The 72,089-nt window shown below is 46.0% G+C and overlaps 5 protein-coding genes across 6 annotated transcripts in view; 4 read left to right on the forward strand and 1 right to left on the reverse strand.

Moving 5' to 3' along the window:
- Window positions 1-18,842: 18,842 nt before the first annotated feature.
- Window positions 18,843-23,943, forward strand: LOC123119602 (BTB/POZ domain-containing protein NPY4). The gene is made up of 5 exons (XM_044539467.1): window positions 18,843-19,075; window positions 19,604-19,967; window positions 21,545-21,614; window positions 21,920-23,092; window positions 23,215-23,943. The coding sequence occupies exons 2-5, from the start codon at window positions 19,909-19,911 to the stop codon at window positions 23,779-23,781; spliced, it is 1,869 nt and encodes a 622-aa protein (XP_044395402.1). The 5' UTR covers window positions 18,843-19,075; window positions 19,604-19,908; the 3' UTR covers window positions 23,782-23,943.
- A 5,044-nt stretch (window positions 23,944-28,987) lies between these two features.
- LOC123124407 (probable carboxylesterase 17) lies at window positions 28,988-30,058 on the forward strand. The gene has a single exon (XM_044545020.1). It carries the CDS (start codon window positions 28,988-28,990, stop codon window positions 30,056-30,058), a length of 1,071 nt encoding a protein of 356 aa, XP_044400955.1.
- Window positions 30,059-42,590: 12,532 nt separating this feature from the next.
- LOC123124408 (aspartic proteinase nepenthesin-1-like) lies at window positions 42,591-44,174 on the forward strand. Its single transcript, XM_044545021.1, has one exon. It carries the CDS (start codon window positions 42,687-42,689, stop codon window positions 43,995-43,997), a length of 1,311 nt encoding a protein of 436 aa, XP_044400956.1. The 5' UTR covers window positions 42,591-42,686; the 3' UTR covers window positions 43,998-44,174.
- Window positions 44,175-53,056: 8,882 nt separating this feature from the next.
- Window positions 53,057-57,779, reverse strand: LOC123119603 (eukaryotic translation initiation factor 2 subunit gamma). The gene is made up of 9 exons (XM_044539468.1): window positions 57,551-57,779; window positions 57,142-57,255; window positions 56,024-56,085; window positions 55,487-55,599; window positions 55,097-55,199; window positions 54,366-54,593; window positions 54,064-54,282; window positions 53,715-53,975; window positions 53,057-53,633 (listed from the first exon to the last, which is right to left on the reverse strand). Exons 2-9 carry the CDS (start codon window positions 57,245-57,247, stop codon window positions 53,331-53,333), a joined length of 1,395 nt encoding a protein of 464 aa, XP_044395403.1. The 5' UTR covers window positions 57,248-57,255; window positions 57,551-57,779; the 3' UTR covers window positions 53,057-53,330.
- A 12,816-nt stretch (window positions 57,780-70,595) lies between these two features.
- The window catches only part of LOC123119604 (uncharacterized), a 6,409-nt gene continuing 4,915 nt past the window's right edge, over window positions 70,596-72,089 (forward strand). Inside the window, exon 1 of one of the 2 annotated variants that reach the window (XR_006458761.1) lies at window positions 70,596-72,089. This exon is cut by the window's right edge and continues 2,091 nt beyond it. Coding sequence is in view for 1 of the 2 variants with exons in the window: in XM_044539469.1 (XP_044395404.1) it covers window positions 70,853-71,281 (429 nt within the window). In the remaining variant the exon portion in view is untranslated. The other variant, XM_044539469.1, reaches the window with a different exon arrangement.

The following is a 72,089-nucleotide window of genomic DNA, read 5'->3' on the forward strand; positions in this document are numbered from 1 at the left end:
ATTATTTAGATTAAATAAAGCAAAAATAGTATTTTCTGTCTGTTTTCTGAATTATCCGTGCAATAAAATAGTGTCCTGAAAAATAAAAGTTCTCTAAATGCCCTGAAAATTTAGTATGATTTTTTATAGAATATTTAAGAATTTCTGGCACTTCGAACACACCAGGGGGCCTCACGAGCTGGCCACAAGGGTGGAGGGCACGCCCTACCCCCTTGGGCGCGCCCCCTGTCCTTGTGGGTCCCACGGGCCCCCCTCCACTTATTCTAGCATCCATCCACTCCTTCCTCCAGAAAAAATCACTCCATAGCTCAAACTCGTGTTCTTGCTCGTTTTGCTGCCATTTTCGATCTCCTTGCTCAAAGCTCCATTCACAAAACTGCTTTGGGGGATTGTTCTACGGTATGTGACTCCTCCAATAGTCCAATTAGTTTTTGCTCTAGTGCCTTATTCATTGCAAATTTTTACTGCTGTGGTGACCTTGTTCTTGAGCTTGCACGTCCAATTTTTATGGTCCAAAGTAGTTTTGATGCATGATATAGCCTCTAGGCACTTGTAGGAGTAGTTGCTATCAATTTTGTTAAGTTTGGTTCACTTTTATTTTGAGCTACTAAAAATTTCAGAAATATTCAGAGGGAGAAAATGATGAGGAGATTGTTGAGAGGCTCCTCGAGCCGGGGTTCGAAGGAAAAAGAAAATGAGGAGAAAGAGAAGCCCAAGTATAATCTTCCTCGTGCCGCGGAGATTCGGCCGTGTGAATGGCCATGTGATGCATCCTTACAGGCGGCCAGAATTTATGATGATTTCTACTATTTGGCCGAGAATGCAGGCATCACCGACTTCCTCCTCGACCAGTGTGATCAGTATCTCCTACTCACTAATACTTTCATGCAAAATTTACATTTTCATGCTAGGAGATCACCACCCATGGTAGACTTTTACTTATATGATGAATACAAGGAAATGGCGCTTTATGACTTTTATGAGGTTTGTAAATTACCTTATGAGGGTAGCGTCGAGGAACCACGTCCTAGTGATGTGGAAGATTTTATTCATGAAGTTACCGTAGGGAAAGGAGAAGGGTGTCGGAAGCGAGAGTGGCTAGTTTACATTTTCCTGTTCTGCGTTACTACTCATTATTTGCTGGGAGATGTTTAATTGGTCGTGGAGAGTCGAGGTCTTAGTGCTCCAGACCTTGCCATTTTGCGCCATGCTTTACTTCGTGATAGAACTTTCAGTTTAGGCACTATGGTTGCTAAACGGTTGAGTATAAACCATACAAAGGGTCCTATTTCCGGAGGTATCTTCGCCTCCCGCCTTGCTAAACACTTTGAGATACCCATTAGGCACTATGAGAAAGAAGAGAAACAGCTACCTACTATTTACTTAGATTATGATAGCATGGTAGCACATAAGTTTGTTCGCTATGATGAGGAAATGAGACTCATTTATAACTTGATATTTAGCGAGAATACTTTTCAGATTATTACCTTGCCTGCACCTATTTTGTTCGATATTCATTTAGGCAGGTACTTCGTTTTGCCCGCGGACATTCATGCATACTGGGAGGGGACACAGTCCCCACCTCCTGAGCCAGAGCCATCACCTGATCCATACCAGGAGTCTATTTATCAGTGGGATCCACAGGAGCTCGCTAACCAGTGGAACCCCCAGGATCCTCCTCAGTACACCGAAGAGGGCTACTTTGATCCATGGGTTTAGACCAACTTAGCCAAAAGCCTAAGCTTGGGGGAGTACGTATTTCTCACCGACATTACATTCATGTTCACACACTCATTTCAGTTGTCGGTGTTCATACTTTTTCATTGTACTATCCATGTTAGTTTATTTCTTTTTCCTGCTTTCTTCTTGTGTGTTTGAAAAACCTTAAGAAAAACTAAAAAGAATTAGTTGTAGTTTATTTCCTTCCTATGCATGCTTAGTAGTAATATTAATAGAAAACCCAAAAAGATTTCTTGTTCTTCTTTTGCTTGTTGGGAGCTTTCCCGTGTAAATAGTTTTTCTCGTTCTTGTTTTACTTTCTTCAGAAAAACAAAAAATCCAAAAACATTTTAGTGTGTTTCTTTGAATTTCTTTTCTTTTCTTTGGGGGTCGAGAGGAGAAGACCACGATGAAAATGTTGAGTGGCTCTCATATACATTATTGTTGATCTAACAAAGAGCCTATATTACCTTGTCTTCTCCTTTGAATAAATGTTTGCAGATTCCAGCTTAGTCCAATGCACGTGCACTATTATTATTATCCACACTGTTCGGTCGTGCAAGTGAAAGGTAATAATGACGATATATGATGAAATGATTGAGATGAGGAAAAGCTGGTATGAACTCGACCTATCTTGTTTTTGTAAATATGATTAGTTCATCGTTCCTGATTCAGCCTATTATGAATGAAGCATGTTTGCAATGACAATTAGAGATTATAGTTACTCATGCCATGCTTAATTAGCTAGGAGCTTATAATGGTTTACCTTGCGTTCCAACATGGAAATTAAAATGGTTGTGATGTAGTATGATAGGATGGTATCCTCCTTTGAATGATCCGAGTGGATTGACTTGACACATGTTCACGCATGTAGTTGAAACAAAATCAACATAGCCTCTACGATATTTATGTTCATGGTGATTTATATCCTACTCATGCTTGCATTCAATGTTGGTTAATCTCAATGCATATTTATGACTATTGTCGCTCTCTAGTTGGTCGCTTCCCAGTCTTTTTCTAGCCTTCACTTCTACTAAGCGGGAATACTGCTTGTGCATCTACTTCCATAAACCCAAAGTTGTTCCATATGAGTCCACCATACCTTCCTATATGCGGTATTTACCTGCCGTTCCAAGTAAATTTGCATGTGCCGAACTCCAAACCTTCAAATAATAATCCGTTTTGCATGCTCGAATCGCTCCAACTAGGGTTGTCAATATCTTCCATGCTAGGTGGGTTATTCTCACGATGAGTGGACTCCGCTCATCATTCACGAGAAAATGGCTGGTAACCGGGATGCCCAGTCCCATGCTCAGATCAAACCAAAATTTAATTGCAAACAAAACTCCCCCAGGACTGTTGTTAGTTGGACGGTACCCGCTGTTTCGGACCAGCCGTGGAGTGTGCTTGTTGGTGGTGGGGGAGTATATACTTTACCATTCTGTTTGGGAACCGCCTATAATGTATGTAGCATGGAAGATACCGAGATCTCTTGGTTGTTACATTGACAATGAAAGCATGCCGCTCAAAATATTATTTATCTCTATTTCAAAACTCGAGCTCTGGCACCTCTGCAAATCCCTGCTTCCCTCTGCGAAGGGCCTATCTATTTACTTTTATTGTTGAGTCATCATCCTCTTATAAAAAGCACCAGTTAGAGAGCACCACTGTCATTTGTATGCATTGTTATTAATTTATATTGAGTATGACTGTGACTGGATCTCTTTTACCAAGAATTACAATGTCTAGTCAGTCCTTGATCTTCAGGGGTGCTCTACATTTATGTTTTGCGGTCTCAAAAAGGGCTAGCGAGATACCATCTTGTTATATCTGAAAGTGCAACTATCCCTGGGTGGTTTTGGTAATTATTAACAACATATAGCTCATTGAGCTAATGCTATTTCAAGATAAATATTTCAGGACATACTTTCGATCCTACAAGTGGTATCTGAGCTTTGGTCTCCATTTGCCTTGATTTCCATAGCTTTTGGTGATCATAGCCTTGGTTTCACAACCTAGGAGAGTATGGCGTCTAGCGAGGGAAATTACCACCGTAGAGTTCCTTACATTGATGGTACTAATTTTGCTAGTTGGAAGCATAAGATGAAAATGCATATTCTTGGACATAACCCCGCCGTTTGCGCTATTGTGTGTATTGGCTTGCAAGATGAATTCTTTGATGGGCGAGAACCAAACCGTGAAGCTACCGCGGAAGAGTTGAAGATACTACAATACAATGCTCAAGCTTGTGATATTCTCTTCAACAGATTGTGCCCCGAAGAATTCAACAAAATCAGCCGTCTTGAGAATGCAAAGGAAATTTGGGACACTTTGATTGATATGCACGAAGGTACTGACTCCGTCAAGGAATCCAAATTGGATGTGCTTCAAAGTCAACTTGACAAGTTCAAAATGAAGGATGGTGAAGGTGTCGCTGAAATGTACTCTAGGCTTGCTCTCATCAAAAATGAGATTGCCGGCTTAGGAAGTGAAGAGATGACCGATAGATTCATCATCAAGAAGATCCTAAGAGCATTGGATGGAAAATATGATACCGTGTGCACATTGATCCAAATGATGCCCAATTACAAAGATCTCAAACCTACGGAAGTTGTTGGAAGAATTGTTGCTCATGAGATGTCACTCAAGGATAAGGAAGAGCTTCACAACAAGTCAAGTGGTGCTTACAAAGCCTCATGTGATGCTCCCACATCATCAAGTGAGAAACAAACCTTCAATGAAGAATTGAGCCTAATGGTGAAGAATTTCAACTACAAGAGTAGAAGCAACGAAAGAAGTTCCAAGTCAAGGTCCTACAATGAACGAAATTGCTACAATTGTGGAAGACCCGAACACTACTCCAATGAGTGTATGACTCCCTACAAAAGAAGAGAAGATTCTCCTAAAAGAAGAAGTAGAAGAGAAGAATCACCACCAAGAGAGAGAAGGAGTAGAGATGATCGTTACGAACGTAGAACCTCTCGGAGAAGCAAGGATTCGGAAAGGAAGGACAAATCATCAAGGAGCTACACAAAGCGAAGACATCAAGCTCATGTTGGTGAATGGGTATCCGGCTCCGACTCCGGCCATCACTCCGAAACAAGTTATCACTCCGACTCCGAATATACTCAAGATGAAGGTGTTGCCGGTCTAGCACTTGTGTCAACCAACTCCTACGACATATTTTACTCACCAAATGAAGGAACTGAAGATGCTTCATGGCTAAAGGCCCAAAGGTATCACATCCCGAGTATGTTGATTTCAATAGTGATGAAGATGATTTGCTAGGAGATGATGATTTACTTGTTGACAACTCTAGTTATGAAAACTATGATGAACTTGCTATTAATCATGCTAATCAAGATAAAACGAATGACGATGATAAGAAGGAGATTGAGCGTCTAACTAAAGAACTAAACACTCTTAAGTTAGCTCATGAAACTACCTTGGAAGATCATCGAGAACTTTTAAAGACTCATGAGAAGCTACACTTTGAAAAGCTCAACCTTGAGCAAGAGCATGAGTTCTTAAAGGCAATCAATGATGATCTTCGCAAGAAAAGTTCTTCTTACATTGCCAAGCGTTTACTCTTGTGTACTTACATGCCACAAGTAAAATCTAGCAACGAGAGTAAGAAAGATTCTTCATCTAGTAGTAACAATAATCATGCTAAATCCAATGTTGTTGCTTCTAGTAGTTCTCTTGATTCCACTAATGATTCTCTTAGCCAAGTCACACTTGAGCAAGAAAATAGCTTATTGAAGGGAATTATAGAGAAGGGTGTTTACAAGAGTCTTGCCGGAAGTAAGCAATTTGAGGAAATCGTACGCAAGCAAGGAAGACACCGGAAGAATCAAGGTGTTGGTTTTGAACGGAAGTTCAATGCCAATGGAGTTGAGTGGGAAGAAGATCAATACCCCAAGACGAAGTTTGTTCCTCAACAAGAGAAGTATGATCCTACTTCTTTCCAAGGAACACATGCTCAAGATGATCTTCCACCAAAAGACCACAAGCAAAAAGGCAAGGACAAGCTTCAAGAGGAGATTGATGCATTTGAAGAAGCTCCCAAGGCCTTGGTCAAGTGGGTTCCCAAGACTACATCAAGTACGACTACAACTCCACGGATCCCCATCAAGATGGTGTGGATCCCAAAGAAGAAGAACTAGAGAGTTCTTGAGGGTGACTCCGCCAACATACTTCACTCATATCTTTTGGCAAAGACGTGTGCAAATAACTTCCACATCTTGCACTAGTTCAAGGAGTCACAAACCCTCTTGTTAGTAAGACAAGGTACAAGGTAACCTAATGCTTTCATGGACATCATCTATGTGTACCTCACTCTATATCTATGGATATCCTTGTTTGTTCCTTGTGGGACTAACCCGTGTAGGTATTGAAAGTGCAACTCACTCCAATGGATTGCTCGAAACGATCTACATCAACATTGGGCATCCACATCTTAGACACCTACATGAAGTCATCATCGACAAAACCCAAGGTTAGTTCATCCCTCTTAGGGGGGATATCACATCTAGGGGGAGCTTTACTCCAATCAATTGACCTAAAGCAACTCTAATGATGTGAACACAACAATGCTTTATGTAAAAGTGGTAACCCCACTTGTGCTTAAACGATGAGTATGACCTATGATCAAATGTTCTCATTTGACTCCTAAGTCAATATACTCATATATAGATGACCTAGTCATCGCCAATTGCTTGATAGATGCTAGAGTGATTGTGCATGCTTTGTCACATGTTTCATTTGCCATTTTATTGCGTGAGCATGTTGGTTGCATATTTTACTCATTCAAGGACATCCGTTTGTTGTTTTAAATGTTTTGCTTTTTCTCTTTTGCCAAATGGATGGACAAGAATGCCTAAGAACTCCCTCTAGCTATCTATGCTCTTCTTGTCTCAAACTCTATTCATGCTACATCACAAAGTTTGATCAAGTCAGATTCGAACCACTCTGTGTGAGGAGCACTCGGAGTCCCCGATTCGTCATAGACTTAAACTTCCAAAACCTCTTTGTGCATTTCGGTATGACCGAGTCATGCACTTTGGTCACACCGAGTTCACTAAGTTGATCTAGGTTTTCAATCTCGGTGCAACCGATTTGAACTTTTCGGTCACACCAAGTTGCAGTAACCGCTTGCGATCCTGCATCTCGGTGCCACCGAGTTGTTCCACTCGGTCACACCGACAGGGTCGGGATATATAAACCCACGGGTGAGATTTTGGAAATTTCTTCAAACTCCTCAGCCCGCGCGTGTGTCCTGCTCTGCCTCCTCGGGTCTTCGGATCGTCTCCTCGCCGCCAGCGACCTCCCGCCACTGGTTTCCATCGCCGTCAACAGAAATCTGCTCCGCCCTTGCCGCCGTAGCGAACCTCCGCCGAACTAGGGTATGGGTTCGACTCTATGTGCTAATTCCTTAACTCTGATTCATAGCACATTGCTTTGCCATGATCTTTACCACGTATGCGAACGTTCTATCCACAGAAAACATCCTTTAGGTTAGATTTGATTTGAAAATTTAGGGTTAGGTCTCCGCCGAACTCATCCCGGACCGACCAAGTTGGAGAAATCGGTCTCACCGATTTGGCTTAGGCCATAGCACATGCATTTTCGGTCTGACCGAAAACTGCACATCGGTGTGACCGAGTTCGATTCTCTGTGAAACCCTAGCAGTCTCGGTGCCACCGAACTATGACTCGTTCTGACCGAGTTCACTAGTTCAGGCTCCAAAAGTTGCTTCGGTATCACCGAGTTTATCAAATCGGTAGCTCCGAAATGCTTTTTGTGGAGAACTAAAACTAAGTTTTTGAGTCATCTGTTTTGCAAAAACTCTGCACTTTGTGATGCTCATCCCTCTACCTCATCTACATCTATTCACAGGGTCTGCTATCAGTGAGATTGCCAAGATGTCTGACCAGAGTGACAGTCAGAACAAATCTGAGGAACAAGTGCAATTGAGTGAGGGTTCAGATCCCTCAAGCAGCTATGATGAGGGTAGCAGGAGCACACCTAGTAACTTGCCCAAGGCAGCCACTAAAGCAAGGAAGAAGAGAACCTCAGACTCTGAGGATGAGGACTATGTGGCTGTTGAGGATGAGGCCACCTCAAGGAAGAAAGTCTTGAAGAAGGAGTATGGCACAACTGCTGCAACAAAGCCAGTGTTGAATAAGAAGGCACCTGCTAGAAGAATCCCAATGTCAAAACCAAGGAAGGTTGCAACAGGAGAGACAATGAAATTCACCATAGAATCTGATGATGGTGAAGCAGCAGGAGATGACAAGAGAAAGAAGAGGGCAAGAACCACAACTGCAAAAGTTCTTGGAAAATCAACTATGGTAAGAGATTCAGAAGAGGAAGAGGATGCTGCACCAGCACCCAAAGCTCAGAAGCTTATGGGAGATGCTATCAAGTTAGGGGCTGCTCCATCAAAGCCCAAGACTGCTCCCAAAGCTCAAGCTTAGAAGCCCCCAAAGCCCAAGAGGAACAACAGGAGCATTTCTGTAGAAGAGAAGAACAAGGCCCCAGTGCCTCAAGCTGAAGAAGAGGATGATGAGTCTCTTGTTTTGAGAAAGCTGAAACCCAAGATTCCAAACCACAATGATGCTCATCCAGTGGCTGAGGACGTGCACATTAGAAAGGATACTGGATTGAGACTTTTGAGACAGTCTGATCCTTATACTGTGAGGAGGAGGATTGCAGTTGAATACAGGTTTCATACAAAAGAACAGCAAGACTTCTATGAAACAATTTTGCTTGACAAGAAGCCAATTGTCTGTGACATGAGATGGGTTGACTGGGAGTACATCAAGGAGAAGGAAGATCACTTCCCAGGAGTATATGACAGCTTCAAAGCATGTGGAGTTGACAAATTTGTTGGGCAGAAGCTCACAAAATGGAATGATGAGCTGATCATGCAGTTTTACTCCACTGCTCACTTTTACCCAGATGGGAAGATCATATGGATGTCTGAAGGTACTAGGTACCAATCTACTGTTGAAGAATGGGTTGAATTGATCAATGCTCCAGAAGAACATGAGGATGACTTGGATGTGTATGCAAAGAAGAAGAAAGACCACAACTCCATGGCAAACATGTACAAAGAGATCCCTGATAAAGCTTTGGAGACACACAAGCTTGGATATGTACACTATCTGTTGTCTGGTCTGCCTACCATCAACACCATCCTAAGGCACACTTTGCTACCCAAGTCAGGAGATCACAAGATGATCAGAGGACATTCCATCAACTTATTGCAAATCTTTGATGTCCTCAAAAGTTTAAGGTCATGAGTCTGATTGTAGAGACAATCAAGAGGATAGCTGCTGAACAAAAGAGAAGTTGTGGATATGCTCCACATATTCAGGAGCTCATCAATGCTAAGATGGGCACATGAACATACTTGTTGGACAAGGAGCATCTACCTCTATATCCTGAATTTGAAGACAACAAAGTTGTGATGAATGAGGATGAACCTTCATTAGCTCAAGCACAAGAGAAGAGAGCTAAAGCTAAGGCAGAGAAAGCTGCCAAGATGCCTAGTGTTGAGGAAGCATCTAAAGTTTTCCTGAAGAGCAAGCAAGATCAGCTGGCATATCTAATCCAATCTACTTTGAGGATTGAGAAGGGATTGGCCACCCTGACTCAGAATCAGGAGAGCTTGGAGAGGATCATAGAGACAAAATTTTATAATCTTGACCTAAAGGTAACTGAGATCCAAACAGCAGTTGAGCAGCTCCAGGAGGAAGCAGAAGATAGGAGAGGGAAGGCAACTACTGATGCTTTTCAGCGAGTGCCTAGAGGTCAGAGGTCTGCTGCAGTGCTAGTACCAGATACTAGAGCTACAGCGTCAGCACCAGCAGTTGTAGCTTCAGTGCCACCTCCAGCAGCCACTCCACCAGCTCCAACTACATCAACATATGCCTTCATCCTTGGAGTTCTCTCTACACCACCTCCCGAAGACCAAGCCTGAGAGACGCATAGCACTATGCATTTTTGAACTTTTTGGTAACTTGTTGCCAAAGGGGGAGAAATGTATAGATCATAGGCTTCGAGAGATAGTGTTTTGCTTCTTTGTCTCTCTTGCTTTTGGTTGAACTTTTTGTGTGCTTGGTTGATACTCTATGTCTGCGTGAGATACTTGTTTGATCATGTGTTTGATCATATGCTATTTTAATGCTTGCTTGGATGATATTATCTCTTATATCTTTTATATGATCATTCACTTTGCTTGGTGATGAGTGCATGCTTTTAATTTTCTATCATTTTGAGCGCTCCACCAAGATGTATGTGACATGAAAGAGTGACCCATGATCCTAATCGATTGTGCATTTGCATTCAAATGCAAATCTTAAATAATGCACAAATTTAGGGGGAGCTCTTTATTATCACATACTTCTCAAAGCGATGATGTATTTCAATTTTATCATCATTTGTCGAAGCTTTGATCTATATGTTATCATCAATTACCAAAAAGGGGGAGATTGAAAGTGCAACTATCCCTGGGTGGTTTTGGTAATTATTAACAACATATAGCTCATTGAGCTAATGCTATTTCAAGATAAATATTTCAGGAAAGCTCAATGATTGGCATGGCATGGATTAGGAATGTGGACGCCTCAAAATGCTAAGGACAAAAGATTGGCTCAAGCTCTAAAGCTCAAGACTCTACATTTTACTTTTAGTGATCCAAGATCACATTGAGTCCATAGGAAAAACCAATACTATTAAAAGGGGATGAGGTGTTGCTTAATGGCTTGCTTGCTCAAAATGCTTAGTGATATGCTCCAAAACCCTCAACCACTTTCTCATATCCACATATGTCCCAAACCAAAAGTCAAACTCGGCCCCACCGAAACTTTCTATCTGGCCCCAGCGAGTTCAGTTGACATAGCCACTGCCACAAAACCCTAGTCACTTCGGTCTTACCGATAGGGATCTCGGTCTCACCGAGATGGGATTGCAAACTCTCTATTTCCCTTCGTAACATTTTGGTCCAACCGAGATGAGCGATCGGTCCCACCGAGTTCGCAATGCAAACTCTCTGTTTCCCTTTCGTAACATTTCGGTCTCACCGAGATGAGCGAATCAGTCCCACCGAGTTTACCTGACCAACTCTATTAGCTTGTTAGCAAAATCGGTCTCACCGAGTTTACGTTATGCCCTAACCCTAATGAAATCAGTCCCACCGAGTTGACATGTCGGTCCCACCGAAAAGCCTAACGTTCACATTTTGAACTAAATCGGACTGACCGAGTTTCATTATTCGGTCCCACCGAGTTTGGTGATTTGTGTGTAACGGTTAGATTTTGTGTGGAGGCTATATATACCCCTCCACCCACTCTTCATTCGTGGAGAGAGCCATCAGAACATGCCTACACTTCCATCATACATTTTCTGAGAGAGAACCACCTACTCATGTGTTGAGGTCAAGATATTCCATTCCAACCATATGAATCTTGATCTCTATCCTTCTCCAACTTGCTTTCCACTCAAATCATCTTTCCACAAAATCCAAATCTGTGAGAGAGAGTTGAGTGTTGGGGAGACTATCATTTGAAGCACAAGAGCAAGGAGTTCATCATCAACACACCATATATTACCTTTTGGAGTGTGGTGTCTCCTAGATTGGTTAGGTGTCACTTGGGAGCCTCCGTCAAGATTGTGGAGTTGAACCAAGGAGTTTGTACGGGCAAGGAGATCGCCTACTTCGTGAAGATCTACCCTAGTGAGGCAAGTCCTTCGTGGGCGATGGCCATGGTGGGATAGACAAGGTTGCTTCTTCGTGGACCCTTAGTGGATGGAGCCCTCCGTGGACTCGCGCAACTGTTACCCTTCGTGGGTTGAAGTCTCCATCAACATGAATGTACGATAGCACCACCTATCGGAACCACGCCAAAAATCTCCGTGTCTACATTGCGTTTGCTCCCTCCAAACTCCTCCCTTTACCTTCATGTGCAATGTTTTAATTCTGTTGCTATACTCTTAGACTTGCATGTGTAGGTTGTTTACTTGACTTGTGCTAAGTTGCTAAAATCTGCAAGACTTAAAATTGGGAAAAGGCTAGATTTTTATTTGGTCAAGTAGTCTAATCACCCCCCTCTAGATATACTTTTGATCCTACAATATCATATCATGATTGTTTTGAGAAAGTGCTGTCATCCGAGATTTATTATTATTTTTCGCTAATTGATTATGCCATTGATATGAGTAAATGTGAGACCTAAATGTTATTGTGAATATGGTTAGTTCATAATCTATGCTGAAAACTTGAATGCTGGCTTTACATATTTGCAACAGCAAGATCAAATAGAGTTTGTAAAAGTTTTTCTTTATCACTTTCAGTTTGTCAACTGAATTGCTTGAGGACAAGCAATGGGTTAAGCTTGAGGGAGTTGATACGTCTCCATCGTATCTACTTTTCCAAACTCTTTTGCCCTTGTTTTGGACTCTAACTTGCATGATTTGAATGGAACTAACCCGGACTGACGCTGTTTTCAGCAGAATTGTCATGGTGTTAGTTTTGTGCAGAAATAGAAGTTCTCAGAATGACCTGAAACTTTACGGAGATGATTTTTGGAATTAATAAAAAATATTGGCAAAAGAATCAAGTGAAGGGGGCCCACACCCTGGCCACAAGGGTGGGGGCGCGCCCACCCCCTAGGGCGTGCCATCCGTCCTTGTGGGCTCCCTGGACCTCCACCGACCTCAACTCCAACTCCATATATTCACGTTCGGGGAGAAAAAATCAGAGAGAAGGATGCATCACGTTTTACAATACGGAGCCGCCGCCAAGCCGTGTTCTTCCTCGGGAGGGCAGATCTGGAGTCCGTTCGGGGCTCCGGAGAGGGGAATACGTCGCCATCGTCATCATCAACCATCCTCCATCACCAATTTCATGATGCTCACCGCCGTGCGTGAGTAATCCCATAGTAGGCTTGCTGGACAGTGATGGGTTGGATGAGATTTACCATGTAATCGAGTTAGTTTTGTTAGGGTTTGATCCCTAGTATCCACTATGTTCTAAGAATTATGTTGCTATGACTTTCCTATGCTTAATGCTTGTCACTAGGGCCCGAGTGCCATGATTTCAGATCTGAACCTATTATGTTTTCATGAATATATTTGTGTTCTTGATCCTATCGTGCAAGTTATAGTCACCTACTACGTGTTATGATCCAGCAACCCCGGAGTGACAATAGTCGGGACCACTCCCGGTGATGACCGTAGTTTGAGGAGTTCATGTATTCACCAAGTGCTAATGCTTTGGTCCGGTACTCTATTAAAAGGAGGCCTTAATATCCCTTAGTTTTCAATAGGACCCCGCTGCCACGGGAGGGTAGGACAAAAGATGTCATGCAAGTTCTTTTCCATAAGCACGTATGACTATATTCGGAATACATGCCTACATTATATTGATGAATTGGAGCTAGTTCTGTGTGACCCTATGTTATAACCGTTGCATGATGAATGCCATCCGACATAATTATCCATCATTGATCCATTGCCTACGAGCTCATTTCATATTGATCTTTGCTAAGTTACTTTTCCGTTGCTACTGTTACAATTGCTACGAAACTACTATTGTTACTTTTGCCACCGTTACCGCTACTTCCATACTACTTGCTACTAAATACTTTGTTGCTGATATTAAGTCTTTTAGGTGTGGTTGAATTGACAACTCAGCTGCTAATACTTGGGAATATTCTTTGGCTCCCCTTGTGTCGAATCAATAAATTTGGGTTGAATACTCTACCCTCGAAAACTGTTGCGATCCCCTACACTTGTGGGTTATCACCCGCCACCGAATAGGACGCCAGAAGGACGTCCACATCTCGGCCGGTCGAGGAGGACAAGAAGCCGGTGAAATCCTCCAACTTCAAATCGAGATCCATGGCCTCCACCTCCTCGCCGCCCGGCACGGCCAAGACTAGCGCACCGCAACGCCAGCGCCACCCCCTAACGTGGGAGCAGCACCCTCTCCGACCATGGCCGTCGCCACCAGCGACACCCGCAGCCCCAAGGGGACCAGATCGACCTCGCTCAACCTGGCCCCCACCGCCACTTCTGCGTAGCCGCACTGCCGCTTCCCAGCACAACCGCTTCAGGATCCGCACGTCCCAGCCGCCGGAAAGCTCGTCGGATCCAGCTCCCCCGCGGGCGGCTGAGCAGTGCCGCCGGGATCCCGACCAAGGGAGGGAGGTGAGAGGCCCCGCCGCTGCCAGCGCTGCACGGGCTTCACCCGGTAGACGCCCCCCGGCAGCGGCGAGGAGGAGGAGGGGACGGGGGAGAACTGCTCACCGGCGGCGGATCTGGATCCCCCGTGACGCGGGCGTGGGGCGCATCGCGGGAGCACTTGTTTCAATTTACAATGTACATGCACCATTAGGTTTGGTCATGTTTCTTCCTCTGAAGTTGGGTTTGGTGCTGTTTGTGTCCTTCACCAAATATGAAGACTTTGGAGCTTGTGATCATGTGACACGTGTGGTAAGCAATCGAAACAATTAAAAAAGAGTCTTTGGAGCTTGCCAGGACACACATTTTGTATGGATTGCTGATTATAAGAGGTGATGGTGTGGATTGTGCTTTCATGTTTCTGGTTGGCCTTGTGCAACTCAATCAAAAACAAATGTAAGCCGGTAATTGTGAATATTGTTAGTACTACATGTCAGATCCTGTGTTGTGCAATTAAGGTTTTATACTGGAAATAAGGAATTAATATTGTGTGTTGTTGACCCATTGTGTCGAAAAATATATAACCATAGTAACTCAGGATCTGCAACATATTTCAGCAATAAAGGTCTGCCTTCATATAGAGACCGCATGCCAATGCAAGTGTGGTCAACTACCTCATTTTATGTTTACATGTTCCAGAACTTAGTTGTTTTTGTGCCTAAAATCATCTGAATTATGTGTATTCCTTCTTTCCGAACAATGGGTTCAGTTCTTTCCTTAGTCTTAAAGCTACCGTGATTTGATACGGAATATACTAACAAATTTTGTTGGGTTCACTTGAACCCATGCCAATAGTTCCACCCCTTAAGAGGTAGGCATATATCTTACCAAGCTCGCGAGTGTTCCTTACGATCACTGTGTTTGTGAGTTGATCCGGTTTCGTTCTCCTAATTCATAATATGGAGTTTGAAAGATAGATTAATTTCAAATAGATGCAGAGAAATACTCATGCTTTATGAGAGCACACAAGAAGTTTCTTTTGAAGATTTACATATGAAGGTTTACAATGATGCATCATTCATGACTAGCTGTAATAGAAAAGGCACTCGGTCCTCTGAGCCTCCTCCCTATCCGACCATAATTCTCCCAAACGAGCACAACAGCTGAAGGTGTCATTGCTTCTTGACCATGTATGTACATGGTCCAGACAACAACCCATAGCAACGCACAGGCAGATTTACTAGTATTGTGGAACAAACTCTCCATAGTCACAACATCATCTACCCATGTAACCCTCGCACGAGGTAGTCCACCATGAATACAAACCAAAAGTAGAATGTAGGGTATCCCTCTCCCAGAGGGCCCGAACCTGGGTAAACTCCTCGTGTGATCTCCGTTCTGGTACTTCCAGCCACGTTTACCACCCTACCAAGCATACTGATAGTCCCACGCACCATCAGTTGAAGCGTCACGGAGGGACTGCTTCGGCCGGGGACCGAACCCAGATCGGATTGGTACTTGTGAGTTGTGTTAGGATTTCCTCGAAGAGGAGAGGATGGTGCAGTACAGTAGAGAAGTATTTTCCTCAGTTATGAAACCAAAGTTATCAATCAAGTAGGAGAACCAAGTAACACTATGTAAACAACACCTGCACACACACACAACAAATACTTGCAACCCAACGCGTAGAGGGGTTTTCAGTCCCTCAACGGTTATGAGCAAGATTAAACGATATAGTTTTTGGTAGATAGATCAAACAAAAATACAAAATAAAAGAAATAAAAGAAATAAAAGAAAATTGCAACGAGGTATTTTTGGTTTTGATATATGATAAGAGAATAGAGCCAGGGCATAATTTTCACTAGAGGCTTCTCTCGTAAAAATAGCATACGGTGGGTAGACAATTTACCGTTGGGCAATTGACAGAAAAGCAAATAATTATGATGATATCCAAAGCAATGATCATGTATATAGGCATCGCGTCCAAGACAAATAGACCAAAATGATTCTGCATCTACTACTATTACTCCACACATCGACCGCTATCCAGCGTGCATCTAGTGTATTAAGCTCATGACAGAACGGAGTAACGCTTTAAGCAAGATGACATGATGTAGACAAGATAAACTCACGCATGAAATAAATCCCATCTTGTTACCATTAATAGCAACGATACATGCGTGTCATGTCCCTTTCTATCACTAGGATTGAGCACTGCAAGATCGAACCCATCACAAAGCACCTCTTCCCATGGCAAGACAAATCAATCTAGTTGGCCAAACCAAACCAATAAACCGGAGAAGAAATACGAGGCTAAACAATCGTGCATAAAAGAGTCCAGAGAAAACTCAAATAATATTCATGGATAGATCTGATCATAAACTCACAATTCGTCGGATCCCAACAAACACACTGCAAAAAGTCATTACATCAAATAGATCTCCAAGAAAACTGGGGAGAACACTGTATTGAAGATAAAAAAGAGAGAAGACATCTAGCTACTAACTATGGACCCATAGGGCCGTGGTAAACTACTCACGCATCATCGGAGAGAAGCAAGGATGATGAAGAGCCCCCTCCATGATCGAATCCCCCTCCGGCAGAGTGCCGGAAAAGGCCTCCAGATGGAATCTCGTGGTTATGGAACTTGCGGCAGCGGAAAAAGCATTTCGTGGACTTCCCTGTTGGTTTCACGATAATAGAAAATTTATAGAGGCGAAGCTAGGTCAAACGGAGGCATGTGGGCCCCACTAGGTACCAGGGCGCGCCCTGGTGCCTAGTGGGCCAATCCTTCATCTTCTTGTTCCTTCCCGAAGCTTGCAGGGTCTCTTATTGCCAGAAAAAATCTCCAAAAAGTTTCGTGGAATTTGGACTTCGTTTGGTATTGATATTTTACAAAGTAAAAAACAAGCAAAAAACGGCAACTGGCATTGGGCACTAAGTTAGTAGGTCAGTCCCAAAAAATGATATAAAGTTGCTTGTAAATGTATATAAAACATTGAGATTGATACTATAATAGCATGGAACAATCAAAAATTATAGATACGTTGGAGACGTATCACGGATCTCCTCACATTTTCGGTGGTCTTCCGCCCGAAGAAAGCCTCATCACCTTCGGCATGGGCAGGGCTGGCCTGGTCGACATCAACCCACCAACCTCCCACACCCACACCATCTTCTTCGGTGCTCTGGCTTTCATCATCAACCACTACCGCGACTCCGCGTGTGCGCTCTGCCCCTCCAACAGATCACATTAGTGGTCTCACCAGGGTTCATGAAACCATTTCCATCGACCTTCGACTTAGGGGGCTACTTCGTCCATAGAACGTTGGGGCCTCGTACTAGTGTGAGATGAAGGCGCGTCTACACGACCGTACCAGCTTCAACATGGACGCCCGACCCGTCTTGTCGGGGCCTACAGTGTCCTCACTATCGACTACCGACTCGGAGGGCGCGATCCTGCACCAACACATCCCGTACTTGAGGCTCGAGCCTTGGCCTTAAGGTCAGATGGCTGCATCGACTTCACACTGACTCTTTAGCCCGCCGTGACGTCGCACCTAGTCGCCATGGTGTGCGACAATTGATTCATCAACCATATACCAGAAGACCGCATCATAGACGGGTACATCTCCAATTGCGGTATCAGCTAGGCTATCCTCTTTTCTCCCTTAGATCGGAGGACAACGAGGCCAGCGTCATCTCCATCACAAACACAAAAATTGACAAAGAGCTCCCCACCCCCACTTGAGAAGCCGGGAACAGCCAACCGGCCTTAACGTCGGATGGCGAGGAAGGTCATGATGACGGTACCTGCTGAAAGTTCTTCAGCACCAAAGGATCCAATCGAACCCAGCGCTAGCGGAGCCATGACAACATATGTGGGGCTTCCAACCTTAGACCCGGTGGCCATCGCTCCATCAGCACCTCCGGCCCCACCCCCAGCCGGTCACTTCCCAAGCAGATTTAACATCCTAGGCGCCGGTGCGGCGAGCTTCACAACCCATGGGATTAGAATTTCTAGCCTCGCTAGGACCAGATGATGCAGCCCCTCATCACTGAAGAGGCACTGCAATTGTTCAACACTCTCATACCAAGGAGCGACCCCATCACATAGATAATGGAAGCCTTCCGGCAGGCTACCCTAGTCGCCCAACTACAGTTCCAGAAAAACACGATGGCGGTTGCCCCGCAGCAGACACGGTGGCAAGAAAAGATGAACAACGAGAGGCGACGCCGAGCTCTTCGCTAGCCAAGGGCGACCACTAATGCCCTCGCAGCCCGAGGTCACGAGGTGGGCATAGGTTTCGATGAGCCCGTGGACACCACCCTACTCCAAGACCAGCCCGTAGCCTCCAAGCCACCACGGTGCTGGATGACAGGCTACACGATAAGCCAGGAGACCCGAAGATCATTGCAAGTCTTAGAAGGATACTCCGCAACACCGTCGAGCTCCAGGAGAATAGCAGTGAGTCCAGGCAACGCCCGACCAGCACTGATGGCGTCCTTTTAGTTGTAGGGCACCCACCCCAAGACAACCGCCAGGGATAAGTACCCCATCCTGTTACCCCAGCAGCGGACGAGGTCGAAAACCTACATCAAACAATCTCCACCGTTTCCAGACGGAACCTGACAACACTTCCCCGTGGCTATGTGTAAGTAGGGCATAATTTTGTAATACAAAGTTGGGTCATCTATTTTGGAACGGAGGGAGTAGGTATCACCTTATGCTACATTTTAAGTTAGTAATAAAAATTGTTGTCCTTTATTAAAAAAATGTAAAAGCATAATTAATTTTACTCAAAACTAAAGTAAAGAAAATTGTTTTCCCCAGCATGCGGCGGAGACGAGGGAGCAGTGATCTCTGGGGGCAGAACAGTCCATTCTCCGGCCCCACCCAATGCCATTTGCCACCCCCCACCGCCACTAGCTTTTAAAGCTAAACTAACTCCATTACTCCTTGCTTTGGAGTAGTCGCAAAGCGAGTCTTGTCCCGGGAACACACACAGAACCTGAATCACACAGATGTCTGCTTGATTGACTGCTCTTCCCGTTTCCGTCCGTGCGCTTGTGCGATCTTGGGCGCTTCCGCTCTGCCTCCCCTGGAGCGGTTCTTGCGGCTCTCCCCCAGGAAATTCGGCGGAGTGGTTGATATCCCTGGCCAAAGGTAATCTCCTCCATTTTGATCCCCTTCGCTCCCGTTTCTGTATGCAGTTTTCCTCTTGGAATGTGAATCTTGCATTGATGATTTTGTGCGCCTCTCTAACTTTCCCAGTGTATTCAGCCTTTGCTTCAAACAAAATCCAGCTTTATCGTGCAGTTGTTGTATATTTTCAGCTCTATATGCAGTTCATATTCTCGCCATTTTCTTGAATTTACAGTGTGTGTGTGTGTTTTCTGTTTCTCCCCATCTTATTTTTTGGTACAGCAAAAGCAACGGTTTGCACAGGACCGTTCTGCGCTTCTTTATTTATTCTCCGATTGACTGCCTTCATGTGCAAATTCCTTTAAAAAGTCCAACTTTGGTTTTATTTTTCCGGTGCCCATTCATGTGGGTTTCTCCACTGCAACCTGATAAGATTCCAGCCTCACTAGCGCTTGTTCCCATGGTCTCCCTACACCCCATCCCTCCTTGCCTCACCAATTATTCCCGCTGTCCCCTCACCCCAAGGTGCTGCCCCGTGCTGCTTTGCAGGTGCTGCTTGTGTGATCCAGCTTTGGAGGAGTTCTTGGATTCCTGGCATTGTGCTTTCTTGGACCCAGAGCTCCACAAGATTTGTTGAAATAGTTTGCCAATCTAGAGGGAGAGATATCCTACTTAATTGGTTTCTTTGGCCTTGGCAATGCCATGAGCAAGGGGAACACCAAGACCTAGATCTTTACAGCTTTATAGCTTAGGGATCTTGTCACTTGGTGCTTCTTGGTTCTGATCTGTGGTGATTGGATTGGAGACAAGGAGAAAACAGAGAGGGGATTCAGGTGACTCTCAGTTGTGTGAAGATGAAGTATATGAAGCTTGGAGCAAAGCCAGATGTCTTTCAGACAGAGGGGAATATCAGGTGAACTAATGCATATTGTTTCAGTTCTCAATCTGGTTTTTTATTTTTTCTACTGATTTGATCACTTGTGGTCTAGCTTCTATTTTCAGTCTGTAGTCCATGAGTTGTAGTTGATCCGTTTGTGTACATAAAAGTGGCTGTACGTCCATATTCCTGATTAACCTTTACTGCCATCCTTAGTTCTCTATTTGGCCAAAGGTAGCAGGGATCTACTTCTCTTCTACGTGTACATGAGTTAATTTGAGATAGCCCTGTTTTCTATTATTAATATTATTAAATACAAACATAACAGGTACATGTTCTAAAAAAGTGTATGATTCAAAACAAAAACTACAGACCTTGGGACAAAGATACCAAAAACTACTATCTAATTAAAAGTTTTAACGCGACAGAAACCAACTTAACTTCATGTTTTTTTTCTGTAATCTATGCTGAGTTGTGATTGTTACCTTGTTAGTGAACTTCAAAATCATCTACTGCAAGATAGTAACTCTTGAAGTTTCTATTATTATTTGCAGTTCAAAAAAACATTTGCAGTGAAGTGTGTACTATTATTATTGTTCATTTGACAATGATTGGACCAAAAAGTTATGTGTGAAAGGGAGTGCTGTTTGTGTTAAGCAGTGGCTTTTCATGATCGCGCTCAAAAGGCTCTCGATACAATTGATCTCCTTTACAGATACATCTTCTCTGATTCTTTGCCAATGGCATGTCTTCTTAAGTTTTCTGTATACTTCAGATTCAGAGCATGTGCCAATTTCCTCATATCTATTTCTTCTAGCATGTTCAGTGTTCATGGGTTGGTGGTGGCGTGGTCCATTTTGAAAATGAAGTTCCATTTGTTGTCAGATCATTTTCCTTGGACCACTTAGTAGTCTGATTAGTTATACCTGTCATATACACATGGCTACCTTTCATGAATTTGCTTTCTTCACTTTATATCTTTGCCCTTGGTACTTTATTTATGCTATCACTCTGTCATTCCTTTTCTTACTCTCAGCGGGTGGATGAATTTGTTATGTCATTTCATGTTATAGATCAGATTCTATGGATCTTTGCTTTATGTCTCATTCTTTTCTCCAAACACGTGTTTTTTTCCTCCGCCGTGTGTGATCATTTTTCCTCGCAATTATTGTGGTCCCAGTTCTCTGAACCAACATGGTCCTAAGACAACCTATGAATTAGTTTATCATTCATTCTCATTATTATTAACTCCATTACTATTTATGATGTAGATTTGCATGAGACTTCATCGCGCAACATATCTATTTGTCTTAAAGTTACTGGATACTCAATTTGACAAATCATTGACACACTTCAGTATCAGAAAATCTTCAAGATGCTCATGTTTTGAAAATATACGAATGATGTTTGCCTATGATGATGTCAAAGGTTTCATTACAAATATACATGCAAACACTTTAAATACTGAGCATATTTATTCTAACTTCATCAATAAATTTTTAATCTTTTTACAACATTATATGTTCGTCTTGTATGCTGTACACTTCCATGTCATGTCGTGTCTCAGTTTGCACTACATTTATATGATGGTAATGTTGGAATGTCTTTTGTAGGTTTGTGGCAACTGAACTGGCGACGGATATTGTTATCACTGTTGGAGATGTCAAGTTTTATCTTCACAAGGTACAATTTCACTTTTCTTTTTGATCAAGCGTTCAAATGTCCCGTCACACTATTTTTGCTTCAAATGTGCACTTTCAAGTCCTTTTGATTATACATTTTTATATGTCAATTAGAGGGAGATGGAGTATATGTGATATCATTTTTAGCATATACTGTTTTATGACCCCTTACATTGGTTGAAGTTAAAGCTTTTCGCATGAGTTTTTGACATATAATCCAGTAGAGTTAGTGACAGCTGATCCATATCCATTGCAATTTTGTCCTTGGTTAAATAGTACTGACATTATTGTTCAAATTGCGTGCAGTTCCCACTTTTGTCCAAGAGTTCCCGCTTGCAAACGTTGGTTGCTTCCACAGACGAGGAAGGCAATGATGAAGTAGACATTTCTGACATCCCCGGTGGACCTTCAGCATTTGAAATCTGTGCAAAGTTCTGCTATGGCATGACCGTCACGCTGAACGCGTACAACGTCCTCGCAGCCCGCTGCGCGGCCGAGTTTCTCGAAATGTTCGAGACTATCGACAAAGGGAACCTCATCTACAAGATTGATGTGTTCCTCTCCTCAAGCATATTCCGCACCTGGAAGGACTCCATCATCGTGCTGCAAACAACAAAGTCACTCCTTCCCTGGTCAGAGAACCTGAAGGTGATCAACCACTGCGTGGATTCCATTGCGGCCAAGGCTTCCATCGACCCGTCGGAGGTCAACTGGTCGTACACCTACAACCGGAAGAAGCTGCCGTCCGAGAGCGACCCCGACTCGCACTGGAACGGTGTGAGGAAGCAGCTGACGGTGCCCAGAGATTGGTGGGTGGAGGACATCTGCGACCTCGAGATGGGCTTGTACAAGAAGGTGATCCTGGCCATCAAGGCCAAGGGGAGGACCGCCGGCGAGGTGGTGGGAGAGGCGCTGCGAGCCTACGCGTACCGAAGGCTGTTCGGCACCTTGGACAGTGCTGCGAGCAACGGGCTTGACTGCACACGGCACCGTGCGGCTCTCGAGACCATCATTTCTCTGCTGCCACCTGAGAGAGCCTCGGTCTCCTGCGGCTTCCTGCTCAAGCTGGTGAGAGCGGCGTGCTTGCTGGGGTCAGACGAGGCCTTGCGCGGCGACCTGGTAAAGAGGATCGGCTCGCAGCTGGACAGAGCTTCGGTCTCTGATCTTCTGATACCGGCGAGCTCCGACGAGAACGCTCTGTACAATGTTGACCTGGTGTCGTCGATACTGGAGGAGTTCATGGTGCAGTGCAACGGCGATGAAGAAGCATTGGAGGACGGTGAGAGCTACCCGGCCTCTTCGGTCTGCGGCGGCGAGTCGGAGCTCGCTTTGGTGAGGCTGGTCGACGGGTATCTGGCCGAGATCGCCAAAGACCCCAACCTCCCTCTTCAAAAGTTCATCGCCATCACTGAAATGGCGCCCCTCGCCGCTCGGCCCACCCACGATGGGCTCTACCGCGCCATTGACATGTATCTCAAGGTACGTACCTACATACTTGCCCATTTACGGACTACTTATATGATTGGATCATGTTCATGTTCATGTGTTTGTTTGTTGGAGCTCAATCAGAACTTTGAACTGAAATAATGTGTCATGTGCAGGAGCATCCGAGCATGACCAAGAGCGAGAAGAAGAGGCTGTGCGGGCTCATGGACTGCAAGAAGCTGACCGCCGAGGCGAGCTCGCACGCCGTGCAGAACGAGCGCCTCCCCCTGCGCCTGGTCGTGCAGGTCCTCTTCTTCGAGCAGCTCCGAGCATCGGCCTCTGCCGAGGCGGCAGCGTCTGATCACCACCCGTCCCCTGCCCTGCGCTCTCTACTCCCCAGAGAGAACGGCAACTCGTATGGCAGCTCCAGGTCGGCTGCCACGACGGCGACGACGACCGAGGACGACCAGTGGGGCGGCGGGGCGCCGGCGTCCGGCGACACCAGCTCGTTCCGGTCCATGAGCGGCCTGGGCAACAACAAGAGCGGAGGGAACGGCGGCAAGGCGACTGCCAAGGGGCCGCTGCAGATGCCGAGGAAGATGCTGAGCAAGCTGTGGTCCGGCAAGGCGAGCAGCGGTGAGAACAGCGCCGGCTCCGACACGTCGGAGAGCCCCGGCTCCGTCAACCTCGAGGCTGAGACCAAGTCCACGCATTCACGGAACACCAGGCACTCGGTCTCGTAGGCCGCCTTGGCATTCTTCCCTTTTTCTTTCTTCGATCGGGGTCTCGCTGCTGCTGAATTCGTGTGGTCCACCTGACAAGGATGATGATCACCCTCAAAGTTAGTGTATTGTTTGGTTGGTTTTTGGTGTCTATATAGAAATAAAATCTGGTTTTGGGTTGCATTTGATCCAAAGTGGTACTACATGTGTGTTAGTCGTCGTCGTCGCATGGCGACTTCTCCGTCGCGGCCCTTTCCTCCGCCGCGCTAAAAGCGTGGGAGCGCCTTGCATGGCATGGCATCGTGAAGCAATGCTTGAATCTAGGGCGCACATGTGATCGCGTAGGGTGATCAGGTGAGATGTAGCAAATCTGGTTTTGGGTTTTGATAGCAGGATCAACAGTTTTACGTCGCCTGCTGATTCAGAAGGATCCAAAAGGGGGTTGGCAAAAAAGGAACCTCCCGATCCGGCCCGGATAAACCGGATCGGAGATATCTCGCCCCGCCCCCGACAAACCACCAACGAAGTCTCTCCCGGCGGCTGCTGTGAATGAAGCATCGCCTGGAGGTTACAGCTCCGCTGACTGTGATGCAGGCGGCAGTGCTAGGCGGGGCGGACAACAGGGTCTCGGCTACGGCGACCATGGTGCCAGGCCCGAGTGGATCTATAGCCTAACGATCGGATGAATTGAGAGATCAAACGGGAAATTAAGGCTTGGATCCGGATTTATAGGGAACTATGGTGTACAGTATATGTTTGTAGCCTCTTGGCAAACTTGGAGAATAATAAGATACTACTCCCTCCGTTCCAAAATAGATGACCCAACTTTATACTCTCTCCGTTTCTTTTTAGTCCGCATATAAGATTTGGTCAAAGTCAAACTTTGTAAAGTTTGACTAACATTATAGAAAAAATATTAACATCTACAATACTAAAGTTATATGTTATGAAAATTAATTTCATCATGCATCATTATTGATTTCATAGTGTGGATGTTGATATCTTTTCCTACAAAGCTAGTCAAATTTTATAAGATTTGACTTTGACCAAATCTTATATGCAAACTAAAAAAACAGAGGGAGTACTAACTTTGAGAGTAGGCGGTTGGTTTTACCGGCAAGCGAGTGAAATGGAACAGTAATCGTTACAATAACAAATGGACAAAGCGATCTGGAACGTCCATCTCCTGTGAAGCGAAGCAGTATGACTGAACTTGAGCTTCTTGTCTCACTTCCAGAACACATTCAGGATCAGGACCCGTTTTGATGGAGCCTATGGAAATTATAGGATGGCTGAATATTTTTGTTGTAGTATATTGTATTGATCTGATACTTGTAGAGGTATATATAGGAGTACATGTGAGGGAGGGAGACGTGGAGTAGAGGGCAAGTTGTACATGATTTAAACATATTCTATCTCTATCTTAAACACACTATACTTCTAACATTCCCCCTCAGTCGTAGCGGGAGTGAAGCGGACGATTGTGACTGAATTTGAAGTCTTGTGCTTCTATCGTCTTCTCCGCTGCGCCATCATCAATTGTGTCTCTGATGGGTCAACACTTAGTGCGGTGACTGTGTCCCCTTCTGGTGCTTTCCCTGTCTCTCCTCTATTCCCTACCGCATTCATAACGGGAGTGGCGTGGACGCTAGTGATGACGCGGACGCTGTTGACTGGAGTTGTTACCGATGAGTCGCTGTAGACCAAGCCATTAATGTCGATGTCGAGGTAGTCGATCATGGTGATGTAGCCGTGGTCGATGGTGCGTCGTCGTGGATGATGAGGCCACACAAAGCCAGAGGAGCAAAAAAAATGCATTATGTACAGATGATGGAGCTGCAGTCGTGGATGATGCTCCTTGTGGATGTCAGAGGGTGCCGTCAGCGACGAGTCCGCCGGTTTTGCCAGGACCGGAGGAAACCCATCGAGCACACATCGGTTTTGCCAGAACCGTGTGGCCGTGCAGGGTCGTCACTGTGGTGACGATGTGCCGGTGCAGTTGTGTCGTCGTGGATGACGCGGTCGATGTCGCCGTCGTGACGCGGTCATTAGCGTCGTCAAGGTCGCATCTTACAGAAAATTCGGTTAGAGAACGCTAGGTGTCCATTTTATGAGCGAGGTGGCAGTGATGTGTTGACAAGGTTGGTGATGAAGACCACGCTGATGAAGTCCTTGATGAAATGTCGGCCTTGGCATTGTAACGCCGTGTCGACGATGATGCGTCGCTTGAACATGTCCCTCGCGGCGAAGAAGTGTCGATGCCGTATCTTGCCCAAGAAGTCGATGTTGATGCGATGGGCCGATGTCGATGTCCGCTTGGTGAAGTAGTGGGTCGCGGAATCGGTACGGGTCGGTGCAGATCGCTCGTTGCAGTGTAGACGTAATGTTCGCTGTAGCGGCTCGTGGACATGGCTCGAATATTGCGTGGGAGACGGTGTAGTCGGTGCGCCGGTGGCTGATGATGCCGGTGAAGTACCCTCCCGTAATCCGAGAACGACGCGTCGTGCAACGTAGCCTCTCACTGCAGTCCGGTGCTGACGTGTGCTCGGAGTTGCTTGCGGCTGGCTCGTCGACGGTTCGATCGGATCGTGGCTGGCTGTGGCACAGACGCGCTCACGCAGGTCGATGAAGGCCGGACGGGCTTGATTTAGATCAGCTGGTGTTGATGCATGCGCATCCGCTCGTGCATGTGGTGATGGGCTGCTGGTCATACGTTGTACTGCTCCATGGGTGCCATGGCGCCCCTGAAGTCGTGATGGTGATCGTCGTACTGCTCCATGGCGGGGCCAGCGGCCAGCGCGTGGATCGGTGATGCTTGCATATGCAGATCTGATCTTCCTCGCCCGTCCATGCGCGCTTCCGACGGGATCATCGCTGCACCCGGCAGCCGACGGATGTTGATGTCGAGTAGCTCGGTGATGCGCCCGGACCTAGAATCGTAGGTTGATGCCGGTGTCACCCGCGTGCTGCAGAGGAAGGAGCTAGCGCCCATGGCGCCATTCCATCGCCCTCCGGCTGCCGGGTTGGAGATCGCCGGATTTTATTTGGCTAAAGAAGAAATTTCGGGGAAAAAAAATCAAGATATTGATCTAAACTAATCTAAATGAACCGATCTCATCTTTGATGATCGGGTGCCGCACCCCTGGAAGAGGAGATTAATTTCCTTAGAGGCGGCGCGCTGCACAAGTGGTGAAAGGTCCTAGGATCGACGTCGTTGGACAAACCGCTCTAATACCATGTGAAATTATAGAATGGCTGAATATTTCTGTTGTGAAAAATCATGTAGAAATTATAGGATCAGCGTCGTTGGATCAACGTCGTTACCAGGATAGGAAAAGAAGAAGTTCCAGTCACCATAAATTTCCGAGCGACATGAACAGTCCCAATGTCCTCGCCCTTTGCCATTTTCTGGCCGGGTATGTATTCATGTTGATTGTATCGCTACGTCACTACTACACCAAGTCATTAAAATACACCGTTTATCGAAAAAGATTAAGTAAATGCATGATGAATGTTGCGCCACACATTTTGTTTGGGAAGAGTTAAATGTTGTGTCATGTATTCTTATTTTGTGTTTTGTTGTGCCCTGGATTTTTTCTGACTATTTTGTAAGAATGGTATCTTTTTTGTCTGGAATATGCATAGCATGCGTATCATCTATATAAAAGCAGGAGAAAGGGCATAAAGAACCCTCCACGGGTGTTACAATTACAAATTGCATGCAAACGCAACACCTCCACAACTAATGACCCTTCTCGGTCACTCACACTCCTACAGGAGACTACTCACGACTGCTCCACGTACTCAACCTACGGAAGAAATCCTCGACACTACCTTTGATAAGCCCTGCGCTCCACCAGGCCTGCCCTTCGCACACCACACGACAGATAAACCGCAATCTCCGGAGTTACACCATCAAAAACCACCGCGTTTCTATGCTTCCAGAGCTCCCAGAGGCCAAGTAGGATAATTGCCCTGGTGGTTCTCATACTTAGGCCCTGCTTCTCTCTACTTTGGCACCAAATTGGTAGCGTGTCAGTCAGGCACGGCGCCCATGCCGGGAAGTCCAGGGCAATGCAAATATGTAGCCACACCTCTCTAGAGAACACGCAGGTGAGCAAAAGGTGGTTTATAGTCTCCTCCTCCTGGTTGCAAAAAGGACATGAGTCATGATGCGGGAGTCCTCGTCGAGCAAGCCTATCTGACGTCCGGCACCTATTGCAGAGAGCAAGCCACGAGAAAAAACGGCACTGCAACGGAGCCCTTGATTTCCACGAGAAGTCCGCCGTGGGCACGATCGTCCAGCCCGCAAATTTCGGTGCATATGCCGATCGGACTGAGAACTCACCGCCTCGCTCCCAGGACCATCTGAACACATCCGGCATGTCCTCCTGTAACGTGATCTCACTGATTCTCGTCCAGAGGCTGAGGTACTCCCTTATGGTGTCAATTTGTAGATCAGGTCCTAGATCTCTTGCCCATGCATTCCCCTCGAGAGCCGAGGCCACCGTCCGCGTCCGTCGCAGCCTAGGCGGGACTCCAGCATGCACTGTAAGAATGGTATCAAACTTCAAAATAAAGATGATTGTGTGCATCAGCCGACACAGAAGCCCGATTCTTCACCTTTTCACAAAGAAAAACTTATGTTCGAAAACAGTTAAATGAATACTGTCATATACCGGCTCGATATAGCTATCATTACACTACCAATTCAGAAGAAGAAAATGTAGCTAAAAGGACAAAGTATAGACTTCGCTAATGAAAATATGATGGAATGGAATATACCTTCTGGATGAATGTGTAATGTAGCGTGTATAATTACTCTATGGAGAACGTGGAAGGAGCAACACTACCAGATTATGCTAGTCAATCGTGTGCACCAATCCCTTGTATCTGACATTTCTCACATCTTAATAAATCAACCTTGGAAATTAATTTCAGCACGGACGGCAGCAACCAAAAGTATTTTGTCAGAACCAGGATGTTATTTTACTTAACATAGAGACAAGAAAGAGTAATGTCAACAATGACAAGACACAACTAAACTAGAGTACAATAAAAGGAATACCCCTCGCCCCCAGCAAGAACATTATTTATTTATTATTTAGCTAACTAACTAACCCTTGGAAACTCTATATAAGGCTTCGTAAGCAGTGGTTATCATCCCATCAAGCGACACTGCCTGCTGCAAGAAACTACACGCACACGTACCAAAATTCACTAGAGAATGGCAGACACTGCCTGCTGCAAGAAACTAGTGGAGGACATCGGGGGTTGGATCAAGGTCTACGACGACGGCACCGTCGAGCGGTCTCCACCTCCCCCGGAGGCAAGCCAACTAGCAACCATCATTGCGCCGTACGATGTGCCGCGCAACGGTGTAACGGTGCACGACATCCGGGCCAACCCGCCTCTCCGTCTCTACCTCCCGGAGGCGGCTCCTTTGGCTGGTCGCCGTCTTCCGGTCCTCCTCCACTTCCACGCCGGCGTGTTCTGTCTGACCGACCCTACCTGGTCGCTGTACCATTGCTTCTACGCCCGTCTCGCCGCCTCCATCCCCATCGCCGGTATCGTGTCCATAACCCTCCCCCTTGCTCCGGAGCACCCGCTCCCAGCGGCCCTAGCCGCCGGCTTTGCCGCCATTGACTGGCTGAGGTCGCTCGCTCAGCCCGGGCTGCTAGCTGAACCGGTCCTAGAGCCGACGTCCGACCCGGTGGGCAAGCTCAAGGCGGTGGCCGACTTTTCACGCGTGTTCCTGATAGGTGATAGCAATGGAGCCAACCTGGTGCACCATGTTGCCGCCGGGTTCAACTCGGCGGAGCCGGGCTACTGGGGCTCGGTCCGGCTCGCCGGAGCCATTCTGCTAAACCCGGGTTTCTCCCGGTCCACTCCAAGCCGGTCCGAGTCGGCCGACGTGCAACTGGACCCGTACGTGGACTACAAGCTGGCGGACAGGCTCCTGGCGCTGGCACTCCCCAAAGGCGCCACCCGAGACCACCCCTACATTTGGCCCGTCCGGGACGACGCGGCGGCGGCAGTTCTGGCCATGCCGCCGCTTCTGGTGAGTGTCGCGACCTTGGACACGATGCGTGACCGGCAGGTTGAGTATTGCAACGTCATGCGACGCGCTGGGAAGGATGTGGAGGTGGCGCTGAGCCCCGGTGTGGGCCACATGTTCTACCTAAACCAGGGCGCCCCCGAGCCGGCCGACGAGGAGACGGCGGCCCACATCGCGGAGCTCATCGAGGCCATCAGAGGCTTTGTCGGCAGGCGTCACGGCTGTGTCGCTCGGATGTAGACGTGTGGTGTCCATCGGTTTGCGCTGGTTTTCTGAATCATATGCATCTTGTGTGGGTCTCTCCTGGAAATGGGTTTTGTGAATTGTGAGTGGTTTTTTACAATTTAGCTTGAATGTAATGTAATGATTCTTTTTTTCTTTTCAAAATATTTACTTTCCAAAGCTTCAATTAAGGGTTTTTAACATAGTACAGACGGAAGCGCTCATATACACGTGCATACACTTACCCCTATGAACACACACATGCGTACACTACCTCTATGAGCACCTTCGAGAGACTGAGCCGACATATCATTTTGAGATTTTATGAAGTCACCATAAGCGCCTCGTAGTCGACGGAACATCTCCTTCCACTGAACGTGCGTCGCCGACTTGAACCCTGGTGAGTTGGGGATACCACTGTCCACCTAACCATCCAACCACAGGTTGGTTCACCTCTTCAGTTAAATTTTTAACCGGAATAAAATGATTGTTGGGCTATGTCGTGTCATGGGCACCTATTTCTCTCTTATTATGTATTGTTGTTGTTGTTGTTGTTGTTGTTGTTGTTTTTGTTTTTGTTTTGTTGTTTGTGTGTTTTTTGGCCTGTTCTAGATTTGCTATTCCTTATAAACTGGATTAATCTTTTTCTAATGAAATATATAGATGGGGGGCCTTTCCATCCCGATGGCAATTCAAAAAAGAAAAGAAAAAAGATTGTAACCTAAATGGCATAGATAAAGGGGAGTGAGTGAGGCAGGTTATAGTGGGAAGTATCATAAACTAGTACTTCCTCCATTTTTGTATACAAGGCAACTTCGTTTTCGTGTCAACAAAACAAGGATTATATGTCACAAAACATAAACTATTACCGAAAAGTTCTTTGAGATGTGCATCCAATGGTGGATGGTTTAAATTTTACTAATGATGTGCAATAGAATTTTGTGACTTGGCAGCCTCTTGCTACGGAGTTCATTAAGATTAATGTTGACGCAAGTTATGTGGAGGCCATGAGTGTTACGAGTGTGGATGTGGTGGCCAGGAACCATATTGGAGAAGTTATCATTTCGTCATGGGATTATATTGGAGTGTGCAATAGTGTGGATGAAAGGAAACTTGAAGCGACCTTTGCGGGGCCATACATTGGTATTATTCTCCACAAATCCATCATTTTAGAAATCGATTGTTCTTTTGTGGCATCTTTTCTTGAAAATGATCTTCTAGACAGGTCTCCTCTAGTTGATCTAAAGATGGAAGCATTGAGTATTTTCAGGATGATGATAAATTGCAAGATATCCAAGATTAACAGTAGGGCCAATAGGGTGGCACACGAGATTGTGAAGTTCAGTTCTGATAATAGATCTCATGACGTGCTTCTTAATAGTGTTCCGTCCTGTGTGGCTAAAGTTGTAACAGATGATTGTACGAACGTTTTAAATTAATTAATATATGAGTGGGTTTAAAAAATGTGCATCCAATGACATACTTTTTATGGCATATGGCTAATATTTTATTGGTAAATTAAATATTAAAGTTAGACATAAAAATATGAAGTGGATTTGTATTTGTACTAATATACACCCCGCACCCCCACGCGTGAAAAAATAAATGACCCGAGAGTCTGAGACCGAGACCTGAGGGCATCTCGAACGGCAACCCAAAAAACTTCCCGCATCCATCCGCGGATAGGGTGGGATGCGGACACGGATGCGGGAGCCAGACATCCAACGCTAGCCGCATACATTTCAAACTACATTTTAACATAGTAGACGAAATTCATTCAAACCAGTCGATATTAAAGTTTGGATAGAAAATAGCACAAATCATCCACACGTAGCATCCAAATTAAGTCTATTACAACAAGGTCTCAAATTTGACTAGATCTCGGATGTCCAACAAGTTTTTCATGAACGGATCATATCCTCACACACATACTTCCCCTGCAGCTTCATCCAACAGTGTGTGCACGTAAATGGCCGTCCCTCTGACCTGTGGTACACCACGGCGGCGCGTGCGGGCTACATATAATGTGTAGACCAACATTGATTGAATGAATGAATCAACAAGTTGAGCAAACGGAAGTAAAACTTGCCATCTTCTTCATGTCTGCATGCAATTGTTGGGAATCGTAGCATAATTTTAAAACTTTCCTACGCTCACCAAGATGCATCTATGGAGTATACTAGCAACGAGGGAAAAGGAGTGCATCTACATACCCTTGTAGATCGCGAGCGGAAGCGTTCCAATGAACGTGGATGACGGAGTCGTACTCGCCGTGATTCAAATCACCGATGACCGAGTGCCGCACGGACGGCACCTCCGCGTTCAACACACGTACGGTGCAGCGACGTCTCCTCCTTCTTGATCCAGCAAGGGGCAAGGAGAGGTTGATGAAGATCCAGCAGCACGACGGCGTGGTGGTGGATGTAGCGGGTCTCGGCAGGGCTTCGCCGAGCTTCTGCGAGACGGAGAGGTGTAAGCAGGGGGAGAGGGAGGCGCCCAAGGTTGTAATACTACTGCCCTCCCTCCCCCCCTTTATATAGGCCCCCTGGGAGGGGGGCGCCGGCCAGAACCCATCTGGTGGGGGGGCGGCGGCCAGGGGGGTGCCTTGCCCCCCAAGGCAAGTGGGGCGCCCCCCACCCTAGGGTTTCCAACCCTAGGCGCAGGGGGGAGGCCCATGGGGGGGCGCCCAGCCCACTAGGGGCTGGTTCCCTTCCCACTTCAGCCCACGGGGCCCTCCGGGATAGGTGGCCCCACCCGGTGGACCCCCGGGACCCTTTCGGTGGTCCCGGTACAATACCGATAACCCCCGAAACTTTCCCGGTGGCCGAAACATGACTTCCTATATATAATTCTTCACCTCCGTACCATTCCGGAACTCCTCGTGACGTCCGGGATCTCATCCGGGACTCCGAACAACTTTCGGGTTTCCGCATATTCATATCTCTACAACCCTAGCGTCACCGAACCTTAAGTGTGTAGACCCTACGGGTTCGGGAGACATGCAGACATGACCGAGACGCCTCTTCGGTCAATAACCAACAGCGGGATCTGGATACCCATGTTGGCTCCCACATGTTCCATGATGATCCCATCGGATGAACCACGATGTCGAGGATTCAATCAATCCCATATGCAATTCCCTTTGTCAATCGGTATGTTACTTGCCCGAGATTCGATCGTCGGTATCCCAATACCTTGTTCAATCTCGTTTCCGGCAAGTCTCTTTACTCGTACCGCAATGCATGATCCCGTGACTAACGCCTTAGTCACACAGAGCTCATTATGATGATGCATTACCGAGTGGGCCCAGAGATACCTCTCCGTCACACGGAGTGACAAATCCCAGTCTCGATCCGTGCCAACCCAACAGACACTTTCGGAGATACCCGTAGTGCACCTTTATAGTCACCCAGTTACGTTGTGACGTTTGGCACACCCAAAGCACTCCTACGGTATCCGGGAGTTGCACGATCTCATGGTCTAAGGAAAAGATACTTGACATTGGAAAAGCTCTAGCAAACGAAACTACACGATCTTTTATGCTATGCTTAGGATTGGGTCTTGTCCATCACATCATTCTCCTAATGATGTGATCCCGTTATCAATGACATCCAATGTCCATAGTCAGGAAACCATGACTATCTGTTGATCAACGAGCTAGTCAACTAGAGGCTTACTAGGGACACGTTGTGGTCTATGTATTCACACATGCATTACGATATCCGGACAATACAATTATAGCATGAACAATAGACAATTACCATGAACAAAGAAATATAATAATAACCATTTATTATTGCCTCTAGGGCATATTTCCAACAGTCTCCCACTTGCACTAGAGTCAATAATCTAGTTACATTGTGATGAATCGAACACCCATTGCGTCCTGGTGTTGATCATGTTTTGCTCTAGGGAGAGGTTTAGTCAACGGATCTGCTACATTCAGGTCCATATGTACTTTACAAATATCTATGTCTTCATTTTGAACACTTTCACGAATGGAGTTGAAGCGACGCTTGATATGCCTGGTCTTCCTGTGAAACCTGGGCTCCTTGGCAAGGGCAATAGCTCCAGTGTTGTCACAGAAGAGAGTCATCAGGCCCGACGCATTGGGAATCACCCCTAGGTCGGTAATGAACTTCTTCATCCAGACTGCTTCCTGCGCTGCCTCCGAGGCTGCCATGTACTCCGCTTCACATGTAGATCCCGCCACGACGCTTTGCTTGCAACTGCACCAGCTTACTGCTCCTCCATTCAAAATATACACGTATCCGGTTTGTGACTTCGAGTCATCCAGATCTGTGTCGAAGCTAGCGTCGACGTATCCCTTTACGACGAGCTCTTCGTCACCTCCATAAACGAGAAAAATATCCTTAGTCCTCTTCAGGTACTTCAGGATATTCTTGACCGCTGTCCAGTGTTCCATGCCGGGATTACTTTGGTACCTTCCTACCAAACTTACGGCAAGGTTTACATCAGGTCTGGTACACAGCATGGCATACATAATAGACCCTATGGCCGAGGCATAGGGGATGACACTCATCTTTTCTCTATCTTCTGCCGTGGTCGGGCATTGAGCCGTGCTCAATTGCACACCTTGCAATACAGGCAAGAACCCCTTCTTGGACTGATCCATATTGAACTTCTTCAATATCTTGTCAAGGTATGTACTCTGTGAAAGACCAATGAGGCGTCTTGATCTATCTCTATAGATCTTGATGCCTAATATATAAGCAGCTTCTCCAAGGTCCTTCATTGAAAAACACTTATTCAAATAGGCCTTTATACTTTCCAAGAATTCTATATCATTTCCCATCAATAGTATGTCATCCACATATAATATGAGAAATGCTACAGAGCTCCCACTCACTTTCTTGTAAACACAGGCTTCTCCATAAGTCTGTGTAAACCCAAACGCTTTGATCATCTCATCAAAGCGAATGTTCCAACTCCGAGATGCTTGCACCAGCCCATAGATTGAGCGCTGGAGCTTGCATACTTTGTTAGCATTCTTAGGATCGACAAAACCTTCCGGCTGCATCATATACAACTCTTCCTTAAGGAAGCCGTTAAGGAATGCCGTTTTGACGTCCATCTGCCATATCTCATAATCATAGTATGCGGCAATTGCTAACATGATTCGGACGGACTTCAGCTTCGCTACGGGTGAGAAAGTCTCATCGTAGTCAACCCCTTGAACTTGTCGATAACCCTTAGCGACAAGTCGAGCTTTGTAGATGGTCACATTACCATCCGCGTCCGTCTTCTTCTTAAAGATCCATTTGTTTTCTATGGCTCGCCGATCATCGGGCAAGTCAGTCAAAGTCCATACTTCGTTTTCATACATGGATCCTATCTCGGATTTCATGGCTTCTAGCCATTTGTCGGAATCCGGGCCCGCCATCGCTTCTTCATAGTTCGAAGGTTCACCGTTGTCTAACAACATGATTTCTAGGACAGGGTTGCCGTACCACTCTGGTGCGGAACGTGTCCTTGTGGACCTACGAAGTTCAGTAGTAACTTGATCCGAAGCTTCATGATCATCATCATTAACTTCCTCCCCAGTTGGTGTAGGCACCACAGGAACATTTTTCCGCGCTGCGCTACTTTCCGGTTCGGAAGGAGTGACTATCACCTCATCAAGTTCCACTTTCCTCCCACTCAATTCTTTTGAGAGAAACTCCTTCTCTAGAAAGGACCCGTTCTTGGCAACGAAGATCTTGCCTTCGGATCTGAGGTAGAAGGTATACCCAATAGTTTCCTTAGGGTATCCTATGAAGACGCATTTCTCCGACTTGGGTTCGAGCTTTTCAGGTTGAAGTTTCTTGACATAAGCATCGCATCCCCAAACTTTTAGAAACGACAGCTTAGGTTTCTTCCCAAACCATAATTCATACGGTGTCGTCTCAACGGATTTCGACGGAGCCCTATTTAAAGTGAATGCGGCAGTCTCTAAAGCATAGCCCCAAAATGAGAGCGGTAAATCGGTAAGAGACATCATAGATCGCACCATATCCAATAGAGTGCGATTACGACGTTCGGACACACCATTTCTCTGAGGTGTTCCAGGCGGCGTGAGTTGTGAAACTATTCCACATCTCCTTAAGTGTGCACCAAACTCGTGACTTAAATATTCTCCACCACGATCTGATCGTAAGAATTTTTTTTTCCTGTCACGTTGATTCTCAACCTCACTCTGAAATTCCTTGAACTTTTCAAAGGTTTCAGACTTGTGTATCATTAGGTAGACATACCCATATCTACTTAAGTCATCAGTGAGAGTGAGAACATAACGATATCCTCCGCGAGCCTCAACACTCATTGGACCGCACACATCGGTATGTATGATTTCCAATAAGTTGGTTGCTCGCTCCATTGTTCCGGAGAACGGAGTCTTGGTCATCTTACCCATGAGGCATGGTTCGCACGTGTCAAATGATTCGTAATCAAGAGACTCCAAAAGTCCCATCTGCATGGAGCTTCTTCATGCGCTTGACACCAATGTGACCAAGGCGGCAGTGCCACAAGTATGTGGGACTATCGTTATCAACTTTACATCTTTTGGTATTCACACTATGAATATGTGTAACATCACGTTCGAGATTCATCAAAAATAAACCATTGACCAGCGGGGCATGACCATAAAACATATCTCTCAAATAAATAGAACAACCATTATTCTCGGATTTAAATGAGTAGCCATCTCGAATTAAACGAGATCCAGATACAATGTTCATGCTCAAAGCTGGCACTAAGTAACAATTATTGAGGTTTAAAACTAATCCCGTGGGTAGATGCAGAGGTAGCGTGCCGACGGCGATCACATCGACCTTGGAACCATTCCCGACGCGCATCGTCACCTCGTCCTTCGCCAGTCTCCGTTTATTCCGTAGTTCCTGTTTTGAGTTACAAATATGAGCAACCGCACCGGTATCAAATACCCAGGAGCTACTACGAGTACTGGTAAGGTACACATCAATTACATGTATATCACATATACCTTTGGCGTTGCCGGCCTTCTTGTCCGCTAAGTATTTGGGGCAGTTCCGCTTCCAGTGACCACTTCCCTTGCAATAAAAGCACTCATTTTCAGGCTTGGGTCCATTCTTGGACTTCTTCCCAGTAACTGGCTTACCGGGCGCGGCAACTCCCTTGCCGTCCTTCTTGAAGTTCTTCTTACCCTTGCCCTTTTTGAACTTAGTGGTTTTATTCACCATCAACACTTGATGTTCTTTTCTGATCTCCCCTTCCGCTGATTTCAGCATTGAATATACCTCAGGAATGGTCTTTTCCATCCCCTGCATATTGAAGTTCATCACAAAGCTCTTGTAGCTTGGTGGAAGCGACTGGAGGATTCTGTCAATGACCGCGCCATCCGGGAGATTAACTCCCAGCTGGGATAAGCGGTTGTGTAACCCAGACATTCTGAGTATGTGCTCACTAACAGAACTATTCTCCTCCATTTTACAGCTGAAGAACTTGTCGGAGACTTCATATCTCTCGACCCGGGCATGAGCTTGGAAAACCATTTTCAGCTCCTCAAACATCTCATATGCTCCATGTTTCTCAAAACGCTTTTGGAGACCCGGTTCTAAGCCGTAAAGCATGCCGCACTGAACGAGGGAGTAATCATCAGCACGATGCTGCCAAGCGTTCATAACGTCTTGGTTCTCTGGGATTGGTGCTTCACCTAGCGGTGCTTCTAAGACATAATCTTTCTTGGCTACTATGAGGATGATCCTTAGGTTCCGGACCCAGTCCGTATAGTTGCTGCCATCATCTTTCAGCTTGGTTTTCTCTAGGAACGCGTTGAAATTGAGGACAACGTTGGCCATTAGATCTACAAGACATAGTGTAAAGATTTTAGACTAAGTTCATCATAATTAAGTTCATCTAATCAAATTACACAATGAACTCCCACTCAGATAGACATCCCTCTAGTCATCTAAGTGAAACATGATCCGAGTTAACTAGGCCGTGTCCGATCATCACGTGAGACGGACTAGTCAAGATCGGTGAACATCTCCATGTTGATCGTATCTTCTATACGACTCATGCTCGACCTTTCGGTCCTCCGTGTTCCGAGGCCATGTCTGTACATGCTAGGCTCGTCAAGTCAACCTAAGTGTATTGCGTGTGTTCCGAGGCCATGTCTGTACATGCTAGGCTCGTCAACACCCGTTGTATGCGAACATTAGAATCTATCACACCCGATCATCACGTGGTGCTTCGAAACAACGAACCTTCGCAACGGTGCACAGTTAGGGTGAACACTTTCTTGAAATTATTATAAGGGATCATCTTACTTACTACCGTCGTTCTAAGCAAATAAGATGCAAAAACATGATAAACATCACATGCAATCAAATAGTGACATGATATGGCCAATATCATCATGCTCCTTTGATCTCCATCTTCGGGGCACCATGATCATCTTCGTCACCGGCATGACACCATGATCTCCATCATTGTGTCTTCATGAAGTCGTCACGCCAACGATTACTTCTACTTCTATGGCTAACGCGTTTAGCAACAAAGTAAAGTAATTTACATGGCGTTATTCAATGACACGCAGGTGATGCAAAATAATAAAGACAACTCCTATGGCTCATGCCGGTTGTCATACTCATCGACATGCAAGTCGTGATTCCTATTACAAGAATATGATCAATCTCATACATCACATATATCATTCATCACATCTTCTGGCCATATCACATCACATAGCACATGCTGCAAAAACAAGTTAGACATCCTCTAATTGTTGTTGCAAGTTTTTACGTGGTTTTAGGTTTCTAGCAAGAACGTTTCTTACCTACGTATGACCACAACGTGATTTACCAATTTCTATTTACCCTTCATAAGTACCCTTTTCATCGAATCCGTTCCGACTAAAGTAGGAGAGACAGACACCCGCTAGCCACCTTATGCAACTAGTGCATGTCAGTCGGTGGAACCTGTCTCACGTAAGCGTACGTGTAAGGTCGGTCCGGGCCGCTTCATCCTACAATACCGCCGAAACAAGAAACGACTAGTAGCGGCAAGAAGAATTGGCAACGTCAATGCCCACAATTTCTTTGTGTTCTACTCGTGCATAGTAACTACGCATGGGCCTGGCTCATGATGCCACTGTTGGGAATCGTAGCATAATTTTAAAACTTTCCTACGCTCACCAAGATGCATCTATGGAGTATCCTAGCAACGAGGGGAAAGGAGTGCATCTACATAACCTTGTAGATCGCGAGCGGAAGCGTTCCAATGAACGTGGATGACGGAGTCGTACTCGCCGTGATTCAAATCACCGATGACCGAGTGCCGAACGGACGGCACCTGCGCGTTCAACCCACGTACGATGCAGCGACGTCTCCTCCTTCTTGATCCAGCAAGGGGGAAGGAGAGGTTGATGGAGATCCAGCAGCACGACGGCGTGGTGGTGGATGTAGCGGGTCTCGGCAGGGCTTCGCCGAGCTTCTGCGAGAGGGAGAGGTGTAGCAGGCGGAGAGGGAGGCGCCCAAGGCTGTAATACTACTGCCCTCCCTCCCCCCCCTTATATAGGCCCCCTGGGAGGGGGGGCGCCGGCCAGAACCCATCTGGTGGGGGGGCGGCGGCCAGGGGGGTGCCTTGCCCCCCAAGGCAAGTGGGGCGCCCCGCACCCTAGGGTTTCCAACCCTAGGCGCAGGGGGGAGGCCCATGGGGGGGGGCGCCCAGCCCACTAGGGGCTGGTTCCCTTCCCACTTCAGCCCACGGGGCCCTCCGGGATAGGTGGCCCCACCCGGTGGACCCCCGGGACCCTTTCGGTGGTCCCGGTACAATACCGATAACCCCCGAAACTTTCCCGGTGGCCGAAACATGACTTCCTATATATAATTCTTCACCTCCGTACCATTCCGGAACTCCTCGTGACGTCCGGGATCTCATCCGGGACTCCGAACAACTTTCGGGTTTCCGCATATTCATATCTCTACAACCCTAGCGTCACCGAACCTTAAGTGTGTAGACCCTACGGGTTCGGGAGACATGCAGACATGACCGAGACGCCTCTTCGGTCAATAACCAACAGCGGGATCTGGATACCCATGTTGGCTCCCACATGTTCCATGATGATCCCATCGGATGAACCACGATGTCGAGGATTCAATCAATCCCATATGCAATTCCCTTTGTCAATCGGTATGTTACTTGCCCGAGATTCGATCGTCGGTATCCCAATACCTTGTTCAATCTCGTTTCCGGCAAGTCTCTTTACTCGTACCGCAATGCATGATCCCGTGACTAACGCCTTAGTCACATAGAGCTCATTATGATGATGCATTACCGAGTGGGCCCAGAGATACCTCTCCGTCACACGGAGTGACAAATCCCAGTCTCGATCCGTGCCAACCCAACAGACACTTTCGGAGATACCCGTAGTGCACCTTTATAGTCACCCAGTTACGTTGTGACGTTTGGCACACCCAAAGCACTCCTACGGTATCCGGGAGTTGCACGATCTCATGGTCTAAGGAAAAGATACTTGACATTGGAAAAGCTCTAGCAAACGAAACTACACGATCTTTTATGCTATGCTTAGGATTGGGTCTTGTCCATCACATCATTCTCCTAATGATGTGATCCCGTTATCAATGACATCCAATGTCCATAGTCAGGAAACCATGACTATCTGTTGATCAACGAGCTAGTCAACTAGAGGCTTACTAGGGACACGTTGTGGTCTATGTATTCACACATGCATTACGATATCCGGACAATACAATTATAGCATGAACAATAGACAATTACCATGAACAAAGAAATATAATAATAACCATTTATTATTTCCTCTAGGGCATATTTCCAACAGCAATGGCCACCTTGCCTCAAACTGACTAACCAAGTTGCAAAACTTGATGACGCTGACCTGGATAGCATGCCAGCGATACGACAACGACCTCATGTTGCGTCGTTGAATGATGACATGTCATAGGGCGCAATGTGCTTTCCTGCGTGAAACTTTTCATGCACTTGCTCCCAGAAGGGCGGCCCTCTGGTTCTGCCTATGAAATCCGCGGATACGGTCAGCCACGCATCGCACAACAACTCATCCTCCATGATCGAGTAGCTCACCATCCTTCGTACTCTAGAAAATGACATAGCATTTGAAAATAAGCTCAATGACATTTGACCGAACACCTGTCGGGCCGCCATGGAGGTCGTAGACAGGGGGCGAAGTGTGCCTGGGTTATACCTGGCCATGGGCGGCCCGGCCCGGACGTCCCGACCTGACCCGGCCCGAAAATGGCCGACCCGGCTCGGCCCGATGTTGTTCACGAGCTAGGTCTGGGCCTAGATTTTCAGTCCGAAGGCCGGGCCGGCGAGCCCGCCATATTTGAGATTTAACGAAGACTGCCGGCGGGCTTTTACACTAACGGGTTGGGCTTGGGCCTGATTTCTAGGCCCGACACCCGGGTCGGGCTCGGGCCTGGGTTTTCTGCATCGGGCTTGGTTAGGCCCGGCCCGAGGGATGGCCCGATATAACCTGGGTTCAAACGGCTCCAGAGCTGAAAGCTCCATCGAAACGGCGAGCGGGCGCGTCGGTGCTGGTTGTGGACGTCCGGCAATGCCTCTGTGGCGGCCGGAGACGAACAACGGCGACGTCGGAGGTGGAGGATGTGGATGCAAAGCAAGGAGGAGAAGGGGCGGAGTGTGCCTGGGTTATACCTGGCCATGGGCGGCCCGGCCCGGACGTCCCGACCCGGCTCGAAAATGGCCGACCCAGCTCGGCCCGATGTTGTTCACGAGCTAGGCCTGGGCCTAGATTTTGAGTCCGAAGGCCGGGCCGGGCCCGAGCCGGCCATATTTGAGATTTAACGAAGACTGCCGACGGGCGTTTACACTAACGTGTCGGGCTTGGGCCTGATTTCTAGGCCTGACACCCGGGTCGGGCTCGGGCCTAGGTTTTCTGCGTCGGGCTTGGTTAGGCCCGGCCCGAGGGATGGCCCGATATAACCTGGGTTCAAACGGCTCCAGGGCTGAAAGCTCCATCGAAACGGCGAGCGGGCGCGTCGGTGCTGTTTGCGGACGTCCGGCAATGCCTCTGTGGTGGCTGGAGACGAACAACAGCGATGTCAGAGGTGGAGGATGCGGATGCAAAGCAAGGAGGAGAAGGGGCGGAGTGAAAAGAAATGGACCGGAAGGGGGGATAGAGTGGGGCGGGGGGGGGGGGGGTCGGAGTCCTATGTTTTGAGTGTCTGAACCCACGCAACCTCCGACACTTTTATCTCCAATTTGCGGAAGATATCGCGTCCGAACCGCCCCGCGAACTAATACACGTCGACGTTAGATTGTTTCCGCGGTCCAAACAGCGTGATCCGGATGGTTGCGGGAGGTTTACGAGTCGTCTTGAAGATGCCCTTAGATGTCACGCATGGTGCCACTGCAGTCATGTTCAGCGTCGATATCAGCAGTGATTGGTAATTTGTAAGTCTACTACCTGGCGTCAAACTATTTGTGCATTGCCACCCATTATCTATCCTCAAGAATGTCGCGAAGACGATAGCATCCATCGATCTATATTCATCGTCTATCCCGCCACTCGTCACCGGTTGTAATTAGCTTCTACGTACACGAGCGAGCGAACACCGAACAGGGTCCAATCAAACGTGGAAAAATGGCGCGAACTCTGGTGTTCCTGCTCGTGCTACTGTGCTCCAGCGCAAGCCTAGTCACAAGTAGTGCCAGCGCAGGGCTCCGCATGAAGCTCACCCACGTCGACGACAAGGCCGGTTACACCACGGAGGAGCGCGTGCGCCGCGCTGTCGCCGTAAGCCGGGAACGCCTGGCCTCCATGCAGCAGCAGCGTGGGGTAGTCGGCGACGTGAGCGCGCCAGTCCACCTGGCCACCCGGCAGTACATCGCCGAGTACCTCATCGGCGACCCGCCCCAGCGCGCCGACGCCCTCATCGACACCGGCAGCAACCTCATCTGGACCCAGTGCGCGACGACGTGCCTCAAGGCGTGCGCCAAGCAGGACCTGCCTTACTACAACCTGTCGAGCTCGGCGAGCTTCGCGCCCGTGCCGTGCGCGGACAACGCCAAGCTGTGCGCCGCCAACGGCGTGCACCTCTGCGGCCTGGACGGCAGCTGCACCTTCATCGCCAGCTACGGTGCCGGCAGCGTCATCGGGTCGCTCGGCACGGAGGCCTTCACCTTCCAGTCCGGCGCGGCGAGGCTGGCCTTCGGGTGCGTGAGCCTGACGCAGATCGCGAAGGGCGCCCTGAACGGCGCGTCCGGGCTCATCGGGCTCGGCCGCGGCCGCCTGTCGCTCATCTCCCAGACGGGCGCCACAAAGTTCTCCTACTGCCTCACCCCCTATCTCCGCAACCACGGCGCCTCCAGCCACCTGTTCGTCGGCGCGTCGGCGAGCCTGAGCGGCAGCGGCGCCGTGACGTCCATACCGTTCGTGAAGAGCCCCAAGGAGTACCCCTACAGCACGTTCTACTACCTCCCTTTGACGGGGATCACCGTGGGGAAGACCAAGCTACCGATCCCCAGCGCGGCGTTCGAGCTCAGGCGGGTCGCTGCCGGGTATTGGTCCGGCGGGGTGATCATCGACACCGGCAGCCCTGTGACGGCCCTCGCCGACGCCGCGTACAGGGCGCTGGGCGAGGAGGTGACTCGGCAGCTGAACCGCAGCCTCGTGCAGCCGCCGGCGGACACCGGACTGGACCTGTGTGTGGCACGGGACGACGTCGACAAGGTCGTGCCGGCGCTGGTCTTCCACTTCAGTGGCGGTGCGGACATGGCGGTGCCGGCGGGGAGCTACTGGGGGCCCGTGGACAAGTCGACGGCATGCATGCTGATCGAGGAAGGAGGTTACGAGAGCGTGATCGGCAACTTCCAGCAGCAAGACTTGCACCTGCTCTACGACATCGGCAAGGGGGAGCTTTCGTTCCAGACCGCAGACTGCAGCGTTCTATGAGCCCCTAACCTTGTGTCCTTGTCTATGTGCTAAGCATTTCTTTTAGATGATCTATGTGCTAAGCATTTTTTTAGATGAACTATGTACTAAGCTGATCCCATTAATTGCTTTCTCCAATTTTTTGTACACGACCCCTTAAAAACTTTCAAGAGGGTAAAATTGTCCTAGCGCTAAACTCCTATACCCTCAATAAAACGTCTTATATACTCCCTCCGTCCCAAAATTTTTATCTTAGATTAGTCTAGATACGGATGTATCTAATACTAAAACATGACTTAATACATCCGTATTTGGACAAATCTAAGACAAGAATTTTGGGACGGATGGAGTATATTTTAATGAACAGAGGATCCTTTCTAAACCTAGAGATGATACCCGTGCGTTCCAGCTAGAATTGGATGTAGTAACTTTTATGAGATTTTTTTTTTCGGGTGAAACGAGCATTCATTAATTAAGTAATGTTTGTACACTCGTTTTCACAAATAGAACATAAATTATCAGGCCCAGCTTACAGCCAAACCATCGTACGTTGGCTAGTACGTCCTCTTTGAGCCATGCAATGCGCCGCCATGTTGGCCATGCGCCGGACGTGGGCAAAAACATGACGCCGTACTCCATGCAATAGCCTCTTCGTCTCCTCGATAAACCCGGCCAACGAAGACCTGTTAACTCCGCTGACCGTCAAAGCTACCACTCCTTCTTTACAGTCTAGTTCCACAATTATGGGTTTCTCTGTACGCTGCAGCGCCAGGGACGTGCCCTCGAGACACGCTGCTATTTCCGCCTCCATTGGTGTGTGGCATGATCGAAGAAACCGACACGACGAGAAGATGATGGCACCCGTGTCGTCCCTCAAGACCATGCCCGCACCTCCAGTACACTCGCCAGGGATATGTGACCCATCAACATTCAGTTTCACCCAGCCAGGTGGTGGTTTTACCCATGTAGATTCAGGTGTAACACTAGACTGAACCTCTGATTGCCTTACCACTTGTGGCACCTTCTGAACCACCATCTTCCCTTTCACCAAGTCTCCTTGTGGTTGCTGTTTGATGCATAACAGGGAGTCGATGTAGCTATTCAGAAATCTCCTTGAACTCTCGATTGGTGGTGTCGGTTTATGGTGTATGACTTCGTTCCGACAGTGCCAAGCTCGCCAAAAGCTCATCAGAATGACCAAGCGCTGCAATTCCGTGCTGTTATTCAGGAGATGTAGAAGCCATTCTTCGCCGGTATTGGACACCCTCCGCAGGTCCGGAAGAGGCCATGACTCCTTCATAGCATCCCATAGGGCGCACGCCATAGGGCACCTACACATGGCGTGAAAGGTATCCTCCCGCTCGACGCCACACATGACACAAACATCAGAATGTTCCAGATTTCTTTTATGCTTATTTTCCATAGTTGCCAAAGAATTAGTTGCTATCCGCCAACCAAAGACCCGTACCTTAGGTGGAGCAGGGCACCTCCACAATGTCGTCCAGACGGCACGATTGCCGTCCGGTGCCCTGCTCGCCGCGCATGAAGATGCGCGCAGTTTTTCCTCCAGCCCCATTTTATAGGCTGATTTGACGGAGAAAATGCCTCTCGGATCCGGCCCCCAGGCTAGGACATCATGCATCCTCGGTGAGGGCCGCAGCTTGATAATCTCGACGACGTCTGGCTGTGTAAAGTACTGCTGCAGCAACTCCCTTCTCCACATGCCACGGTCGTCCATCAGCTCAGCTACACGCCGAAGCCTGCACCTTCCGACATGTGATATCGGCCGGTACGACCCTGGCCGCTCCAGCCATGGATCGCGCCATATACAAACAGATTGTCCGTCACCGATCCTCCATAGGAGACCTTTTTTTAGGAGCTCCAGTCCATACGTAATGGCCTGCCACCTCGATGAAGCATTGCCTGCAAAAACAGTATCCTCTAGTCGCCCATTAGGATAATATTTCGCTTTCAAGACCCGAGCACACAAGCTGTCCGGGTTGATCAACAAACGCCATGCCTACCGAGCGAGGAGTGCTTGATTGAAGATTCTGTAATCCCGAAACCCAAGGCCGCCCATCGCTTTGGGTTTGATGATTTGATCCCAAGCCATCCAGTGAGTTTTCCGTTTTCCTTTCTCTGAGTCCCACTAGTAGTTCCGGACCATCCGTGTAAGATCATCGCACACAGAGAATGGAAGCTTGAAGACGCCCATGATATACGTGGGGATTGATTGTGCCACCGCCTTGATCAACACTTCTCTGCCAGCTTGAGCCATATATCCATCGCCCCAAATACATATACGCTTCATCAATTTTACTTGCAAATTTTGGAACTTCCATTTATGCATGCGGCCTTCCGGAGTCGGGAGTCCTAAGTATTTCTCCTCAAACTGATCCTTCATGATTTGTAGTTGTTGTTTCACATTTTCCTGTACATTAGGTGGACATGACTGTCCAAACAGTATTGAGCATTTTGCCGGGTTGATTAGCTGTCCCGTGGTACTCTCATAAGCATGAATAATGTCCTGCACCGCCCCTGCCTGCTGTTGGTTCGCCTTGAAGAAGAGAAGCGTGTCATCCGCAAATAGCAAGTGCGAGACCCCCGGGGCTCCACGACATATTTTTAGCGGCTCTATAGCATTTGTTCTCACTCCCTGTTTAAGCAACTCAGATAACCCATCAGCCACAAATAGGAATAGAAATGGCGATAAGGGATCACCTTGCCGGAGGCCTCGCTCCGGTGCGAACGATTCAAGAAGAGTTCCATTAAATTTTATAGTATACCTCACCGTGGTAACGCACGTCATGATCCATTGCACCCAACGATGAGCAAAACCCAACCTGACCATCACTCGCTCCAAGAATCCCCAGTCAACCCTATCATATGCCTTAGAGTAGGTCTAACTTGTATGCACAAAAGCTAGCATCCGGCTTCTTCTCCTGATGTATTGCATGAACACATTCAAACGCCAACAGTGTGTTGTCCGTAATCAGCCGGCCAGGTACAAATGCACTCTGAAACGGTGAAATGATCTCATCCAGAATAGGGCGAAGGCGATTGACCAAGCACTTGGCCACTATCTTATATATTACGTTACAGAGACTAATAGGCCGAAAATCCGTTACCCGCTTAGGCTCGTCAGTTTTTGGGATGAGAACAATGATGGCCTCATTGACACCCTTGGGCATAATTCCAGTTTGGAAAAACTTCCTTACCGCGCTGACAATCTCGCCCTTGAAGATACTCCAATTTCGTTGAAAAAAACGTGCCGGCAGTCCATCACTTCCCGGAGCTTTTAAGGGGCCGATCTGAAAGAGCCCATCAGCTATCTCCTTCTCCGAAAATTCAGCACACAGATTTACATTCATCGCATCAGTGACCACAGGCTCGAAGAGGTTCACCACCGGAGTTGGGTTCAAAGACGTATCCTTGGAAAAGATGTTCTGAAAATATTCTTGCACTAGGCCACCCATCGCCTTGTGATCTGCATGTTCAACACCATTGTTATCAATTAAACTTCTCACCTTATTCTTACGAGCACGCCAAACCGCTTTCCTGTGAAAGAATTCTGTATTCTGGTCGCCCTATTTTAGCCAGTCGATGCGCGACCGTTGCAGCCACAACATTTCCTCCTGGTACAACAATTCATTCATATGGTCAGAGACCTTTTTTATTTCATCTCTGTCCACATTCATATTGAGCAGCTCTTCTAATTTAGTTCTGGACTTCTCAAGCTCTCTAGTGACGTTACCAAACCTTTTCTTTCCCCACGCATGCAGATTAAGCAATAAACTCTTGAGCCCCGCCCGGACATCACCAAGGTTAAACTTGGCACCGGCCTCCTCCCAGGCATTGGCAATTCTTTCCTGTAGACTTGCATCTCTTTCCCAGAAAATTTCATACCTTCTAAAACTTGGCCTGTATACCTTTTCTTCATCGGCAACACACTTTAGTAAAATAGGAAGATGGTCAGAACAAGGTGATACCTGATGGACCACCTTGGCAGCACTGAATAAATTACGCCAGTTGTTGTCCGCCACCGCTCGATCCAACCGCACTATAACATTTCTGTTTCGACGTTGTTTATTATCATATGTGAATGGGAGGCCTTGGAACCCCAAGTCCACCAGATTACAAGTTTTCAGTACATCCCTAAAGGCTTGCATCTGAGGTTCACTTCTTGGGGTGGCTGACATATGTTCAAAGGACCAGAGAGCTTCATTAAAATCCCCTATGACACACCAAGGAAGATCAGACTGCACTTTCAGATTTTGCATTGTTGCCCACATACGATGACGGTTTTCCGTACGTGGTTCGCCATAAACACAAGTTAAACGCCACATCGGAGCACTGGGGGACACACGCACATACGCATCAATATATCTTTCATTCGAATCTTTAACATCCACGTACATCTGATCACACCAAAACAAAGCAAGACCCCCACTAAGCCCAACACTGTCGACACCAGCAAAACCTCTAAGACCCAATCTAGCACGAAGACGACGGACTTTTTCTGCACTTTGTCTAGTCTCACACAGGAACACAATCTTTGATTCAGTAGCCCTAACCAAAGCCACCAGATCCCGAACTGTCGGTTTATTCCCAACACCCCGACAGTTCCAACTTAAACAATTCATTGCTCCTGACGGGGCGCCACAAATGGCCCCGTCAGTTTACCAGCGGCCCCTGGGCTGGTTGCCTCCATATCCACCTCTCCCTTCGCCCCCATGTCCAGTTCAATAGCCTCCTCTGTCCTCTTGACTTTGCCTTTTTTAGATTTTCCACCCTCCTCTTCCCTGTCTTGATCCACCACATGTGTATCCCCCTGGTGCTCCTCCTCATGATCAGCATCACTAAGGGCCTGACGCTTCCCAAGGACCGACTCAGCATCAGACATGACTACATCAGATGGTCCATATGAAACCACAAGTGAATCAGTGCCTCTCATAGACGGTATCATATCTGGTGAATGCATCAAATCCAGCGGTCCAAACATCTTTACTGGAGGTTTACATGCCAGTGGAATGGGCATAGGGATCCTTCCTGGCCCGCGCCCAGCAGTTTTATGTTGCTTACGGCCGCCACGTTCATGCATATTACTCGACTCAGGAATCTCTCTATTAAGGCGCATATGCATGGCCCGAATCTGTCCAGCTAAGGCCGCATCCACCACCAGTTCACCCCTTCTCTCCTGACGTTCAAAACCATCCCTAGCATCCACACGTTCAGGTATATGCTGCTCCATCTGCATGCTGCGTCTACTACTTCGACCCATTGGTGCACCTCCCAGATTTGGTGATCCCATGCCGCCTGAGGAAAAATCTAGGCCCCTTGCCGATGTAGGCTTTGCCCCTGCTGGAATGTTCGTTGGGCGGTGTTCAAATTTACGCAGAGGAGAGCACCTCAACCTGTCATCATACTCCCTCTTTGGCACCCCCAATCTTTTCTTCTCACACTCCGTGTCATCATGGCCAATGAAACTGCACCAAAAACAGTAGTGCGGCACCCTCTCATACCTTAGTTCATACTTTTCTGGTTCGTGTGCACTTCCCTTGATTCCAATGGATACTTGCATCTGCAAGCGACGGTTAAGTGGTAGCTCAATTCTGACCCTAAGAAACTCACGTACCATAGTGCCCGAGTCATCCGCATCTACAGCCAAGACCTTCCCCAATAGCTTGCCAATCCTCCATCCATACGCACAAGTTTGCTTGTCCCAAGGCACATCATAGAATCTCACCCACACAGGTACAGCTTCAAGCACGGACTCTGATGGTCTCGCGTTCCCAATGAACGGGGCTACAAGCAACACATTACCACGATGAATCCACGGACCTCCTCTAGCAACAAAATCAAAGTCTCCCTGGGATTGCAGCGTTATCACATACCAATTCTTCCTAATGGGGGCGATGTTCAGTCCCGCTCGGATCTGCCATACAGCATGAAAGTGATCTGTCAAGTCCTTTGTATTTGGTCGCCTCTGATTCACATACCTCGCCAATAGGCGCCATGGAGACGGGGGAGCCATCGGGGTCGCCATGGTTTCCTCCTCCTCTGGGTCAAGTTCCAGAAACGCATCATCGTCCATGTCCACTTCTCCATCCAAATTCTCAACAGGGTCGGCCATCCCCTCCCGAGCAGCACCATGCCAATTGCTCGCTGATCCGCTCCCGTGCCCTCCAATCCCTCTGATCTCCCTTCGCTGCGCCCGCTACCAGCGCGCCGCCCGTCAGCACCTTCGGGTGGGTAGGATCCTCATCGGTTCCCCCATGATCACCCCCAGTGCCCGTGGACGACATCGCTCGCGGCCGTAGAATCGACCGATCGATACCAGGGTCCGGATCGAAGAGTGGGTTGACAAAAACTTTGCGAGATCGCTTTTCCTCTTGCGGCGCCCTGTTCCTTTTATCTGCTTCCACACCTGCCTTGCCCCGTTCAACACGGTTTTCTGGGGTAGTACGATTCAACTCAGCAGCAAACGTAGACGAATCCGATTCCATATTTCCTAATCCACGCATACTCATATCGCTCCCGTGAAGAATTTGGCTGGCTACGCACGGTCGCCCGCGAGGCGCCAAGCCCTAACCCTAGACACGTAGCCAGACTTGATTGTTTAACCACTTGAGTTTTATGAGATTTGACAGCATATACTTTAGTATTCCGATTAGCAATATGAGAATTGATACTCAAGTACATATAATTCAATATATTAGATTAATATAGTTGTAGAGAATTTACATCTAACATAAATAACATTCTTGACGCATGCTAAGGTGGGTATTTTTTTCATGCATAGTGGCATAGTTGTATGTTGAGAGAATTATATTTAATGAGACATGATGACATGATGAATTGATACAGTTACATTTCAAAATAATTGAGTTAGTGAGATCAACTATTTAAGTACTCCCTCCGTTCGGAAATACTTGTCCTCGAAATGGTTGTATCTAGACTTATTTTAGTTATAAATACATCCATATTTTTCATTTCTAGGACAAGTATTTCCGGACGGAGGGAGTATATATGATAAGTGTAGTTCATCTGAGTTAATAACATCTTTTAGGATACTAATTTATACCACTTGAGTTTTTTTTAGGGAAGACCATCATGGCTAGCTTTATTAACTTAGATAGGAATTACATCATCCACAAGTTTCGAAACTAGACATCCCGGCGATTCATCCGTCCAGATACTAGAAGTCTTATTACAAAAACTATAATTTGCTAGCACATGAGTCGCTTGATTTGAACTACGAAAGCAATGCTTAAATTTGACCTTCCCAATCAAAACTGAAACATCCACACAACTAAGCAAAAATTGCAGCAACTTCGTCCCACCATCTTGATTGCCCCTCGCATGCTTCAATTACGATCAATGAATCTGATTCCGCCTCCACTCGCAGGAATCCCAAAGAGTTTGCAAAATTTAGTCCATCCCTCATTGCTTGGGCTTCAGTGGTAACCACGCTAGAAGCATAAGGAATGAAAATACATTGTGCTGCTAGAAAGACCCCTTTATCATCTTTAATCACCGCTGCTGTGGCACCAGCACCTTCTGTAGCATAAAATGCAGCGTCTACATTCAGCTTTACAAATTTGGGGTCAGGTTTCTTCCATCTCTCTTGCACAACTGAACTCTTCTTTACGTTAGCCTGCTGAAAATTGTTAGCAATAGCAAGGATAGACATATGCCATTTAAACGGCGGTGGAGGAGAGCCACCACTTGAGTTGGATTGGATAATTCGGATAGTACTTAATACCGCCATACAGCCCTGTTATGCAAGTGAGCGCATCCTACCCTCTTTTTTTTTTTGCGGGGTGAGCGCATCCTACCCTCACCTCGGAAAGCCCAGTGTAATGGTACATCTACAAAAGTTTTTTTTTTTTCAAACAAACTGATGTGGAGGACTATAATTGGTAGTAATAGTCAGAGCGGCATACAGATTGCGTACATTGCTTCGTCGTGCGCAAACCAACTCGGACAGGTTTTTCTTTCCGATTCATCCAGCCGTTCATCTGTTTTCCTTTCAAACAACAGTCGTCGATTACCTTTCACTGCGATTGGGAAGCATACAGTATTGTTGTCATAGTAAAAAAAAATCAAACAAGGCACATGCTGAGAAAAATTAGGACCAACTGAACCCTGCTCAAGGCAAGACATAATAATGGAGTCAAATGAAATAGGCAATGTAGCCTCCTCTCAAGGTTGTAATTAAAAGTAGAAATTTATTTGGTAAACTAGCAACTTGTTCTCCTCAAAATTTATTTGGTAAACTAGCAACGTTTCTTGGCATCTGTGAGTAATACTCCATCTGTTCCTAAATATAAGTCTTTTATAGAGATTCTAATATAAAGCACATAAGGAGCAAAATGAGTGAGTTTACACACTAAAATGCGTATATATGCATCTATATTCAAGCTTTAATGCCCACGGGAAAGCTGATGGGTCAAATACCTTACCAGCGTGCAAGACGGGGATGAGGATGGGTCAGCATTACCCGTAACCGTTACCCACCTTACCGGTCAAGGACGTAGATGTGGGCTCTAAAATTCGTAGATCACGTGTAATTCCTGTCCTTACCCACCCAAATTTTCACCCATCCCACCCTTTTGGCCAAAAAGCACTAAAAAAGCCCTAACCTAGCAACAACATATTACTATTTATTATGCCAAAATACTAGTATATTTTTCCTATTGAAATGCTATTGAAGATTGTTGTTAATTGCGTGTCTAGGTTTTTCCACGGGATAAAAAACCTGATGGGACGGGGATGGAAATATTTTTATCCCCGCAGACGAGTATAGGGATGGGGATGGGCATGAAAAAGTTGTCACGGAGATACCTCCTAGGTAATCCACATTGCCAGCCCTCGTATGTAGTCCCTATTGAAATCTCTAAAAGGGCTTATATTTAGAAACAAAGCCCTCGTATATAGTCCCTATTGAAATCTTTAAAAGGGCTTATATTTAGAAACCGAGAGAGCACGTACTACAACTCGTTGGCAAGGAACATTGCAGTCAACAAACAAGGCACAAGCTGAGTAAAATTAGGAGCAATACTGACAAATGGAGTCAATGAAAAATAGGCAAGACGATTAGAGTAAACCTGAACCAAAGTAGTAGGTTGCTCGCCTACTAACCACGGCCATGATAACACAGCAAGTATAACAAATCCTAAATTCAGAAAACGAGAAAGCGTAGACAAATCCCGCAATAGAAGAACTTTCACACTCATAATGTTTTCTCCTCCACCTCACAAAAACTGTACCTAGGAGCTCTCTGCCCTCCCACATTTCGCTTCTCTTGTTTCGCAAGCTATGCGGCTTTTCGTTTCAGAGGGCGGGTGTGCTTCAGAGTGGGCACGGTGGAACTTCGAGGGTCGCACCGGCTTGGATCTGGCCCCATCCAATGAGGCGCCAATGCTTCTCGACACGGCGGCTCAACGCGACCTTCTCGCCTTTGCTTGTGCAGACGGGCGCGGTGAGCTGGAGCTTGGCGAGATCATTCTTCACGGCGACCACACGGGCGCCGGTGGACATGGATCCGATGTTAAGCATCAGGATCTCCCCCTTGGTGAGCTTGGAGACCTTACCTGCCTTCTCTGTACCCTTTGTTCTGACACCCAGCAGCCTTCGGAGAAGGAAGAAGTTGATCTGCAAAGCAATGTCCAAGGATTGTGATTAATAGCTGTCTCTGTTTGGCTAAAATCATGAGGCAGCAAAGATTCGACAAACCTCAAGCTCCACGAATACGTCAGGGAGCGCCCCGATTTCTCCTAGAACCTGGCCAACCAGCCTGTCAGCACGAGTCAAAGTTGGATCCATGGTTGTTCCCACACCAATAAGCCCTCCTGGCACAGCAAATTGGAGTTCATTCTGCTCAGCGTAGAGCGAGACAATCCTTGAATAGATTGGGGTGCACTTGATGTTGCCACTCTCATCCTTCATGACAATGCCAGGGCGAACTTCAATGTTCTGGTTCACCCTGAGGACTCCCTGTAAATTAGAATCCACACTCAGTTTATATTTACCACACGAAAAGCAAGAACACTCATGATCTAATTCAGTTTATATATCTACATACCCTGAGAATGCTGCCACCTGCTACCCCACCCCTAATTTCATCAACCTCTGAACCAGGCTTGTTGACATCAAAGGAACGAATAACAATCATGTTGGGAGGTGAAGTGAAGTTCCTTTCCGGAATGGGGATTTTCTTGATAATGTATTCACAGATCACATCAATGTTGTACTTCAGCTGGGCAGATATTGGCACCACAGGAGCACCTTCAGCTATCGTGCCCTGCACAGATGGTAGTGAAAAAGATCAAACCATGAAAGAGAAGACATGTATTTATAACACGAGAAATGACGAACAGTAGTGACCTGGATAAATTTTTGGATTGCTTCATGCTGGTTCATTGCTGCATTTTCCTGGATAAGATCAATCTTATTCTGCAAAATTATGAGATGTTGGAGACGCATGATTTCAACAGCTGCTAGATGCTCAGATGTCTGGGGTTGTGGGCAACTTTCATTTGCTGCTATCAGAAGCAAGGCTCCATCCATGATGGCTGCTCCATTAAGCATTGTAGCCATGAGAATGTCGTGGCCCTGTTCAACAAGGTAGATATTCTAAATACATACAACATTTACATAATATCATATTCAAGTTCCAATAATGAAAAGAATATGTAATGATCCATCAGAAAACTCTGATGACTTCCTAATTAATATAATGATTCACTTGAATAATTTGGCGATACAATTAGAAGTGTAAACAGCCATTATTATCTATGGTGGTACAATTACAAGTGTAAACAAGCCATTATTATCTATGGTGATGCAAGTAAAACTGTAGAATGCAAAAATGTTACTAATCACTTGGGTAGGGCAAGAAATGGTCGGGCTATGTACTACTCTCTCCGTCCGGAAATACTTGTCATCAAAATGGATAAAAGGGGGTATATCTAGACGTATTTTAGTTCTAGATACACCCCTTTTTATTCATTTTGATGACAAGTATTTTCGGACGGAGGGAGTACCTGTAAGCATTCATGTACTAGATACGCAGAAGAGAACATTCATAACAGAAAAAGGGTAGAGCTACATCATACCGGGCAATCAACAAAGGAAACATGTCTCAGGAGCTTCATCCTAGTGTTTTCAAACCCAGGAACATCACAGGCAGGAGTATCTTCTTTCCCGCTTCCATAAGCCCTTTATATAATTGATGAATAGAAGTCAAATAGTGTCCAAGAGTTTAAAACCAAAGCAGTAATTTTGGGTCTGGTAAATAATCATACGTTATCTAATTCTGGGGATCAAATTTGAGATTTCAATCATGAGTTCTACATTGTATTCACTAGAAAATAATCATATGAGCATACAGGTTCAATAATTTATAGGAGCATGGAACAGTGCCCCCTGAAGTTCGTTGCTCTAAAATGTAGAGGCTGACAGTAATAGAAGCTAATCAGGTAAAGAAGATAAGAAATTTAGCATACTTGTAACACATTGGTCGTGGACATCTGTCATCCTCGCATTTATAGATTTTTGCATTAGCATATCCCAGCTTGATAGTGATGTTACGTTCAAGCTCATTCTTGAAGCGAACAGTCTAAAAATCAAAACAAAGGCATCAGACAATAATAATACTAAAAAAATTCCATATGGAACAGAATGAGCACATCAACATCCATTTAATTAGTAATCATTCTAGAAATTATTGCAAAAAACAAAGGTAGCATGAATTACAACAGTGCCATCACTCGAGCCGAGAACTAGAGCACTTATATTTTTTCTAATAGTAATATTAAATGAATTCCCAGACTATGCTATTATCAATCAGGTTTAAAGAAATCTGCAGCGCATTCCTAGCAAGTGCTAGGTGTAGTTTACTCATTTATATAACCAAAAGTAATATTAGCATGACGTATTTGAGTAATATGGCAAACTCACAAGGGTTACTGATAAATGTGATAAATACTTAACAGGCTTTACACAGAATGGAAAGAAAATGTGGCCAACAGAATGAATGATACCTGAACTCCAGATATAGCTTTCACAACAGTAGACTTCCCATGGGCCACGTGACCAATTGTACCTGAGGTGTAACATAAAGATCGCAAATATCATGCCACCGCACAAAGTCACCAAAAATTCGGATATGACCCAAATGCCACATAAAAATATAGATAAAAAACACAGTACAAATAAGCGCTAGGCGTTAATCATGCGTTTGGCCACCTACTTGTGCATTGATAGCTTATGCGCGAGTAGGTGTTAGTACTGTAGCATGAAGAAATAAGCTAGATGGGCTGGCCTAGCCTATTAAACCACAGGCCCATCTTCCTGTTCTCCTAATAGAGCTCGCGTATGGTACAGTCGACTGAAAATCTAGGTATCCTCCTCACGCCGCCCCCCCCCCCCCCCCCCCTCTCATCCTCTCTCCCTTGCTGCATCGAGGCCACCCCTTTTTTTAGTGCCAAGTGAGGCGTTATGCCAACACCCAGCGCTTAAGCACGCCTAGGCGAGTGCCTAGGAACGCCTTTTTGAACTATGATAAAAACAAACAAGAATAATTGATGGTTCACAAAACAAAATCCACTAGTTATACTAGGAAAGTTTGCTCCATCAAAGCACCCTGGCTTTAAGAGTTCCAATGGCATTTTCCAAAAATGGCATTTATTATTCTTAAATAAGTGAGACGTCATGTGCATCACTTAAGGCAATACATGATCCATCGCACTATCATAAAAAGAAATCATATTGCTTCCCCCCATGCAGTCACAAAAGGATTAAGCGCAACCAAAAAAACAACAGGTGAGGCTTCAGCATCGTGGTCAAGGCTTAAACAGGTGCATATACAGAGAAAAGACAATGGTTGCAACATCTAAGTACCACAAAAAAAATGAGCAACATCATGCAAATGAAACTCCACTGTGAAATATATACATAGACACAGTAATTTGGGACAAAGGTAATATAATAGGGACCACCAGAGAATGTACAACAGTAAACAGCAAACATTCCACACATCATACTAATTACGGAGAACATAAGGGACAATCCACATAGCTTTGTACTGTTGAACGCCTGTAAATTCTCCATACTGATAATTACTGAACATCAAAACATTGCCAGAAGGACGAATCAGTACCAATGTTGATCGTCGCTTGGCGCGAGATAACTTCAGGCGACAACGGGTGCAGCTTGGTAACATCAAGCTTGGTTAGGTCCTGCTCCATCAATCCTCGGCGCGCCATGATTGAAACTGAAAGAAACAAATGATACAAACAGTGTTATCACCCTGTGTCTCCGACTCGCGTTCACTGAACCAAAGACCAGTTGCAGGAAAACAACATATGCTGGCGCAGCTGCAGCAGTAAAACTGATCCAAAAAGGACAACCACAATCTAGAATCTACCGAGTTCTCCACCATCCAACCTAAAACTCGACGGCCAACTTCACTTCTAGTCTGGCCTTAGCCACGGAATCAGCGGCCTCCCGTATCCGACGGCGAGAGCGTGCAAGGAGGGATGGGATCTAGGGGAGGACGAGGGACTCGCCTTGGGTTGGAGGACCGTCGAGCTGGGTGTGCTTAACGCGACGAGGAGGGTCGCCGCGCACGTGGATGCGCTGCGCGCAGAGGGGGCGAGCGGGGAGGGCGCTAGGAAGCCGGTCGCCGGAGACGGGGGTGTCGCCGGTGGTGCTTGCGAGAGCGAGGACGCGGCGGCAGTGAGGCGGCGTCTGGGGGGGGAGGGGGGGAGGGTTAAGGGTTCGTGTACAGGGGTGTGTTATTCTGTCGAGCCAAACAAAAATACGTTGTTTTGTCCAATTTCACGAGGAAGCCGGCCCATTCCAGTGTCCTCCTTTCTCGTAGCCTCCTTGAACCCCTGGGGAAAAAAAACGAAAAGGCCCAAGGGCATATATTAAATATCCTTACAAACACACCCTTACATGAAAAAAAAATCACCCCTAAAAAATAGGAAAATAGGAAAATCAAAATTTTAGGGATGTCGAACTCTTCTTCCTCCTGCATCCACCGATAATGCGTCATGAGAATAACTCGATATCGTCTTTGGGCCTCCGCCTCAGCAAAGCAAACTTTTTGAAACCCGAGAGTTGGTATAAGAAGCGGTCGAAAAGTCATCGATGCAGACCAGAAGACGCCGGCGGCTGCGATCTACAAAGCAATTCGCTGCCTTGAAGGAAAAAAAAAACCCCAAAAAGAGCTTGTAGAGACTCCAAAGACCACGAAAGTCGACCGAATCCAGGCGGATCAACCGAAAACCAAAACCGATCGAATACCGGAAGACCCGTCGGAGACACAACTCCACACGTCTCTCGTCGGTTGAAGACATACCAACGGAACATGGATAGGACGAGTAGAACACTATTCCTACCCTCGGGCAACACCGCCACTCCGTCGCCCCAAACCTAACATGAAGAGTCCCTAAAGAAAACCTGGAAAAAATCACACATCCCGATGTATGACAGGTCTGAATTTGACGTCGAGATCGCTGCCGTACAGAACCATGCACCAACGCCCTCTTCTCCGATGATCTAGCCAGACCTGACCGTCGATGAAGATCTCTACATTGTATCCCTCCGGTCACCGCCGGTTTCACCAACGTCGTCGTGCACTGCTTGACGAAGGCCTCCGCTCAAGCACACATCTCTGTGATGGTGTCCTAAACTAGGGAGTACTCACCATGTCATCTCCCAACTAGGAGGTTCGGGCCGAGGACCCCTGTGGCAGTTCATTAGCGAACCACTTGGAACGGCCCATGACGCATATAAGGGAGATTTCACAAGTCTTGGTGCATAAGACGAGTACTCCTATTATCCTAGGCCTCTTGTGTACTATATAAACTGAGGCTAGGCTAGTCAATACATCTTCTCATATTCAATAGATTCATTCACATACGATCTCGAGGTAGATCATCTTGTACTTTGTACCCCATCCACGATTATGCATGGAGCTCAAGGGCTCAATGTTAACAATGCCCTCACGCAATCGTGCGGAATTTTCTGGACGGCGGATTTGTTTTGGCCACCACCGCCTCCTCGAGTATCGCTTTGGTGATTGCTTCAATAGAATTGTGCAGAACTAAGCCTACAACGACCTTGTAGTTCAATGGTTTTTGATGGAGAAATCTTCGGCAATCATCGATGTACTAGAGCCATGTCGAATTTGGGCACAAATCCGCATGAGTTTGGGACGAAGAGTCCAGCGAGCAGCTTAGACATCCTTTGGAAGATCCAATAGTTCATCAGCTACGGAATTCCTATGTCGACAACCCCTCAAAAATTTAGCTCGATCTGACCATTCAAGCTCAAGGACGAGTCCAAGGAGTGCACCAATTTTGGGATCTGATTTCTGCATGAAAACGAATCCGACTCAAGTTCATCTTTTTCATGAATGGGTTACCAGACGTCTTTCTTGGAGGAACTTTTTTTTCTAAAGTATCGTGTCTTGTTCTCAAACACGTAGCCACAAAATTTGAGCCTATTTCGAGGTGATCTTCACCATCACGTCGGTGTCAAACGAACCCGACTTTGTTGCTCTACAGATGCCGACCTACGCCAGCATCGACTGCATCATCACTCCATCAAGCCGGCATCAACCACGTCGCATGTCCACCTACAGGTTAGCCGACCAGGAGTTCCACGTCGTCAAGATGACACCGTCACCTCGTGGATTGAGCGGGTCAGGCGCGCCGTCACTTTATCAAGTTAGCATTGACCACGTCACAAATTTTGACATGCGTCGACATCACCCCGTTGTCACCTCATCGAGCCAACATCCACCTCACTGGCCTACTCCGGCACGTCGGCATGCGTGGGGGCTCTGATGTCACCTTACCGACCTGCTCCATCACCTTGGCTAGACCGGGCGCTTCGCCATCGCTTGATCAACTGGTGCGCGTCGGTCCTAAACAAACGGTTTTTAACTGCTTTCTGCGACGGCATTTGGAACCGTCGCCAAGTGAGTGTGTGCGATAGGGTGTCCTTCCCACACGACCCAGAAATCGTCGGGGATAGGCCCTCCTGGGACCCAGGCTGGGGCCGTGTGCGATCGGGCGAGGCATCGAAACCCAATCATTTTCGTAGGTATGTACATCCCACACGGTGAATCCCAGAAATTATTTCCGTAGGTATATACATCCCACACGGTGAATCCCAAAAATCATTTCTGTAGGTATGTACATCCCACATGGTGAATCTCAGAAATTATTTCCGTAGGTATGTACATCCCACACGGTCAATCCAAGTAATACGTTTCCGTTCTTATGTACATCCCACACAGTCAATCCAGGGAAAACGTTTCCATTCGGACGTACATCCCACACAATTTTATGTGTAGGCTCGTGTCTGAAAGGTGTAACTATCACACACGGTCTTCCTTGGTTAATTGTTTACTTTTATCAACTATATCACACATGATTTGATGAAGAAAACTGTGTGGCATTGGGCTATCCATCGCAAGCGCTTTTACTACTAGAACCGTTTGCAAAGATCCATGACACATTTGGCAGGTTTATTAGTTTACAATTAATAATTCCAGTATTACGCAAATTCTCATTTCATATCGAACAGCTGTTTGCCAATTTCATATCAGGCACATAAATATATTATAACATCACAGTACGGTAGCTACATGAAAACAACACAGTACATCATATAGCTAGTTCAACTTCATAAGAACAATATATTCATTTTCCTAATCGAGATCATCCAGGCTCGTCTTATCCACCTATGCTTTCAGTTCAGTAAGAACCCGTTTTGCACGGGCCAACTGGGAAAGTGCCTCCTCCTTCGCCAACACCATCTTAGCAAAGTCTGATTTAAAAAATCTGAGCTCATTCTCCACCTTCAACTTTTTATCGCATCTTGAAATATGCTTCAGCGTTGACAAGACTTTCTCTAAGCCTACGTGTGTTCTCTTCCTCATACATGCTCTAGAGCTTCATGATACGCCCATCTTGCATCATGCTTTTATATCAATATTTATTGCATTATGGACTGTTATTACACATAATGTCACAATACTTATGCCTATTCTCTCTTATTTTACAAGGTTTACATGAAGAGAGAGAATACCGGCAGCTGGAATTCTGGGCTGGAAAAGGAGCAAATATTAGAGACCTATTCTGCATAACTCGAAAAGTCCTGAAACTTCACGGGAGCACGTTTTGGAATATATAAAAATACTGGCGAAAGAATTAACCAGAGGGGGCCCACACCGTGGCCACGAGGGTGGGGGCGCGCCCTACCCCCTGGGCGCGCCCCCCTGTCTTGTGGCCCCCTGGCAGGCCTCTGGTACCCATCTTCTGCTATATGAAGTCTTTCGTCCGAGAAAAAAAATCATAAGCAAGCTCACGGGACGAAACTCCGTCGCCACGAGGCGGAACCTTGGCGAAACCAATCTAGGGCTCCGGCGGAGCTGTTCTGCCGGGGAAACATCCCTCCGGGAGGGGGAAATCATCACCATCGATCCTCTCATCGAGAGGGGGTCAATCTCCATCAACATCTTCACCAACACCATCTCATCTCAAACCCTAGTTCATCTTTTGTATACAATCTTTGTCTCAAAACCTCAGATTGGTACCTGTGGGTTGTTAGTAGTGTTGATTACTCCTTGTAGTTGATGCTAGTTGGTTTATTCAGTGGAAGATCATATGTTCAGATCCTTTATGTGTATTAATACCCCTCTGATTATGAACATGAATATGATTTGTGAGTAGTTACGTTTGTTCTTGAGGACATGGGAGAAGTCTTGCTATAAGTAGTCATGTGAATTTGGTATTCATTCGATATTTTGATGAGATGTATGTTGTCTCTCCTCTAGTGGTGTCATGTGAACGTCGGCTACATGACACTTCACCATTGTTTGGGCCTAGGGGAAGGCATTGGGAAGTAATAAGTAGATGATGGGTTGCTAGAGTTACAGAAGCTTAAACCCTAGTTTATGAGTTGCTTCGTAAGGGGCTGATTTGGATCCATATGTTTCATGTTATGGTTAGGTTTACCTTAATACTTTTTTTGTAGTTGTGGATGCTTGCAAGTGGGGTTAATCATAAGTGGGATGCTTGTCCAAGGAAGGGCAGTACCCAAGCACCGGTCCACCCACATATCAAATTATCAAAGTACCGAACGCGAATCATACGAACGTGATGAAAACTGGCTTGATGATAATTCCCATGTGTCCTCGAGAGCGTTTTCCTTTATATAAGAGTTTTTCCAGGCTTGTCCTTTGCTACAAAAAGGATTGGGCCATCTTGTTGCACCTTATTTACTTTTATTACTTGTTACCCATTACAAATTACCTTATCACAAAACTATCTGTTACCTATAATTTCAGTGCTTGTAGAGAATACCTTACGGAAAACTGCTTATCATTTCCTTCTGCTCCTCGTTGGGTTCGACACTCTTACTTATCGAAAGGACTACGATAGATCCCCTATACTTATGGGTCATCAAGACTCTTTTCTGGCGCCGTTGTCGGGGAGTGAAGCGCCTTTGGTAGGTGGAATTTGGTAAGGAAATATTTATATAGTGTGCTGAAATTTACTGTCACTTGTTACTATGGAACATAATCCTTGGTATCTTCACCGTGTCAGTAGAGCAAAGAGTTGCTCCTCAACCTACTGAACCTACTGAAAATGTTTACTTTGAAATTCCTTTGGGTATGATAGAGAAACTGCTAGCTAATACTTTCACAGGTGATGGAACATTACATCCCGATTTACACCTAATCTATGTGGATGAAGTTTGTGGATTATTTAAGCTTGCAGGTATGCCCGAGGATGTTATCAAGAAGAAGGTCTTCCCTTTATCTTTGAAGGGAAAGGCATTGACATGGTTTAGGCTATGTGATGATATGGGATCATGGAACTACAACCGATTGAAATTGGAATTTCATCAGAAGTTTTATCCTATGCATCTGGTTCATCATGATCGTAATTATATATATAATTTTTGGCCTCGCGAAGGAGAAAGCATCGCTGAAGCTTGGGGGAGGCTTAAGTCAATGTTATATTCATGCCCCAATCATGAGCTCTCAAGAGAAATTATTATTCAAAAAATTTATGCTCAGCTTTCTCTCAACAATCGCTCCATGCTCGATACTTCTTGTACTGGCTCTTTTATGATGAAGACTATTGAATTCAAATGGGATTTATTGAAAAGAATTAAACGCAACTCTGAAGATTGGGATCTCGATGAAGGTAAGGAGGCAGGCATAACACCTAAGTTTGATTGTGTTAAATCTTTTATGGACACCGATGTTTTCCGTGAACTTAGCACTAAATATGGACTTGACTCTGAGATAGTAGCTTCTTTCTGTGAATCCTTTGCTACTCATGTTGATCTCCCTAAGGAGAAGTGGTTTAAATATAATCCTCCCGTTGAAGTAAAAGTAGTTGCACCTATTAAAGTTGAAGAAAAGACTACCACTTATAATGTTGATCCTGTTGTTCCTACTGCTTATATTGAGAAACCACCTTTCCCTGTTAGAATAAAGGATCATGCTAAAGCTTCAACTGTGGTTCATAAGAGTAATACTAGAACACCTACACCCCCTGAGCAAATTAAATTTGAACCTAGTATAGCTATGGTTAAAGATCTCTTGGCCGATAATATCGATGGGCACGTTATTTATTTCTGTGATGAAGCTGCTAGAATTGCTAGACCTGACACTAAAAATAAACATAGACCTGTTATAGGCATGCCTGTTATTTCTGTCAAAATAGGAGATCATTGCTATCATGGCTTATGTGATATGGGTGCTAGTGCAAGTGCAATACCTCATTCCTTATACAAAGAAATTATGCATGATATTGCACCTGCTGAGATAGAGGAAATTGATGTTACAATTAAGCCTGCCAATAGAGACACTATTTCACCAGTTGGGATTATTAGAGATGTTGAAGTCTTGTGTGGGAAAGTTAAATATCCTGCTGATTTTCTTGTGCTTGGTTCCCCACAAGATAACTTTTGTCCCATTATATTTGGTAGACCCTTCTTGAATACTGTTAATGCTAAGATAGACTACAAAAGGATGTAGTTACTATTGGTTTGGGGGATATGTCTCATGAGTTTAATTTTGCTAAATTTCGTAGAAAACCCCATGATAAAGAATTGCCTACTAAAGATGAAATTATTGGTCTTGCTTCTATTGCCGTGCCTCCTAATGATCCTTTAGAACAATATTTGCTCGACCATGAAAATGATATGTTTATGAATGAAAGAAGGGAAATAGATGAAGTATTCTTTAAACAGGGACCTATTTGAAACACAACTTGCCTGTTGAAATCCTAGGGGATCCTCCTCCACCCAAGGGTGATCCCGTGCTTGAGCTTAAACCTTTACCTGATACTCTTAAATACGCTTATCTTGATGAGAAAAAGATATATCCTGTTATTATTAGTGCTAACCTTTTAGAGCATGAAGAAAAGAAATTATTGAAAACTCTGAAGAAGCACCGTGCTGCTATTGGATATACTCTTGATGATCCTAAGGGCATTAGTCCCACTCTATGCCAGCACAAAATAAAATTGGAGAAAGACGCGAAACCGGTTGTTGATCACCAACGACGGTTAAATCCTAAGATGAAAGAAGTGGTAAGAAAAGAAATACTAAAGCTTCTGGAGGCAGGTATAATTTATCCCGTTGCTGATACTCAATGGGTAAGTCATGTCCATTGTGTCCCTAAGAAGGGAGGTATTACTGTTGTTCCTAATGATAAAGATGAATTGATCCCATAAATAATTGTTACAGGTTATAGAATGGTAATTGATTTCCGCAAATTAAATAAAGCTACTAAAAAGGATCATTACCCTTTACCTTTTATTGATCAAATGCTAGAAAAATTATCCAAACATACACATTTTTGCTTTCTAGATGGTTATTCTGGTTTTTCTTAAATACCTGTGTTAAAAGAGGATCAAGAAAAGACAACTTTTACTTGCCCTTTCGGTACCTTTGCTTATAGACGTATGCCTTTTGGTTTATGCAATGCACCTGCTACCTTTCAAAGATGTATGACTGCTATATTCTCTGACTTTTGTGAAAAGATTGTTGAGGTTTTCATGGATGATTTCTCTGTATATGGAACTTCTTTTGATGATTGCTTAAGAAACCTTGATCGAGTTTTGCAGAGATGTGAAGAAACTAATCTTGTCTTGAATTGGGAGAAGTGCCACTTTATGGTTAATGAAGGTATTGTCTTGGGGCATAAAATTTCTGAAAGAAGTATTGAAGTTGATAAAGCTAAAGTTGATGCTATTGAAAAAATGTCGTGTCCTAAGGACATTATGAAGGAAATATGCCCTAGAGGCAATAATAAAGTATTATATATTTCCTTATATCATGATAAATGTTTATTATTCATGCTAGAATTGTATTAACCGGAAACATAATACATGTGTGAATACATAGACAAACAGAGTGTCACTAGTATGCCTCTACTTGACTAGCTCGTTAATCAAAGATGGTTATGTTTCCTAGCCATAGACATGAGTTGTCATTTGATTAAAGAGATCACCTCATTAGGAGAATGACGTGATTTACTTGACTCATTCCGTTAGCTTAGCACCCGATCGTTTAGTATGTTGCTATTGCTTTCTTCATGACTTATACATGTTCCTATGACTATGAGATTATGCAACTCCCGTTTACCGGAGGAACACTTTGTGTGCTACCAAACGTCACAACGTAAATGGGTGATTATAAAGGTGCTCTACAGGTGTCTCCAAAGGTACTTGTTGGGTTGGCGTATTTCGAGATTAGGATTTGTCACTCCGATTGTCGGAGAGGTATCTCTGGGCCCACTCGGTAATGCACATCACTATAAGCCTTGCAAGCATTGTGACTAATGAGTTAGTTGCGGGATGATGTATTACGGAACGAGTAAAGAGACTTGCCGGTAACGAGATTGAACTAGGTATCGAGATACCGACGATCAAATCTCGGGCAAGTAACATACCGGTGACAAAGGGAACAACGTATGTTGTTATGCGGTCTGACCGATAAAGATCTTCGTAGAATATGTGGGAGCCAATATGGGCATCCAGGTCCCGCTATTGGTTATTGACCGGAGACGTGTCTCGGTCATGTCTACATAGTTCTCGAACCCGTAGGGTCCGCACGCTTAATGTTACGATGACAGTTTTATTGAGTTTTGATGTACCGAAGGAGTTCGGAGTCCCGGATGAGATCGGGGATATGACGAGGAGTCTCGAAATGGTCGAGACGTAAAAATCGATATATTGGACGACTATATTCGGACTTCGGAAAGGTTCCGAGTAATTCGGGTATTTTTCGGAGTACCGGAGAGTTACGGGAATTCGTATTGGGCCTTAATGGGCCATACGGGAAAGGAGAGAAAGGCCTCAAAAGGTGGCCACACCCCTCCCCATGATCTGGTCCGAATTGGACTAGGGAAGGGGGCGCACCCTTCCTTCTTTCTCCTTCCCCCTTCCCTTCTCCTACCCCCACAAGGAAAGGAGGAGTCCTACTCCCGGTGGGAGTAGGACTCCCCCCCATGGCGCGCCTCTCCTCTTGGCCGGCTGCCTCCCCCTTGCTTCTTTATATACGGGGGCAGGGGCACCCCAGAGACACAACAATTGATCCTTGAGATCTCTTAGCCGTGTGCGGTGCCCCCCTCCACCATATTACACCTCGATAATATCGTTGCGGAGCTTAGGCGAAGCCCTATGTCGGTAGAACATCATCATCGTCACCACGCCGTCGTGCTGACGAAACTCTCCCTCAACACTCGACTGGATCAGAGTTCGAGGGACGTCATCGAGCTGAACGTGTGTAGAACTCGGAGGTGCCGTGCGTTCGGTACTTGATCGGTCGGATCGTGAAGACGTACGACTACATCAACCGCGTTGTGATAACGCTTCCGCTGTCGGTCTACGAGGGTACGTGGACAACACTCTCCCCTCTCGTTGCTATGCATCACCATGATCTTGCGTGTGCGTAGGAATTTTTTTGAAATTACTACGTTCCCCAACACATTAAAGGTATAAGAAGTTTTCTTGGTCATGCCGGTTTTTATAGGAGGTTCATTAAAGACTTCTCAAAAATTTCCAGGCCTCTGACTAATCTCTTACAAAAAGATGTTCCTTTTGTCTTTGATGATGATTGTGTAGAAGCATTTGAAATACTTAAGAAAGCCTTGATTTCTGCACCTATTGTTCAGCCACCTGATTGGAATTTACCCTTTAAAATTATGTGTGATGCTAGTCATTATGCTGTAGGTGCTGTTCTAGGACAAAGAGTTGATAAAAAATTAAATGTTATCCAATATGCTAGTAAAACTCTAGACAGTGCCCAAAGAAATTATGCTACTACTGAAAACGAATTTTTAGCAGTTGTATTCGCTTGTTATTAGACGTTGTGTACCTGAGCATAAATAGGAACAGATCCTACGCAAGTGTCACTCCGAGGCTTATGGAGGACACCACGCTGGAGATAGAACTGCACATAAGGTATTGCAATCCGGTTTTTATTGGTCTACTCTCTTCAAAGATGCCTGTAAGTTTGTCTTGTCTTGTGATGAATGTCAAAGAATTGGTAATATTAGTAGACGTCAAGAAATGCCTATGAATTATTCACTTGTTATTGAACCATTTGATGTTTGGGGCTTTGATTATATAGGACCGTTTCATTCCTCTAATGGGTATACACATATTTTAGTTGCTGTTGATTACGTTACTAAGTGGGTAGAAGCTATTCCAACTAATAGTGCTGATCATAACACCTCTATTAAGATGCTTAAAGAAGTTGTTTTTTCGAGGTTTGAAGTCCCTAGATATTTAATGACTGATGGCGGTTCACATTTTATTCATGGTGCTTTCGTAAAATGCTTACGAAGTATGATGTTAATCATAGAATTGCATCTCCATATCATCCACAGTCTAGTGGTCAAGTAGAACTGAGTAATAGAGAGCTTAAATTAATTTTGCAAAAGACTGTTAATAGATCTAGAAAGAATTGGTCCAAAAAACTTGATGATGCATTATGGGCCTATAGAACTGCATATAAAAATCCTATGGGTATGTCTCCGTATAAAATGGTTTATGGAAAAACATGTCACTTACTTCTCGAACTAGAACATAAGGCATATTGAGCCATTAAAGAGCTCAACTATGACTTCAAACTTGCCGGTGAGAAGAGACTATTTGACATTAGCTCACTTGATGAATGAAGACCTATGCCTATGAGAATGCCAAACTGTTTAAAGAAAAAGTTAAAAGATGGCATGACAAAAGAATACAAAAATGTGAGTTTAATGTAGGTGATCATGTATTGTTATACAAATCTCGTTTAAGATTTTTTGCAGGAAAACTCCTCTCTAAATGGGAAGGTCCTTACGTCATCGAGGAGGTCTATCGTTCCGGTGCCATAAAAATCAACAACTTCGAAGGCATAAATCCGAGGGCGGCGAACGGTCAAAGAATCAAACATTACATCTCAGGTAATCCCATAAATGTTGAAACTAATGTTATTGAAACCGTAACCCCGGAGGAATACATAAGGGACACTTTCCAGAACGTCTCAGACTCTGAAAAGGAAGAGGTATGTGGTACGGTAAGTAAACCGACTCCAAAACAGTTATAATAGCAATTTTTCTCCGTTTTGAAATATCTATTTATATATAAAAAGTATTTGATGGGCTACCAAAAAATAGATAAATATCCTAGAAAATCACACAAAAAATAGAAATATCTGGCCTTTAATTTAATATATTAGAAAACAACAACCGTTAGATCCACTGTAAAACCAAATAAATTACCCACCCTGCCATCCTCTCTAAATTACCCACCATTGCCATTACATAATACTATGTCTAACAAAATCCCTCAAAACAATAATCTTCCTGCCAACGATGGATCTTCTTAACCTAAAGAAATAATATATCTCATGCATGTATGCTTCTCTCCTAGAGACTTTCCACGCCATGGTTCTGCATGTTCGTACATCTCTCTTCCATGCGACTTGATGCTCAGCCGTCGCCCAAATCCAACTCATTAGCAGAAGTCACAGCAGATCCCAAATCCAACTCATCAGGAGCAAATCATGGCAGATCACGTCAATCCGCAGTACATCTCTCTTCCTTGGCACGTTCTATTATTCAGCTGGCGGTGCATGTGATACATCAGCTGATGGAGCAGCTTCATTGACGCCAACCCCTCGAAGACGATCGGCAACTAGCACGACTACAACATCAACTAGATCGACAGGTACTCACGCGACACCGATCTCTATCTCGAGCGCGTCAACATGTACGAAGCGAAGCTAGCGACTGCCGAAGTGCCGATATACATGCCCCAGGCGGCATACTGTAGCTAGGGCATACTGTCGACGCCGATCCGCCGCGTATGTCATGAGTACTTTCCACCGGAGCATGCACGTACGCAGCAAAAGATGGCTACCCTACCTGACCGATGTATTCCGCCGGAAGACACTCGGATGATGCACGTACACAGAAGGACCGATGGATCGGATGGACTTAGCACACACAAGCAAAAACGCTCGATCAGGCCTACGTAAGCCAACACAAATTGTCACTACATGCATGGCTCTTGAACCCACGGACAAATCTTATGCCTTGATAAGTCTTTGGCCAGTACAGTGCTGACAAAAAAAATAGGCCAGTACAACAGTGTTTGCTCCTTTTTGCTACACGAGTTTACAGGTAACCTTTAATTGTAGTATTTTTGCTGATTCTCTGGATGACCCCGGCATCCTGAAAATAGAATTGTACTGAATTCCTATTTCAACGTGTGCCATGCAAACCCCTGTCCAGATTCCGGACACTAGCGGGATGATTACAATCAGTCATGTGACATGCACGTAGTATTGTTATCTTGATTAGAACTACATGATAATAAACTTGATAATTTTGATAACCCCATTGAAATTAAATCAAGGCTGCTATAGTTTTGGAAGCTGAGCCTATACTATGTTTGATATTATCAGCTCCATGTCAAATATAAAGAAAGCAACATATGTGTCGATTGTGAATTGATTGCAAATGAACACCCACCATTGTAGCGCAAAACCGAGTAGTAACTCTTTTCCTGGGGTTTTGACATGTTTTATCTGCAAATGACATCCATTAATTATAAATAATTACTCTAATCCTCTTAATGAAATGATAGAGCTCTTAACGGCAATCTCTGGAGAAAATATTGCTGACAAACCTGTACTTTATAGCATGTAGTTATGTTTATTTTAGAAACAATTATTTTTAGTCTATCTCCGTCTTTTCTGGTCATAGAACTAACGTCAAACATGCCTTGACATTGCTTTAGATGAAGTGCAAGAAAGACATCATCGCCTTGCGTATATATATATACACCTTCCCTACATGTATATGAAACGCAAGAACTCAGCAGTGGCGTTGCAGCCCAAGCAGGTCTTGTAGAAGTCGAAGTGGGGCATCTCGGCGTCGACCGCGTAAGTCAAAGTTGGGCATCCGATCTCCCGCGGAAGCACGAGTATACGACCATAGACGACACCCATTTATATGGCTGGCACCATGCAACGCTGGATAACGTGCCTAGCTCTGATTCAATCCATGTCTCCAAGACAGATCAACAAATTAACGGAATCAATAACTCCCGAACGTGCTGTGTTTTTGCAAATCGTCCCGAACGCGGTGCTAGCCGTCGGCCGAATCTTGATGACATCCCCATGCCACGTCATCACGAGCGTAGCGTTCGGGATGATGTTGGATCGGCCGAACGAGTTTCACCACTTATCCACTCGCAGCTCCATTCCCCTCCCACTCGACACCACTCACCCACTCTCCCTTTTCGTCGCCGGATTGGAAGACGGCCGGCCAAATCATGGCGTCGCGCGGCGGAGGCGGGCCGGAGCAGCTGGGGCGGGAGCTGGGCCTCGAGGACGCCTGCGTCTACGCGCACGAGATGTGGCAAGCGAGCGGGGCGAACGCTGGGTCAACGCCCACCCGCGCTGGAGGTTGGGGACGCCGGCGGGCAGGAGAGGCAGGGGAGGCCAGACCCTTCGGCAGCGAGCACGGGACGACGACGAACGGTGGAGGTCCGGAAGAGGGCGGCTTGAGCGAGTCGCGGCGGCCGCCACGGCGCCGGCTTCTCCCGCCGACCTCGTCTGATGCGCGGCCGCCCGGAGTCGACGACGCCATCGTGCACCGCGGCGCCCTCCAAGGCGACTGCTTCTCCCGCCGACCTCGTCCGATGCGCGGCCGCCTGGAGGCGACGACGCCATCCTGCGCCACGGTGCCCTCCACGGCGTAGGCTTCTCCTAGCACAGCTACCATACGCTGCCCATGGGCAACGGGCACATCCTCATCATCTTCTCGCCGTCAGTTGAAGATAGTCTTCCTGAACAGGTTCAGTTTTATGTCACTAGCTTAGCACTGATGGTGATTTAGCCCAGTTTGTATGTTGCAAATTTTATGTGATTCATTTTTTCTCAGTCATTCATGAATTTTCAGAAACTGTTTTTACTTTCTGTTGTGATGCTAATTGACAAATATTGCATGCCAATCTTTTTTTGAAATTATAGTTGATGGCATGTCAAAATATGTTTTTTGCCATGTCAACCCAACTTTTGCTGCCATCCCAATTTAAATTATTTTTTTACCATGGCAATCATCATAGTTTGTTGCATGGAAAACACAAAATATGTTGCCATGTCGAAATACTGTTTTACATTGCCATGGCATATGTTTTTACTTTTTACCATGTCCCTGAAGCTGTGAGTAGTACTATTTTTTCATCGCAATTTATAGATGTTCTTCTCAATAAATCGTGACAATTTCTTTGTAGATGTCGCCATTTTTTCACTAGCTCCCACCAATTTTTTGTTTGCAAATTTTTGTAGATCTCGCTATTTAGAATTGTGTAGTTATTTGTCCAGGCACTTTTTTTGCAGATGATGAGATGCTAATGGACTAGATTTCCTTGGCAATTCTAGGAAACTATAGTTCATGGACACCCCCACAATGTACAGTTTATGACAATCAAATTATGTTTTTTGCCATCGAATCTCAAATCTTACATGTGTTAATATGTCCCCATCGAAACTTAATTGCCATGCTTG

Source organism: Triticum aestivum, chromosome 5D (assembly GCF_018294505.1).
Source record: "Triticum aestivum cultivar Chinese Spring chromosome 5D, IWGSC CS RefSeq v2.1, whole genome shotgun sequence".
In the NCBI taxonomy this organism is placed as follows: Eukaryota; Viridiplantae; Streptophyta; class Magnoliopsida; order Poales; family Poaceae; genus Triticum; species Triticum aestivum.

Excerpts from the sequence above, each read along its gene's own strand:
- LOC123119603 (XM_044539468.1), bottom strand. The coding sequence starts at position 57,247 with ATGGCGCGCCGAGGATTGATGGAGCAGGACCTAACCAAGCTTGATGTT. Across the intron at positions 55,600-56,023 it reads AAGCTATATCTGGAGTTCAG|ACTGTTCGCTTCAAGAATGA; the intron begins GTATCATTCATT and ends TTTGATTTTTAG. Across the intron at positions 53,634-53,714 it reads ACGTATTCGTGGAGCTTGAG|ATCAACTTCTTCCTTCTCCG; the intron begins GTTTGTCGAATC and ends ATTGCTTTGCAG.
- LOC123124407 (XM_044545020.1), top strand. The coding sequence starts at position 28,988 with ATGGCAGACACTGCCTGCTGCAAGAAACTAGTGGAGGACATCGGGGGT.
- LOC123124408 (XM_044545021.1), top strand. The coding sequence starts at position 42,687 with ATGGCGCGAACTCTGGTGTTCCTGCTCGTGCTACTGTGCTCCAGCGCA.
- LOC123119602 (XM_044539467.1), top strand. The coding sequence starts at position 19,909 with ATGAAGTATATGAAGCTTGGAGCAAAGCCAGATGTCTTTCAGACAGAG. Across the intron at positions 21,615-21,919 it reads TCAAGTTTTATCTTCACAAG|TTCCCACTTTTGTCCAAGAG; the intron begins GTACAATTTCAC and ends AATTGCGTGCAG. Across the intron at positions 23,093-23,214 it reads CCATTGACATGTATCTCAAG|GAGCATCCGAGCATGACCAA; the intron begins GTACGTACCTAC and ends TGTCATGTGCAG.